This window comes from Sinohyriopsis cumingii, chromosome 7 (assembly GCF_028554795.1).
Source record: "Sinohyriopsis cumingii isolate HCF-2022 chromosome 7, ASM2855479v2, whole genome shotgun sequence".
Classification (NCBI taxonomy): domain Eukaryota; kingdom Metazoa; phylum Mollusca; class Bivalvia; order Unionida; family Unionidae; genus Sinohyriopsis; species Sinohyriopsis cumingii.
The window spans coordinates 100142032-100214120 of record NC_142967.1 but is presented as its reverse complement, the minus strand read 5'-3'; the positions used below and the strand labels follow the sequence as shown (position 1 = coordinate 100214120).

General features: G+C 37.0%; 1 protein-coding gene across 1 annotated transcript; it reads right to left on the bottom strand.

Annotated features, from left to right (window-relative positions):
• Window positions 1–19757: 19757 nt before the first annotated feature.
• Window positions 19758–37711, bottom strand: LOC149795808 (carnosine synthase 1-like). The gene is made up of 10 exons (XM_089965714.1): window positions 37558–37711; window positions 36845–37030; window positions 33413–33651; window positions 30941–31207; window positions 30234–30414; window positions 29367–29455; window positions 26786–27017; window positions 25622–25884; window positions 24344–24560; window positions 19758–23156 (listed from the first exon to the last, which is right to left on the bottom strand). The coding sequence occupies exons 1-10, from the start codon at window positions 37691–37693 to the stop codon at window positions 22138–22140; spliced, it is 2829 nt and encodes a 942-aa protein (XP_089821840.1). The 5' UTR covers window positions 37694–37711; the 3' UTR covers window positions 19758–22137.
• Between the last annotated feature and the right edge of the window lie 34378 nt (window positions 37712–72089).

Genomic DNA, 72089 nt, shown 5'->3' with positions numbered 1-72089 from the left:
TTGATATAGGCATACACTCGAATTAAATATATACAGCATGATAAAACAAAAAATCAAAGCACATTCATCTCATGTAAATCATTGTTCAACCATTATTTTCTCGTATGCAGCTTATGTGTTGGAGTGATATCAGATATTTCTCTTTACTTGAATTCGAGCAGATTTCAAAGGTGATGAATTATCAAGATAAGATGAAGGTTTACAACAACATATGCTGATATATTTTCCTTTCAGAATATGAGCAATGTATGTATGTATGTATGTATGTATGTATGTATGTATGTGTGTGTGTATGTATGTATGTATTTATGTATGTATGTATGTAGCTGGTGCATTGCAAAGCGTCATGGGTAATCTCTCAAACTCGTAGAAACCCAGTGCACCCACTGTAAAGGCTGTCCTCTCCTTATGAGATTCATCTAATTCAGTTTGATGATACCCCGACTTCATATCCAGCACTGTAAAATTTTTAGATCCAGCCAAACAGTCCAAGATAACTTCAATCCTGGGCAAGGCATAGGAATCCTTGATTGTTATCTTAATCAACTGCCGAAAATCAACGCACAGGCGAAGTTTTTCATCCTTCTTCCTCACTAAAACATCATTGCTGGCCTATGGACTATGTGATTTACCGCTAGCAAGTAACTGGTGAAGGTGATCTTTCACCTCACTATACATGGAAGGAGGTATTCGACGGTATCTTTGCTTAAAAGGTGTTTCGTCGATCAGATTGATGTGATGCTTTACAGCTGCCGTATGTCCAAAATCTGTTTCACTTCTGGAAAAGATGTCTTCGAATTTCTTGATAAGATCTATTCCTTTTTGTTGGCAATCTTTGGGACAGTTTATCCGAAGTAATGTCCATCTGACTGCGAAGGACATCTACTCGCTCCATTCCAACCACATCTGCTGGGATATCTGCCACAGGCACTGGTTGCAACTCACACAAAATAGTTCTAATTGTCCTGGCAGTCACGTTGGACACATGAACTTGTATCAGTCCATTCATTGTGTAGGCCTGGATAAATATCTAAGCCTTCATTTACTGAATTCTGAAGCAAAGCACACGTTGAACGATAAGGTACCTCTTTATCAATGAAGGTTCGCAATATCACATTCCTATTGCTTTCTACAATAATATATTGTGACGCTGCGCTCTTCAAAACACCTAGACAAAAGTTTCTCTTTGCTAACTCTTTTTCTCGCAAAGTCAAACATCTGAATGTCAAATACCACGGAGTTGGCAATCGAGCTGTCAGTATAAATCTTGCTCTATGCAAACTTTTGCATTGCTCTAGAGCATGCATTTAGTAGTTTGTCGCTAGTGACACAGGAACGCGCCTTCTATAGGTGCTGTCTGGCACGACTAGCATTAGACGACGCTGTCTTTCCACATTTGGCAGAATGTTACTTTCTATTTCAACTTCTATGTAGCCATTATATGGTAACGTCTCTCCATTTGCGCATTCAACATTCAAAAGATCTGTAGTGGGCTTAATCGGAGTCGTCTTCAAACTCTTGTTATAAAATGTCTGGCTAACTGTTGATACGGTCGATTCGGTACAAATCAGCGAATTTACTCTAATACCATTGATGACAACAGAAGCCTCGTTACCTTGTCCTACTAGCTCTATCGTGTCCGTTCCTTTATGCTTCTTCGGGCAACCCCGTGAAAAGCCTACTGTTTGCCCACAGCCATAGGCCTCATGAAGTTTAAATCCCGTTTTGAATGGTCTAGTCGAACACGACAAACAGAAGCAATGTGTCCGACTTGCCCGCAGCGTCAGCATATTCAGTCTCTCCTCACATCAGTATTATTTGTCCTAAATCGATTCATATAGTATTGCTGGTTGTTGGTTACTTGGGATGCTGAATGCTCCTTAAGCATCTGCACTTAGTTTGACAGGTGCTGGACAAGATCTCTCAATTCACTAAGCTCCTTGTTTTGTGATGTGGTTGAAGTTGATGCCATATTGAAATTCGTAGTTCTCTTGGTACGTTTTATCTCATCTTCCCGTTGCCTGTGTTCAGATTCAGTGCGACGAAGAGCTACTCTCAATTCTTCAGTGAGTCAAACTTATGGCCAGACATCTGTGTCTGTTTAAGTCCTGTCCACAGCTTAGCCCTTAGCATAACATTTGTCTCACTGGTCTTCACCGACCCTTTTTGGACTGCTTTGTTTAACAACTCTTCCAGCCTACAACTCCATGTATAAGTATCTTCGTCCTCTTTCTGGCGATTACTGCAGACGTCCGCTAACAAAGTCTCTTTCACATATACATTGCCATACACACTGTCCAGCTTTGATAATAATTCTTTAATGGATGCTGTTGGACCCAGTCTCATAGCAATCCGTCCAGCTTCTCCTCTTAAGGAACGTCAGATGGCATGATATACCTGGCCCTGTGAATACGTGCCTTGTTGTAAGCATGTAACTTCGTATCTCCATAATTCATACGATGTTTCACTCTTTTCTCCTGAAAATACCGACATCCTTAATTCATCTGCTAGTGTGATCGATATAGGACCACTGGCCACGGACGCCGTTGCATGTGATGCTGTCAGCTCTTCCTTAATATGATATGCATCCATCAAAGACGTGAAGTCTGCCATCCACTTTGCTAAAACTTCAGGTGTGTCTGTCTTGGGCTTGACCTTCAGCGCGTTAAAGGCCCCTACTATATTTTGAACTTCGTCCTCTGAACTCCATATCTACTTAAAAAATAATGCGCGATCAAAACGACGAAATGCACGAACTTCTGTGCAATATCTATATAGGGCCAGTTAAGCAAGAATATCGCAAAAATAAGGAACACTCTGTAAGAACAATGTTTATGTGTTGTCAATGAATAATGTACCGTTGGAAAAATACAGCCGAAGGGAAAATAGGTTCTGGAAGAATCATTTGAACCAGAACAACCTGTATTCTAACTCTGGTATAAAATATATTTTAAGATGAAACAAATTTTAAAAATAACATATTTCCTAAAAATGTACTAAGGCAATTTCATTAATATGAGCTAATGTTACAATGGGTTGCTATATGATGGACTTAATATATAAATGCACTAAAATTATATATATATATATATATATATATATATATATATATATATATATATATATATATATATATATATATATATATATATATAATTAAAACATGAATATATAAAATTATAAAATATATGCTCCTGCTACATACATATATTTTATTTATATCACATATAAATACATATAATTTGCCCTTTGAACGGAGTTAAGATTTAGTAAATTCAGCTATGCCTTATTTTGGCTATTCACAATCACCTTTGCATATTAATAAGTTGATTGTTTTCTTTGTTTAAATCAATGTAATACATATTTATGATATGAACATGAAATATGGTTTTAATGAATAAAGTAGAGCACTAGCTACACCTGGTTAGCTAAGCCAGTCATATGAACGCTAATCCATTCACGTTCTGGCGCATGGAAATTAATGTGGAATAGAAACTAAGCCAATTGACGAACCAAAAAGAGGTAACAAAATTATTTTAATATATTTACAGTTGATCTAAGTCATTATTCTGCTTTAATGACAGTCTACTGATCATAAAACTGTCTTTCCTTCGGTCGGTTTGATTTTAAAACTCTCTCTCTCTCTCTCTCTCTCTCTCTCTCTCTCTCTCTCTCTCTCTCGCTCGCTCCCTCTACGTACCCGAAAAATTAACCTTTTTATGTCGAAAGGGTTTACAACATTGTATCATTGATTACTTTAACACTGGTTACAAAACTCAAAGAAAGTGCACACATACCGTTACGATGAATCATATTCTTGAAGGTTATTTGGTGTAAGTTCAATTTCAAGGTTTTCATTCAAACCCCCAAATATTCTCTCTCACTCCTGATTTCTGCGTAGTTTATTTCGTTATGCACAAGATGAGAAGGGGGAAAAGAGAGCAGAATGGATTGCGATGAAAGTGTTCACCATATTAAATTCATGTATATATATATATATATATATATATATATATATATATATATATATATATATATATATATATATAGATATATAGATATATGTATCGTTCAAGTTATTTTAAACATCATGATGAAGTCGGGTTTTAAAAACTCCTGAAGTGTGAAATGAAAGCGCGAGGACTGAGAATTAAAGAGTAAGCATGTGTGTATGAATGATATAAGGTAAATCACGGTTGCTGTTTTATTCATCATGTATTGATTATATTGCATACACTTATTGCACTAATTGGACTAAAACACCAGTTCGTTGTATTGTGATATCATTTATCTGAGAAGAAGGAAGGCCTTCTATTTTAAGGTATTTGCAGCAACGTTTACCCCGTTTTATTATATACAATATATCATTAGATGCTTTAATAAATGTTTAACAAAGACGTTGATGTCATTTTCGAATGAAAAAGTAACACAGGCCGGAGTGTATATTAAGGGGCACAACTCTGTAATGACTCGCCACTGTATGAGTCTAAACGGCATGAGTTATCTCCAATTCACAATTAATATGTTAGAATGTCTGTTAATTTTTTTCGTTCCCATATTAAAATAGAGTAGTTAATATTCTGGTTTGCACTGGCCTAAACTAATGTTTTATTTGCGTGTTGGGTAAAATTAACCAAAAAGAGACAATCGATTTCCTTTATTGAAGCGTTGTTTGCGTTTAAGCTACTGCCATTGATCAAGGTACATGCCTATGTTTGGCCGATGGTATCATGCAACTAATTGTTTTTAAATAGACTTCAGTCTTAACGTTTGGTGAAAGAAATATACATTATATTCCGTCTAAACACATGTGTCACACAATATCATAGGGAGCGACGTAAGAGTGTCTATTTCACAAGGATAGACTTTGTTGAGAGGTACCCTCTCACAATGTATACATTTTAAATAATGTCTAACATTTGTTGAAAAAAATCACACAACAATACAAAACATGATTTAGATACGAATTAACATCATCTCACATGTTGCAAATATACTCAATTTATTTTAAGTCTGATTGAAACTACAGCCCTTACAGAATGCAACCATCACATCTAGTTGTATTGCTCCATACGCATAATCTCCGTCCCTGGGATTGCTCAGTTGGTGTTATCATGCGTATAACCAACTTTTTTCCAATTAGTTAATGGTATAGCTCATTCCCTTCAAGAACCAATTATACTTAATGTCTCTTTTCAAAAACAGTTGTATGAAATACTAAGCTTTGTCTTAATTTAATGTGTATGTAAATGAAATTTAGCTGTTTCAACTTCTCTTGTCACATTTGTGCTTTACTATCAAACTATTTTAGGGAATAATACGAATTGTTTTAACTATTGTTTTAACTATGATTTGTGTTTTATTCATAACAGTACTTATTAAACATTACATGGGCAATATGGGATAAGTAACATCATGTCATACTATGTAACTCTCCTATATGGAAAAATGAGAATTAATATATAATACAGGACTTTACATTTGTTTAGCAGACACATTACTTATGATCTATTTTTATACCAATATGCTTAGCATGATAAGTGGGTGTGTTATCACCAAATATAGCGAACAGTACTTATTAAGTTATTAACTGTAAATGATAAACATTTGAATATTCAAGTGCAAACATTACTGAGTAAATGGTATTAATATAAACTAAACTAGGAAATGTGATATTGCATTTGTTACGCGCAACATATCAAGGGATAGAGATAGTACAGAGCAATTGCAATGTAATTATCTTGTTTCATGAGGACTAAGCACGATGCAACAAGCATCACATTTTTTCGTATACATTGGGACATGCATACTACGCATATGGCAAACAGGACGATGCCATGTTATGGGGACTACCATATTTTTGTTCTTCCAGTTAGACCGGTCCCGTGACTGACATTCATTTTACAGACATACCCGTAAACCGATGGCTATCAAACGTTCCATATTGAAAGTACAGTTGTGTTCTAAATTGTTAATAGCAAAGATAATTCCTTAAACATTGAGAACCGCATACTTTACAATTACTTATATTTTTGTGCACATTTAATTATTTTCATTACTTTACTGATGTTAGTTCTATAAATATGAATCCGCCTAAGTTTATATATTCTGGTATTGACATTCCTTTGATCTTAATACCTGTCCAAATATATATAATAATTTCAAGTTCGAATCCTGATGGAAAATCCAAGATGGATGACGATGACGTATGCTGTACTCAGTACTGTACTTATCTTCAGTTCGTTGTAGAAATACAAATAAAGGCAATCCGGTGTTGGAAATCCAAATTAAATTTGTAAGCAATGTCGTTCCAAAATTTCTGCGTGAACACTCTTCAGAATATTTCCAAAGAATAAAAAATAAATCCTTTTGAAATCCAAATGATCTGAAGATAATTAGTTCAATATCTGGCAACAACAAAGAAAACTTGATACTAAGTGTAAAAGTAAAATAAATTGAGATCTCTCTCTCTAAAATAAAGGTTATATTTTATTATAAGACACAGTTTCGAAATTTCCCCAAGTTGCGAAATCAAAAGGGAGAGGGGGTCACGTGATCGTGTTTATATCACGCACACAGAATATGGCCTTGATTAGACCAATCATTTTATTCCCAGAATAAAAATAAAGAAACTGTTTACTTCTTAACCCACGTAGTCCTATCATGACTTTGACAACAATCAATCATTTTAAAATAAAATTGAACTTTGGTTACTAATTTTAAACCAAGGTCAGCTTCCAGGCCAACACATGGTGTTTATGAAAAGAATGATTCAGGATAACCAGTTTTCTGACAAAATATCATCTCCAGTGAATTAATTTACATTACAATAGCATGTAAGAAAAAATACTGACAGACAAACAAATTAAATTAAAATAAATATATATTAAATCAGATATACTAACAACTGGAATTAATGGGAATGTTGATAAATGGCAAGCGTTATGTTAGCCATAATTATGTACCACTAATATCACGATTTAACCCCGTAACTGCCTTTGTTGTTTTTGTTTAACATCAGAAGTGTTTTACTGAAAGAGGTGCCAGACCACCAGAACACACAATCGCCGGAGATATAAATATTCTCGAGGTTAATGTATTATGATAATGACAATTATGCCAGTGAAAAAATAGTAATTTTTTAAAAGTGCTTATAGCCAATTTTCATGACGATGAGACCGGATATGGTTTTCTTGCCATATAATCCAAATACGAGATTGCATTAGAAGTACTGTGATTGAACCTCAGTCATACCGAAGTGAAAAAAATAATCTAAGCCGAAAAACAGATGCAAGATGAAAATACCAAAAGAACCGAGATGATCGTGAAATACAAACGCGCTTGTTTGGTCGTATAAGCTATTTTCGGCAACCAATACTGGTCTTGATGTGACTAGAATCACGACCACATCAATCATCGTATGTGCACCAATCGAAATTATTGCCGGAAGTATATCGATAATAACTGGTGTTTGTGGTTGTGCAAGTACATTCGTTTCAACGCGACTGCATTCATGAGTACGCCTTGATTTTAAATTTCTTGAGACGGCATGGGGCAGTCTTAATACGATCAGTAAGCTGCATACAGTTGCAGTCGATGATAAAATGATCACTGCGGCTGAGTTTGAAATTGTGCTGACGGAAATAGAAAATCACAGACAATTACGAGTAGAAATAAAATACAGCCCAAAAAGAAAAGTCGAATAAACACAGAGGCCTGGTTATCGATCTAAACAGGAGGTCCATAAGAAGCACAAGTAGTATCAAGTTGGAGTTTGACCTTTCTTTGGGAAACCCTTTTGGGCAGTGATATCCGTCTTAGACTCCCCCTCCATGTCGGGATAACGTGTGTACATAATTAAAATTGCTAAACATGCATGGGTCGCTTAGGGGCAGGCAAAGTAATTGGAGGGGGGTAGAAACTAGAACAAACTGGAAGAGAAACAAATTGATACAAAAAAGGCAAAATACCCAATTATCTACTACTCCAGGTGGTTTTCTACTATGTGTCGAATAGGTCACGTATAAATATGGGTTGATGGGGATGCAAAATTCGGATTTAATTTGGCTGGTGGTCTGCAAAAAGGGCAAATGTTGACCAAAGATTGCTATTAGCTGCATTTTGTCCTGAACTAATTATAAGAATACCAATACAGAAGTTAGAGATTAACACTCGACACATTGATAAATAAAGTATAGGCAACTAAATTACTAAGTGTGGTGGAATAGGTAAATATATAGATGTACAACATTTACTGAAAGACATATGAGCAGAGAATCTGAAAATATGCCACGCTTTTCAATTTAGAGATCTTTATGAATTATTTTACTGAAAATTGTGTTGTTTTGTTATTACCAAATTACATGTAAAATTGTGTAATTTCATTCATCATACGATGTTGATTATGGCCGATACATGAATCTCTATAGATGTTTTTGGAACTACTGTTAAGATTGTTCAAGGCTTACAAAAGTCCATTGTATATGTATGCATCAGGTGTACAAAACAGCTTTTGTTCAATATCTCCAAGTTTTATAAAAAAAATCCACTTCTCCCTGCCACCAAATGGACTAATTAATTATAGGTGTCATTGGCATTTATTTTCGCTACATTTAGACTCCATATTGTTGTACATTGCATGAAAGTATGTGGAGAAAAATGTATGGAATTTCTTTTAATTTAATTTATTATGTCAATCGGTCACTGTTATCATTGCGGGATACTTAATTGGAAATAGTCAGTATCACAGTAAACTATAGTTTCTGGCTCACATTTGTTCAAGCTCATCGAGATAGGGTTCTGGTAGATGCAGAGAAAAAATGGGGTTTTGTTTCATAGAGATTGGGGTTCTGGCTCACTTATGGTCCACTGAATATTGTGCTTGAATTTCCATATTATATAAATGTGTTTTTATGTCCGTTGACGAGTGCGTGTATGATATAGGTGGAGTATCGTTTATCGTCGAATGGGCATAGTTGTTTTTGTTAACGAGTAGTGTGGAGATGCAATGTCGTTGTGACAGAAATCGTCTCATGGCGCAGGACTGTAGGTGTCCATGCAGTGCATGCCTGCAGTAGTCGATGGCGGTGATGCTTCTGACGGCGGTTTTTGTTTTACTCCTTTGGTTTTTTTCATGGGGGTGCTATCTTCAAGAGAGATGCAGTGCATTTTTGATAGAAGTCCGCTGAACTCTTTGATTGGTATCTCATGAGTTTAGTGTTTGAACTATCCCCGCACTTTTTGTTTTCGTCGCAGAGGATTGAGCTATGTGTGGAATAATTGTTGATATCGGAAAGTTGTTTATTTTCGTACATGTCTTGGTAGACATTATCTGTGTGAATTTCATACACGAGCGAGTCTGTGTCAGTCATGAGCAACGTGGCCTTGTCTCCGTATTTCTTTTTGATGAAGTTGTAGTGAAACTCGAGCAAGAGCATCTTGGCGAGATCGATCACAGCCTGATATTAGTTTTCCTGTATCCGATAGCCACCGTATCTTCATCGAAGATTTTCATGAGGAGAAAAGCATCATCGGCAATAAGTGTATCCCATCGTTTAATCTTATTAACGAGTTCGATTGTCTTGCGGTGTCGAATGTTTTCCATGGTTTTTCTGAACACGTTATTGTTTATGAGTTTGAAGATGTCTTTGTCGAAAACCGTGGTGGCTTTGTTTCGTTGCTTCCTGTTAAAGTCGATGTAGGGTTTCATCAACGGTGATTGTTGAAAATTGTGTGTCCGATGAACTTTGTCAAGCCCGAGTGCATGCTGGAGACTCACTTTGTGCAGTTGATAGTTGATGATGTAGTTTGTACTTGGTTTTGTTCATAAGATTTTGAACACGCTTTGTTCAAAGTGACGTTTCTTAGAACAAACTTACCTTTTTTATCGCGCTTCTTCCCGGTCAGCATTTCCTTGGTCACTAGAATTCGTTCGGCACGAAATGGATAACCGTTGTGTCGATGAGATGTTATGAATAAACTAGATCGACCTCTACAAAATATCCGACACCGTTGCAATAGCCGACATATCGTTCTTGTACAAAACAATTATCCAGCGATCCAGTGAAAACCTCCCGTGGGAAGCTATTATGACATAGCCCATTCAAACAGATAGTTAATGTTGAGAGAAATGATGTACACGGGCGGCTTTGTTGGGTCGTTGTTTTTCATGCATTTGCTGTTCGCGACGGAATTATTTTTTTGCTGGTGAAGGAGATTCCACCTCATACCGTCTTGTCTATGAACATGAACATGTCTGGATGTGTGAATAATTCTAAGACCATTCCGGATTGTTGCTTGAGACGTCCGTCCCATGAGAGACCCGAAGAGGAGAAATACCAGAGTGGAATAAGCTAGTAATGGTCCGTGCACCTCTGTCTGAAATTATCTAGCATCTTTGCTAGCAGAGGCACATCATACTGACATAAATATCATGATAATCTCCGAGCGGATGACATCCAACGTGATCCATATATTGTTTGCTCGCTGGTACTCATCATCGATGACTCATTACAGATGTACATGCGAACATAATGCGTAAATGGGTGTCAGCGATCTTTCATCTCATCGTGACCATTCATCAATGCATTCTTAGGGATAAATTCCATTCTACTTAAGAAAATTGGCCTTGTCGCCGCATTCCTTTTCCAGATGAGTGAATGCAGGGCAGTTTTCATCGAGTTTTTTAGCGGCTTCGGCATGAACTGAGCGGTATGGATGAATCAGAAAAGTCCAATCGAGAATGACACATACTTTTCAAAATCTTTGGGGATACATTTGGTTTTCGTTCTTACGTCAGCGAGCAGTTGTCTGATGCGAAGATGACTGAGTTTTGCCATGATAAAATGTCCATTGTACCTTCGAAATTTATACACGATCCCCGGAACAAAATCTGTATATTTAAAGCGTATATTGCAGTCATCGTGATCAGCTGATCACCGTGCACTTGAATAATGGCTCTCAACGATAGCATGCTGTGGTTCGTTTCACGTGCGGTCACTACTACGGTGCGATATAATCATCCGTTGAAGTTAGACCAGAGTCAACACAAGAAATTATTATCACGCGTACATGATGTTGATGGAAGCCATACAGAAGTACCAGGACGTGGACACGGGCACGCATATATCGATAGACTAATTCAAAAACTTGTATCCTATTTTCCATTTCGATGTCTCCAAACATTCAGAGCGCCTCAAAGATTCAAAAGCCGCTATCGAAATCCGATGGACTATTTGAGATCCAGTCGGCGAATACGTCTGTTACGCACTGGTGACCTCGGACCGATTCATGGAACAATGAATATCATTGCATAGACAATGTCGAAGACAATGTCGAAGCAAAATCGTCCAAACATCGGAGAACCACGCTCTAGGGCGGCATCATCGAGGGCAATGGAATTGTACGATCATTCCATTCGTGAAGACCATGACACCGGAGCTGTTTGAGTCCGTTCTTGCTCTGTCGCGACTTTCGCCAGAAACGGGGACCATTACGGGAGCTACGCACGAAGCGGTGATGATACTTGGTGTTGCCCGTAGAAGAAAGTGCGATCGTGAAATCGACAAGTGGCTATCGAAATAAACCAGTCGAAAGAAAATAAAAAATAATAGCATTCAATATAATAATGTCGTACGTGATAGTAGTTTTAATGCTGTCATCATAGAAAAAGAAAGGTATTGGTGTGTCGGCCACACACAAAAGGCCCATATTGGTTAAATGTAAGTTGACGGAATAAACATGACCTTACAGGCTCATGCTCATTCATCGTCAAGCCACATCAATAGCTCAACATGCCTCTGGACGAAAAGGAGTTGTTCTAAAGTTGTCGGTGTCAAATTTATCCAAACAAGGAGGATTCATAGCACCCCTGTTATCATGCATCACTGGAATGTTACTGCCAGGATTGCTCGGCATTGGAAAAGGACTCCAGCTTCCTGGAGCCATTCGGGGTAAAGGACTTTGCAACAAAGGAACGAGATAAAAGATTTTAACGCGGTTTCCTGATTTTATAACTTATGCGGGAGCCTGCCTGGAGATAACTCAAACGAGTTTATCCACAACACCGTTTCCTCCGCAGTCTAATATCGACATCGAAAAGAATTGACACATAACGTTGGAAATTTCAGAGGTGTATTTTCTAATGATGAGCATCCTCGATAAATCATGCCAGACGAGAGTTGCGCGATTAACCTGCAAAAGTATTACGATGGACATGGCACTTTATCGGTCACCGTGATAAAGGATCAACTTTACAGCGACGTAAAGTATTTTGGTTCGTTTGCTTTTCCTCCTCACGATGAAGTCACGCATTCAACAGCCGCATAAAGGAGCAGTGTACAACTCGTTACAAATACAAGACGTTAACGATAACACGTGTGAATAGTACTGCATCAATTACGTCCGTATTAAGTACGTAGAAAAATCACCCATCGAAGTTATCTTACAACTTTCAAAGCAACAACGTAGATGCCAAAAAAAGTGTAAACTATAACATATAATGACCAACTTGAAATCGTGGTGTCTTAAAGTGCAAAACCAGAGCTGTGGATATCGACCCCACCGTGGTGGTCACGCGGAATCGCCTCATTATCAAATCGAGGTGTGCAGGATCGGGTTCCAAAGAATCATACATAGTCACATTTAAGGTCACGCAGACAACTAAAACGTAGACAAGATAGAATGTATGAAGCTATGCTGCCGGCGACGTTGACAACATGATTATGTGCGGTGGTGACTTAATATCATTGATCTGTATAAAAAAAAATGTATCATTTTAGGCACTGTGACATCGACAATAGCTGGATAAAATATGTGCGTGGGAGACTGTAAATGCTGCGGAGAGAGACAAATTCTTTGTGGCTCCATGGATGCCAGTGGGCAGATCGGAAAACTTTCAAGACCTCGTGGCGTATAGACATTGGAATCCGTTAGAACAACAACTGGATGAGAAAGAACAGGCACTGCCCGGTCAAGAACCCTACAACAGTGTACTTGCCATTGCGATGCAACAAGATATATGTTACAGAGATCATTACGAGAACAAAATGGGATGCGATCAAGTCATGTTGAGGGATTTAATAGAATTCATACCTAGAAATTTCAGAGATCGTGTAGACCGATCAATTTGTACGTAACAGTTCTCGCAGAAGAACTGCATAACCTTCAGGCAAGTATTATCCACGACACAAATTCGTCGCTGTCGCAGCAGGTTATATAAAGTCGGCAGATCTCGTCGACATGAGAGATTAGAGCGCATACAACGATCATTTAAAATATCCCATGACGGCCATTGATGTCTTCAGTAAATGTGCATGAGTAGTTCGTTTGAAAAAGAGAAAAAGAACTTATATCGTTGAAGTGTTTGAAACAATCGTAGCTGCACTAAAGCCCAATAAAATAAAGGCAGATCACGGTAGCGAATTTTATAACAACACCGTCTCAGATTGGCTTCAAACAATAGTGTTGTCTTTTACACCACACACAATCAGATCAAAGCGGCCGTCGTAGAACGATCTAATCAATCACACTTGTAAGATATTTACCACCGATAAGAGCAGTCGATACTTTGAGTTTTTGCTACGAATCGTTGAGCAATACAATCACAAATGGCACCGCAGCATTAAAATGACTCCCACGGAAGCATACTCAATAAATCAACAGGATTTTCAGGACAAAAAACAATAAGTCAGTTCAAAGTAGGTGAACACGTAAGAATAGAAAGAAAAACAACCTTCGAAAAATGATGCACAACATATAGGACTTAATAGATTTTTGTCGTCGATGCCATTCAAAACCGGTTCCAGTCACCTACACGCTTATATATTTATCTGGAGAGCCCTTCCATGGATCCTTTACAAACGGGAATCATAGAAAACAAAGCAAAATGTGTTCAGAGTGAAAAAGGTGATCTCCACCAAAGGAAAAACTCCCTCGTCAAATGGTTTGGACATTCTAACATGATCCCTAAAGCTTCTGAAATAATCTTATCATACACCTCACACACTCTCTTTCCTAGTACTGGCTCACACTTCGCAGCGTGCTCATGTATATATTTTTTCGCGATAAAAATGAGTATACCAGCATCACTACCAACAACAGATATATAGATTTCTACCTCGGACGATGTCACATGCGTCGCTAATAATTTTAACGTCGTTGTTTCAGCGACCAGCGTGGAAACCGCGTATACAACATTGTCGATGATGATGATTCGTCTGCGATACTTTTTTATGTTTTATCATGTGCTAGTCTTTCAGTCTTTATACGATAACGATTTTGTGTGATTCGTTACGTGTTATACGAAGTAATCAATTAAGATTTTTTCGAGACCAATTACAGAAAACACCAGTAATTCGATGAGCTTAGGGATTTGTATACTGGAACCAGTGTGAATGTTCTCTCGATCTTTTTATCAAATACGACTTAGGCGGTTCCAGAAAACCTATCAACGAAAGGACTAATGTAATTTCCTACAGGTATCTCCAATTTAGCGGAACCATACACGGAGCACTAATACACCCCGGTAACCTAAGCGATATATTTGAGTCAGTTTTTGTTTTGTTTCGTCCATGTTTCCGTTCCAGACTCTACTATGTATACTATGTTGACTAGCAGAGTTGTGTGAATTACACCAAAAGTAATCTCTTTGATTTTATCAAGTTCAGCGTTTATAGAATTGATTCATGAACTGGTGTTTGTGAGCTCATTGTTAATAATTTCGATTGTAGATTTAACCTTGACTAGATTAATAAGCTGTGTATTAATTTCAGAGAGCTTTATGTTGATAGCCGCTGAATTTCCGAGTAAATCATTAATTGTTCTATTTAAATTTCTAAAAAACAATGGTAAACGCGGTTACATGAATAACATATTAGAGATATGAACGTAGTCATTACATCATTGATTGTCATTAAGGAGGTCATCATCGGGATGTTACTGCTGTGTACGTTTTCTTCATAGAAGCTTCATCATTTGATGTTCGTTTTCTCAAAGTAGCAATGCTATTTTCGCTCATGTTGAGATCGCCAGTCATTGTGTCACCTGCTTTAGCAAAGCATTTGCTGTTTTCCTTATGATCGTGGAATTATTGTTGTCCACGTATTTGTGTTTGCCAAGTCATCGTCTAATTTTTGTTCTCTTGCTTTGATAATTGTATGTCTGCTACATATATTGCCATACATTGTCTCCAATTCTTCTAATACGTCCAGCAATCCATTCCCCACTAATGTTATAATTGAATCCCTCGATTCTGTCATTTTACCTGTTGTAGTATAGACACCTAAGTTATCTTCGGTTGCCCCTGATACTCGTAGAAAAATGTCTGTCAACGGTATATTGCTCGTCTTTAACCGTCCTTGCTTATCCTGAAAAGCAAAAAAACTCATTTCGGTCAACGTCTACGAGTCGCAAAAGTACATCTCATGTCGCATATTTTGATAAAGCAATGCCACCCCCTTTGGGCATGCCTATAGCAGATCTTCCGTAAACGTCTACTATTATAAAATATTACCCTGTTTTAAACGACGGTAGAGTGCTTTACCGTCTGTTAGTATAATCATTAACAACTTCATTCGGCCGCGCTGATGACCTTGACACAGCATTAAATAAAGCAAGTACTTCTGGACTGAATATTGGTGGATCAGTTATTGTCTGTGTCGGTACTGTTGAATACCAGATTGGAGCGCTTTGCAATCTGTTGATAGATTCCAAAGGTTCTTTTTGTGGAGCCAATCCATGCCAGTTAAAATACACAATTCGACGTGGATCTAATGCCACCCAATGTGTACCTGGAAAAGAACTTCCATCGACATTAATAATACCTGTTTCATCAGCATTTGTTTTTTCCGATAATTGATCACGCACAAAAACACATGTGAAGCTTTTATGTTTAGTCGCCGAACTGCAGCAAGTATCCCAAACTTGGACATGAGGATTTATTTGCAGATGTTTATCCTGTATCCGGTTGCGTTTTTCAGTGCCATACCGGCAGCTGCTCCAACGGCAACAAGTGTAACAGCTTTTGCAACAGCTGGGGCCGCTGATGATATTAGCTCTGGTCACTCCTCTAGAAAGGAAAATATATCGCCGGTTTTAATTGTTTCCCTGATCGCATTCGCAGAAAGATCACGTCTCACATCAGGTTTAGACTTTTTGGCATTATTGTAGTGTTTGAGCTACGTTCAGTCAACAATACTTTTTTGGGCCCTGCAACGACTCTGATTTTAGAGTTCTTTTGCCCCATAAATCCTCTTCCATGCGGATTGCAGATTTTAAATCTGACCAGGTGTTATAGTAACATTGACGTGATGATATGACATTATGACATTATGAATGAGCTAATTAACATTCACATACGTTCAACGGGCACATCAGTCACTCTCATTCTTCCGCCAACACCTTCAAGCAATATTGTTTCATTTGACCGTATAACTTCGATTGCTCTGTAACCCCGAGGACCAGCAGCTACACCATTAACAGTTGATCGCACATGAATTCAGCGACATATTGTCTGAACATAACCAGATGTTCCAGTGATGAATACTATATTGGATGCAGCGTTGAGAAATCTGCAAACTAGAATCAACATTCTGACCACACCACATAAATCTCATCAAACTATGCTGTGCTATGTTGTTTTGTTCAAAATGCAATAGTATGGTTCCTGATGTCCATTTATCCTTAGTTAAATCATGGCCACAGCTAATCTATCAAACAGCATTGGGTTTCTGTTTTGCATATCTAATACTGTGTTAACCTGAAACGCAAAGAATACATTTCGTGGTGCTGAAATTCCCTATTGACATGCATTTGTAAATGAATTTTCTGTGCTTGTAACTGAGTATGTGGTCATTGTCAGCCACGACAACGTTGAATTGCCGCTGTTATACATGAACGATAATAATCGATCGTCTTCTGTGAGAGATAAAAGCATTGCTGGCATCCACAACGCAAGTTTAGTTAGTATTACTTTACCTTCAGCTGAAGCATTATCTCGCCAAATTGCATTGTTGTCAGTGGACTTTCTGACGAACTCATCTGTATGTTTGGCTCCGAAGATAACGTTTCCAACATGTCTGCTTAATCCAAAGATATGCAACAAAGATATCTGAGAATCAATTTGAGATCGTCGTGCCACAACTCCCAAGTTAAGTTTTGGATTGACGCCTTCGTCTACCGGCTAAGTTTCTTTGGTCGTCTTATGTCATAGTGTGAATGGTTAGGGTGGTCAGCAATATCCTTTGTGAACGTCATTGTTAGACCAGCAGAAGCACATCTTGAATAATCATCGGAATGTCTCGCAAGACCGAATATCATAGTAGCAACGTCGAGGTTATTGTGACATACTTCGATTTGTCTACTATCAATCACATACACGGCACTTTTAAATAACGCCATAACACTATATTTAACAAATCCACATTCGTCATCTACAGCGTATGGATTATTGTTATCTGTCACAATTATATCCTGAACTTCAATAAATGCCTCAACGGGCAAGCAATACCTAAAGGTATCATGGACTTGTAGTTAGATTAGTCCACGTTGGTCTGATTTTAGAGCTTCATAAGAATAATGTTAATAATCACGTACAGACTCATCCTTGAGTACTGGTGCGTCCATGTCAACTGCTGATCAGATACACTTTTGAGCACTTGTATTATATTCGCTGCTATGTAAAACGACGTTCCGACATCGATCAATAAGGTTAATCAGCGACGACAGGCCAGAGCTATTCCCGCCATTAGGTTTGTTATGTTTGTTTTATTCTATCTTGCCGGAGGCTTGTTTTGTCAGAAATGTCACTCCAGCTAATTCTTTCAACCGCTCATTTGGAGTTTGATTTATTTTGCTGACACTTGGTGACAACACTTCGGTGCTGGATAGTTTAACTGGAAGGATTAGTTCGGTGCCGGGTAATTTTATTGGCATGGGTGTGATTCTGGACATAGCTTTTTATGTTCCTTCGTTATTTTAGGCATAGTCTTTAGTGGTTCTTCTCTCTTTTTCTAATTGTAAGCCTCATTTCGTCTTGTGTTTGTATCCTCCCTTCATTTTCTCGCTAAATATACATTTCTACTGTCTGGTGAAAGTTTGTAAAATCTGCATTATATCTTATCTGATGAACAACCGCATAAATGCGATATAAATATTTACGCCTATCAGAATGACTTATATTTTAAGATATTTAGGTTCCACATATACTTCTTTATCCTGCCAACCAAACTCAGCAATACGAATTATATGTCTGAACCATCCACAATAAATTTTATTAATCATGATGGTTTTACTTTTTGGTAGTGATGGGGTTGGGGGTTAAGGACTGCAAGGAATATCAGCAGGTTCAACAATTGGTTAAAATAACTGTTATGAACCCTCTGTACATTCCACATGAACTTTCTGACGTTTTTGCTGCTGTTGTTATACAGAATCACGTAATCAAAGACACTTCTTTATTGCATCCAGTAGTTGTCGAGCTAATTTAGCAGTATGGGATTCCATAGATTGGACAAAATCACTCCTTATTATTACAATAACGATTCCATTACAATCACGAAATCAGAAGATACAAAAGGGTTTACTGTATTACAGTAACGTAATATGATTATTTGTCTTCCAAATACAATGAATTGCTGCAATCTCAATTATACTGACAGTTTGGACATTGCCCCGGTTACGTGTTTGCGATAAAAATAACTATGCATGCACTAACTCGCTGAGATTTCCAACTATTAATCCATTATCCTGGTCACGTGATTGAATGATCTACAACTCGCTGAAATTTACAGGTAAAATTAATTATTGTACACTGTGTAGAAATATATATATTTTATATTAAACATAAATACTTGAGTAATAAATTATACGATATAAATACGTGTGTATGTTTAATGTCTGTCTGTTAAGAAAGCGTATGCTAATATAAGTTATTCATCATATATTCTTAAGTGAGACAGTAGCGAAAGTGCTAATAGCATACACACAAACTTTCCAACGGACTTCATTGGTTCGAATCCAAAACGTGGTAGACATATGGTCAGCGCTTGCGACATATACTATTTTAGTGGGGTAACCCGCGACGCATATAAAAAGATGAGATATTCTTAAATGGGTAATTAATTGTAAACCTGCACATAACTAAGCAGGTGCAACTTAGCGGCCCCCTCCCCCCGCCCCGCCTCTAAAGGGTTTTTATTTTAAAGTGTCCGTGGTTAATTTGGAGATGGCCTGCTTGATCATAAGTTAACAAACTAAACTTAGGCCTGCACAGCCCTCTGAATCATTAAAATTTTGTTTCGCACTTGCCGATTCACCAGGGTGGGAAGTGTTCACGCACAATTGAAAAAACAGAAAAAGAAAAATACTCTGAAACTATCCATCGATTGCAATGGATCAAGTATATTATAGCAATTACCCAAGATTTAAGAGATATTCAACGTCATTCACCCTGATGGATGGAACTTACTTTTGCTATTTTTGCTATAAATAAGCTGACAGCCAATTTTTGTGTGGTCTGACCCCCTCCATCACGAATACAAGCCTTGGATTAGCCTTTGAATATTTTAATTATTCAACACTACTTGGCTACAACGGCATTTTTGTGCCTCTATTGTGCAAAACGGGGCCTTGATCAGGGGTTATCATGACCCCCTTTTGTTGCTCAGTCCCTATACATTTTTTCTCTTTTCAGAATAATCTTTTCAAGCCTAAATGACAACCTATGCCTGAACCAATAAACAAAAAGGAAAAAAGACATGCACACAAAACATATTTAATACGTTCCTTTTAGGTATAAATTCCCCAAAATACCATGCAGACAACATTCAACAATTTATTGTAAGTTTTATGTCTGTGAAACTTTTGTCACAAGATAATATAATTCTCTGCTTGACCTCAGGTCACATTATCATTTTCTAAAAACAACCATTACCAGATGGGAAAAAACCCTTCTATAATGATCTAATGAGCATTGTTTACATAAGACAATGACCTATAAAATTCACATGGAAATGTCCAAACTCGCTAACCCAGATCAACATATTTACCACTTCTTCTTTACCTGGATAATAATTAAGTTAATAAGTTCATACACATAGACAATAATAAAGCTATTAATAGCTTTTTACATACATTACATAAAAAATTAGTCAATCAGGTCAAGCGAACTCAGTTTTGGAGAAGATCAAGCCCACCAGCAATGTTATATTCCAATAGCATACAATGAAATTTAATTTTTTTTTAAAACTTACAGACAAACAATTAAATTAAATATACATAAAAATGGAACCTCACTAACACTTGACTGTGACGTTTGCTCCTGGCTAATTATTTCGGGTTAAGGAATATTTCCACTGGACCGAGTTCCAATAATCAGACAAATAATCACAAAAATCTAAGAATTCCTTAAAATGCAAGTACTCCAAAAGTATTACACTATAAAGTAGAGCATACAATGAGTGAATGTTAAGTAAGTATTAATATTTCATTGGACCTAGGTATTAAATATTTCACTGGACCTCAGTATCAACTATTTTATTTGATGTAGGTATTAACTATTTCATTGGACGTAGGTATCAGCTATTTCATTGGACCTATGTACGAACTATTTCATTGGACAGAAGTATTAACTATTTCATTGGACGTAAGTATTACCCGTTTCACTGGACGCAGCTATTATCTTTTCCATAGGACGTAAATAATTACTATTTCATTGGATGTAAGTATTAATTATTTCATTGGACGCAGGTGTTACTTTTTCATTGGACCTAGGTATTAACTATTTCATTGGACGTAAGTATTACCTGTTTCACTGGACGCAGCTATTAACTTTTTCATAGGACGTAAATAATTACTATTTCATTGGGCGTAAGTATTAACTATTTAATTGGACGTAGGTGTTAACTACTTCATTTGACCTAGGTATTAATTATTTCATTGGACGTAAGTATTAACTATTTCATTGGATGTAATTATTAATTAAATCATTGGACGTAGGTGTTAACTATTTCATTGGACGTAAGTATTACCTGTTTCACTGGACGCAGCTATTAACTTTTTCATAGGACGTAAATAATTACTATTTCATTGGACGTAAGTATTAACTATTTAATTGGACGTAGGTGTTAACTACTTCATTGGACCTAGGTATTAATGATTTCATTATACGTAAGTATTAATTATTTCATTGGACGTAAGAATGATCATCACTATGCCTAATATATCTCTCCATTTAGAAGATAACGCCGACAAAGTATGTGACGTAATTATTTGGCATAATATACGTAATGTAATAGACACCTATAATGTATGTTCCGCATTAACACCCCACCTGTAAAATAGATAATGTAATTGCCCACAATACTTACTGTAATTACTCCCAAAAATGTATATAATGCAATAACACCATGTAATTTACATCCCGTGCAGAGCAAATTCATGTCTCTACCAATGAGAATCGAAACCATAAGCTTGTCTGAAGATCTATTTTAAGCAATCTGATTCTAACGTGCATCAAACTGTAAGCATTAACATCGCTTAAATACAAACGTTTTGCCCAGCTGCATAATATAAACAGATGTTTAATGAAAATCATATTTCCTTTTTCCCTTAAAATAGCCACAATAAACACTGGAACAAACAAATGTACAAGACATGCTAAGGTTACAAACCCAAAATTTCAACTAAGGCGCATGGAGATTGAAAAACCCCAAACCACTGCACAGACGAAAAACGACTATCTATAAAGGGTATAAATATAACAATCCCCAAACCATAATATAGCTAATGAAAGAAAATCTTGAACATGAAATCAAGAATATCCTGAGTGTAGTGTGTGAGGTAATTCCAGGTAAACACCAAGATTTAAAATGTGTTTAATATCACTAATGCCAATCTTTAAGTAATGAATTTTGATTTAATCTACATTAAATACTATAATGTAGATTTTATTTGATTTGGTAGATATATCTTTTTCATTTTTAAATACCAAGCCTTGATGTCATAGCATATGCCGAATGCTGTTTTGAAATCTTCAAATCTTTATAAATGCCCGATATTAATCAGGAACCTATCGATATTTTAGGCGCCTAAAATGACCCTGGTCTACGCTGCATACGCCGAAAATAGATCAGGTCTGCTTTATGTACGCTGGAAATCGCTCAGAAATTTATCAACATCGTAGTCAGGATGGATGATATTCAGATCTTTGGCGATTGCCATAAGTTTCTCTCTGGCTGTTGGAAGATCCTTCTCCATCACTGCAATGTTTGCAAATGGGAACTCGAATCCACCTGCACCAACCTCTGCATATTTTTCGAACAGGGTGAAATTACCTGTAGCCTCTAATTCCTTCCATTTGGATGCATATGATGGGTCCTTAAGAATATGGCTATGGAGGGAGGGAATGCACATGATTCCCATCATCTGTCCCATGGGTATCGGATCTGGAACATACGGCTTAATACCACAAGATACCTCGAATGCAGACAGTAGCAAGTCAACTCCATATATCTTCCTGATCCAGTCCCTGAGATATAATCCACCCATTCTTCCGTTAATCTCCACCAGTTTTGGACCGGTGCGCTCCATCATAAACTCCACGTTAAAGACACCATTGTTCAGGCCAATCTCTGTGCAGCACTGGTAAGCAGCTATTATCAGCTGTCGTTGTTTTTCGTAAAGTAGGACGCTTGGCATACAGGCGGTTGTCTCAGTGAAGGTTTTGCCTCTTGTTGGACCATTGTCAGAAATGAAAGCAGCGACAAGTTTACCCTCGTGTATTATGACATCAACGTCGTGCTCTGTACCTACAAGATACTCCATAACCATCATGGTATTGCCATGACCAAGCCCAATGCCAATGAAGTCTTCTGGTGCCTGTAATGTAGCACGAATTTCGTTGTAGGTATCTTCCATTTCTTCAGCGTTTCTCACCAGTGTTACACCAACAGCACAAAAGCCATACTCCAACTTCATGATGAGAGGGAACCTTCCTACCTTCTTCACATTTTCAATATCATCCTGTGATCTCAGTGGAGAGAACCATGACGTGTATAGGCAGGTCTTCGGCCAATTTGGTATGGGGGCCGTCCTTTCCCTCAGGAACGCCAGTGTGGCGCTCTTGTTTTTAGCCCTCAAGGCTCCCTTCTTTGTTGCTCCTAGTAGAATGGAAGAAACAAAGCTTAAATCTTCAATGTATAAATTATAAGTCTATCCGAAAATGTGATCACATCTAATTATAATATAAAGGTACACATTTTGTATTATTATGTTATATTGCAGCGAATATTTACTGTCTGGTTTTAGAGCAATAAAAAAACAATATACAGATGAACTATTTTTTCAATTATATTTTTTTAAAGAAGGACATACTTTTATGGAGTTAACCTACTGCTCTGTTGCATACCTATCGTTTTAAATTGAAGAAAACGAAGTTAAAAAAAAACAAAATAACCAAATTATATTTATATTTCATTCTACAAGATGAACAAGGACACAAAAGTCTCATAAGTTGGCACTTTTGCTAAATCTGCAGTTGAGTTTAGTATACTATGTACAAGTATGTTTCGCCATCACTTCCTTGAGTGCGTGTGATTTTGATTTGTAACGTAGCTTTAACAGTGCTTGAGTCATATCGCTACGATGTATGCAGTGTGAGAGTCTAATAGTAATGTCTAACACTGGGTTATCATGCTGCAGACATGTAGCATGATGTCCCACCTAATCACATTATCCTGACACCAGGACGACCAGTCCTAACACTAACCTCTTAATGCTGAGCGCCAAGCGAGGCAGCTGTTAGTACCATTTGTCTAAGTCTTTGGTATGAGTCAGCCGGGAAGCGAACCCACGAGGCGGACGCTCTAACCACTAGGCCACCACAACGGTCTCACTTCCTTCAGTAAGGATTTCCAGCAATTTCGACCAAGGTCACTGTGACAGCATAACGTTCTCGTTATTTCTGTTCGTATGCTAGCTACATGAGGAATTCCAAACTGCGATGTGCTGTTCGCTTGAAATCATTTGTAGAATAAACATCAACTACCCTTATCAGTAAGTTCATTCAAGGACGGCAGATCAGGGTCTATAATGTTTCAACCTCGGTGGAACTTAAGCAGGGATATTTAGGATTTAAATTCAAAGAATATGTGCGTGTGTGTTTAAGCAATCAATGAAAAAATATAATGATACCTAAAGACCATTAAAAATGACATGGTTCGTAAAGCAAAATAAATTACTAAATTTTGATGATTTCAGGAACAATAACAACCGACGTTCTACTTCACCTAAACCAGAGTTCACCTAATATAACGTGGATCTGAATATTATCATATAAGGCCCTAACCTGGTAGTTGAAGAAGATCGCAACACACGGCTGCTAGGGGCACATAATCCTCGACGAACGTGAGGCAGCCATTCACTTTAATTTGGCTATCCTTAATATGCTTGTAGATCTTCATAGCGTGCTGGTCATCCTGAGTATGATCTGAGAAATCGACGTGGATGAACTCTGCGACCTCGTCTTTGGCGCTATGATTTGGATCCGAATCAACCAACACCACCTGCAAAGCATGCAACAGACATAATATGTTTAATCAAGTTGTTCTTAAAGACATGTTCGGGATAGTAAGCAATACTTAAACGAGAATTAAACGAGAATTAAATCAGAATGAAATGGCATGTTTTTTCCGTGGTCATAGTTACATACCCATGAGTAATCACTTGGTTTGTCAATTATGTCCCTGGTTGTTTTGTTATCCATGCTTGACCTCAAGCACGCTCACGTTAAAGTAAAATGTTGATAGACTATACAAATGCTATAAAACGCATTACAAAAGGTTCCATATGAACGTCATCATCCAGTCTGTATCAAGTCTACACAGGGCACTGAGGACCATGGCTTTATGATAATAATATCTCCTAGAATGTGAGTTTTTCATATATTTTAAATTAAACAATGATACCGATGCCGTCTCTCTGCATACAATATAAATAGCTAATTCTGTTATCGAACACATACTATATTGAGTTAGGTCCACAGGGCCAGCTGCTTTGCAAAATTGCCTCACCTATCATAAGCATCCCTTATATCTATATTTCAAGTTTCTATCTTTGCATTACATCTTAATAGGTCTGAACTATACACATAAATATTTTTACAGAACTCGATTGCTGTTCCAGAGTCACATACAAACCTAGCAGAACGGAGAGAATAGAATAACACTATGTTACTCCTACATTCCTTCGCTCGTAGATTATGATTTTAAATGTTAGCAATTTTGCTATTAAAAGGTGGCTAAATATATCACAACTTTAATACGTTCATTCCCGTTGTCGATACAATCACATTACATTTTAAATCGGTGCCTAAATTTTTCTTCACTGTGGGTAAAAATGCTTATTCATATGTCCTTCATAGACAACATGGACAGCTTTAAAGTAAATAATACATAGTCGGTCAAGCAGTGATTTAACCTGACCTGTACACATTTATTTGCACCAATAGATAGTATAACTACGTACAACAGTGGACAAATCTGGATTTGTGAAAATTCAGTGACATGTGTTGCTTGTTACATATATAACAGATTACATTGTTTAAGATCTACGGTAACATAATTACCTGTATGCCCATTTCTTTTGCTGCTGCCCAAATAAATTGTCTGCTAAAGCCACCAGCTCCTATCACAAGTACCATCTTTCCGACCATTATACATTTCTGAGATCTTGTTATCATGGTCTCAACAAGAGGACCAACTGACATGCCTTTCATCTTTGGATACAAGTTCTCGAACATCTGACATGTGGCAATGCAGTTGTGACTGTGTGCCGCTATACCAACAGGAGTAAGTGTACCGTTTCTTCTGGTGATCACGAAGTCAATACCTGAACATAATATATAAGAAATGAAAAGAGAAAACAAATTTGGAAAAGCTTAGGTATTGACGTAGATACAAAAGGACGCTGACATGAGCACTTTGATGAGCTTTTGACTAGTGTGTTCTGTAACCTTAACCTTCTGGTTCAAGGGTCATCTAGTGTCCCGGTAAATATTTATAATCGTTCGCTATGATTACTTCGTTGTGAGGCTTATTTATTACGATACAGTAATATTGATGATAAAAGTCTCTATAGGAGAATAATGATTTCACATCTTGACACCATTGGTTCTACAGATTTAGATGAATTTACACAAACGTTAGATTAAATATTTGTTCTTTCTAGCCATATCTGAACTATGTTCGTTGATTTGCATAAGATAGTGAATAATGGATTTATAATGCCTGTGCTCTTGATACTAACTGCAAGTTGATTGTATTGGTAAGTTAAAACCATACATTCATTAATCTTTAAAAGCGTATTTGGATTAAATAAAAGAGGCCGGGATATCCAAGTAAACTCGTTTAATTTCAACTGTTGATGTATTAGTCGTATACAATCAATCGTTGAACGTAACGGTGTGATGGACTCCAATGATTGAGTCAGTCTTGTATATTGAAATTGTGTTGTAGTATTAATACGAATGGATGTCAGCCTTACAAAACATTTCGATTGCACATGTCAAACTTAACACAAACAAGACATTGATCGACAAGGAGAATAACATTCAGTCCGCTTCAATGTTTTAAACACGCTTTCGTTTATATTAGTTATCTTACTTATTGCTTTACAGAAAATTGAATTCCAGTGTTTATAGTTGTTCCTTCCACTGTATGCTATTTATCATGTTTATATATGCTGTACGCGTCCGTATCCGTTGCATTTTTCAGACGTTTGTATAACGTACCAATGACATCAGTCTGAGCAAGAAGGCCTCCTCTTTCCGATGTGCTTAGTTGACTCTCATATGACATGATGCTTTGGAAAACGTAGGTGGACTTTTCCCTGACATCTTTTTCAAACCTTTCCATTTCGCTCTCGTCAATGAAACCATGCCCAGTCAGAGTGACATTTAGTGGCTGGCAAATCGTATCGTCTTCCTTTACTGGGCCTTTCACGAGAGACATTCCGCAAGTCACCTAAATTAAATGAAATTATTCGTTTTACAGACACTTTAAAAAAAATAGCTTTTGTAAACGGATTTCCTTTGCAAAGATGCGCATCTAATACGGTAGTTTGAGAAAGAAATTATTAGAAGAGACCAACGATTAACAATACAAGACTGATGCAGTATTTAGAATCTGGAGAAATATAGACCAGTTCAATATGTTGATTTATAGAACTTCAATCTAAGCCAGTACAAATGTAATTTAAAATATAAATATTTTTTACATAAAGGTCAATGACTTATGTACGTCTGACCATAACAAACACGATGCTTTTATGCTGAACTGACTACTTGAAATCATTTCATTACAGGTATGGACCGTAATTAAATTATTATGGATAATTATGATGTTATAATGAATAGGTCTGAATACTTTATCGTTTACACAGAGTATAAATAACTTCTAAGATGACCGCAAGTCATTCGCTAAGTGGTTAGCAATACACGGTATAATTTATGTTTGTCCTTGTTTATAAGATTATTGTAATTTGTTTAAGTATAGCTTCCCATACGTCTGCACTTTAAGACATTCAAGAGTCAGAATGGATATATTTTGCGACAGATCACATCATATGAATAATTAATGGATGTCTGCCACCTATAAATATTGTATTATTGTGAATCATTTGTATTAGTCCGAATATTTGTGTATAGACGTCATGAAATATATACACGAAGAATTGTGCTAGATGTGTTTTCACGTAATGTATCAGTAGACAAGAGTCAACGTATTTTATATTGCATCCACCAGTAGTGATCCGAATATCTTGTACAATCACGCTTATATGGTGTATTTTCTACATTGCACGTCCGAAAACAGGGAGTATGGATCAACGTCAAACACTTTGCCAACTCGTCTGATTTAATCAAACAGTTCAGATCATTATATGTGTCTAACAAATTGACGGTAAATAAATATTGCCTTTGTTTATTTGAACTTAAAACGTTTAGACTCCGATTCTGTTCCGAAATTCCGTGTTAGCAAATACGGTTCAGCACAGTTAATATGAAACAAAACATGACTGATTAAGAATATCTTCGAAATAGCGTTCTAAGAGTACAAAACAACAAAGGCCCTGTGCTGCTGACAATTAACATTGCGTCATATAAGGGATAAATTTTTAGATGAAGTCAAACAACGTCGGCCCAATTCAAACACACAGAAACATGCTCATATATTCAGGTGTCTTTTGCTAGTATTAAATTAAACTGTACGCGCCATTTGTGTCTATCTTTATAAAACGACGCACCTACACTGCATGGTGTATATTGTATATATGAAATAAATCATACAGCGTAGAACCAGATATGCTTTCGAATAATGTACATGTTTCAGTGTGAATTATTGCTGCGCGTCACCTTCATCTCACATGTTACTTCAAAGGTTGAAATGTTACATTCTGTATTGCTACCTCACTTAATAGACCCTGAAGATGATTAAGAACCTAGTCAACTTGTTTAGATTATGTTTTGCCATTGCTACTTGAATTATTTCAATTTATATTAGTTCTTGGGTAATGAGAGTGAATTGTAGTTGTTATTTCACATCACTGTATATCTTGGAGCCTTGCATATACAGTTCTGACAGTCTGTTTAGAATATACGTTAATATTAGGCTAGCTGACGCATGACGCGAGTGACTTTCATATATCGCACCAACTGCGTTACACTGTATTAGAGATATAATGGCTTCTTTTGAAGGGAGTGTTGTCGTAAAATTGTCTGGTAAAGTATGTAAATGATAACAGTTCTGATAAATCTTTGTCCAGTAGTGTACGTGCAGGAGAGCATTTATAGATAAGAATCTACTCATAGAATAATAGTAACGATCACCGAACACCATTCAAAGGGATACTTAATATAACCCACTTGAGACATCCTCCAAAGATGAAAATCGTTACTGTTGAAAAGCAACTAATAGAAGCCCAATCAAAACGTACTGAACTAAAAGGTGAACTGAAGTAATCTGAACTTGCAAACTTTTTTGAGGATGTAATTATATAGCATAGCTTCACTTTACTGCGAACAAGTTTAGTGTAATTCGCATTCACGGAGAGTCTGATGCGTGGGTAAGGTTGTGTTGCAGCAAACAGTTAACATTCAATGTCAAAACATATTTAGTGCGTCTTATCAAGAACCAGTGATCGAATATAAACAATATGGTAAAAAGGCTACTTTGAAGATTAGTCTAAGAAGTATAGGTATAGGGAAATGTGAAACATTTTAATATTTGTATTTATTGCAATGTTTGTTTGCATTGAATCATTATATGATATAGCCTAAAAAATATCAGTCATATAAAAACGTGAAAATAACGAACATTAGTGGTCACAGGTATATCCAGACGATTTCGACATACGATTGATCTCATTCGAATAGCACATTCCTTTGTACAATGCCATCTGGGAACTGAAACAGAGACGTTAAAAGTGGAATGCATAATGAAGTAACGAATACATATAAGCTCTGTAATAAGTGTATAACATTACTGTATAAAAAAATCAACTTTGTAAGCCTTCGTTAATACATTTCAGCGCTCCAACTGCATGTCCCACTTTCATAGAAGCGGTTAATAGATGAGCTTTCGAGAATGCATGCATTAAGGGCTAACATGTTATGTTTGCGAAGTACTAGACAGAACAGATATCAGTGGATTGAAGGAGAAATGCGAATGATACAGATACCAAAATAAAGCGCGATGATATGCAATACTATCAATAATGGAAACTAATTGAATAACACCTTGTATTTTGATTTAGCAATTCACGTTATCTCCCCATGCATTTTCATAGGGATATTATGAAATCCTTAGCCTATCTCCCCTTCCATCTCTATGTGTCAGTTCATCGCTTTGTATATGTTAAGCAAAGATAAAGATCGTGCTGGAATTGGGCTTTCCTTGCGCATTTCAAGGTGAGCAAAAGTCATATTTAACGAACTTTTAAACTATAACAGTTTGGAATATCTTCTAATCGAAACTTTGCACATGGATATGTATGAGAATCACACATATTTGTGAATATGATTTTCGGTTACTACCCATAGTGACTGGTTTTGTGGGATAGATGATTCTTTGGGTCGGTCACATCGGATGTGTATGTGGATCACACAAAATGGGAGTTGACATTTATCATATTAAACCATCAAGTAGTTTTCATCTTAAATTGCTCTAATATGACATTCTTACCGTTGGAGACTTTCTCGGGTTTGATTGTCTCAATGAAGGTTTCCACCAGCACAGCGTCGCCTTGATTAATCAATACAAAGAGCTCCAATACTTTATTGATAATCCCTTCACGGTCATTACATAAATGCGTAGTCAGGCTTTTATTGTCTTGCCACATGACACCAGACGTTTTGACTACAACCTAAGTACAGACATAGATATACAAGATACCTTTTTAGGTTTGGCAATCATGGCAAAAAAGACAAAATAATTTACACAAAAATATGAAGTAATACTGTTTATAGACGAATCATGAGATTGAATGTGACTTGATAGGATGTTATTGAGAGTGCCCGATTAACCAGCCTCTGTGTGTGTGTGTGTGTGTGTGTGTGTGTGTGTGTGTGTTAATGAATGCATGTATTCTTTTCCAGGCCGCTCTGAACATAAGAATCTGGAAGATTGTTGAAATAAAAAAATAATGGCCAAAATTCCATCAAGAAAATTAAGCCAAAAACTCGTTTCCCCTATGGTTACATCACGTTTGGTCGAAACAAAGCATCAGCAATAGAGGGAATAGGCCTTAAATACGTTACGAAATTTCATTGGATATGCAATGGAATGTCGGAAAAAAACATGTTAGTGAAAACTGATAATACATAAAATGATTGGTACTCGAACTATTTTCCATTTACATATTTAATGAATCTACCAAATCGTTTTCTTACCATTTTCACTTCGTTTTGCACACAACTTTCAAGGAATTTACTGACTTCAACACTAACGGTGTTTTGCAAATTCGTTTTCTTGTTATCGACATGAACAACTCGAATACCGGAAGCATCGTTTGAATAAACAATGTATGTGTCGAAAACAAAGCCAACCGTCTCTGGGAAAGCTAATCCAACCCTGGACATTAGGTGGCGAGTCCATAATATGTTGTCCGTCAGCCTTCTTAGGTTGACCGTGCTGCTTGTTGGACAGTCAAGATTATCCTGTATTAGAGGAAGAATAAATTAGCCAATTGATCCAAGACATTATGCATTCGTAGGCTGAGTATCCTTCTGATGTTTTGTATAAAGTCAATTCATGAAGATCATATATATGCTTGCCTCTTACATTTAGCTCTGAAAGACTTCCCTAATGCTAGGAACTTAACAATTAAGAATCGATATTATCTTTTCTTATTCTTTAATAACGATTATGTGCAAGATGATACGTAACTATTTGAATGCTTAAATTTGAACCCTGTTAAAATGAAAACAGCAACGAAAACGAAAGCAACGTTTCTTGAAGTTTATGAAAAGGTGTTCCAAACTTCAATCGTTATCCGATGTCACGTTTGCCTGACCGCGATTACGTAAGTCAGGAACAAAGGAATGGGTTAGCGCCATGAGTATGTCGACCCTGTACTGTTTTGGCGATTCGTGTTTGTACAAGAGTTCTCTACGTTAGGTGTCAAGGTTCGAGTGGTACTTTTACGGGCGTAAATTCATATTGGAAACTGACCACCAGCTTCTCGCCTATCTCGCGCAGGCGAAATTGTCGAATGGACGCTTGATGCGATGGTCGCTGTTCTTACAGCAGTACCAGATGTTCATTAGATACGTGAAGGGAACCGAGAATGTAGGCGCTGATTTCATGAGTAGGAGCGCTGAAATGTCATAGATCGCCCTGTAGATAACCGTATGTTGTGTGTATATTCGTGTCCGTAGTCAGCGTGTAGTGTCGCTATAATTTTGCTATTTTATTGCGTGTAGTAACGCGCATTTGCATTTGAAGTAATTTTTGGGGAATAAAATCCCGATTTTATTCTCAAGCGTGGGGGTGGGTGTCACGTTTGCCTGCCCGCGATTACGTAAGTCAGGAACAGAGGAATGGGTTAGCGCCATGAGTGTGTCGACCTTCCACTGTTGTGGTGATTCGTGTTTGTACAAGAGTTCTCTACGTTAGGTGTCAAAACTAACATGTAGACGTTAGAAGCTTTGTTCTAGAACAAAGGACCATCGATGCTGTTGTAAATCTCCCCGCGTTGACAGATGGCATGAGGCTCGTCTGTTAAGTTCGACCGACTGGGGTATAATTGATATCCACTCGGAACTGAGAAAGGGTGGGGCCATCAATTCGAACCAGAATTTAACAGTCATTTGGGCTGGGAACGAATTAGTGATTGTAAGCCATCGTACTGGTCAAGCAGAAATATACTCACTCCGGGAGCCACTCGTGATTTGGCGGGAGAACACTTAGTACGTTCTACAGGACAGAAAGCTTCGTAAAGGAAGCTTTTGGGGACAGAACTAAGTCCCGAGTCTCAAAGAGGGAGACAGGATAGAGCAAGGCAGTAGGCAGAGAACAAGCATAGTTGCTAGAGAGAGAGAGAGAGAGAGAGAGAGAGAGAGAGAGAGAGAGAGAGAGAGAGAGAGAGAGAAGGAGGAGGAGTAAAAGAACAAGAAGGGGAAGCGTATAGGAAGAACATAGTATGGAGAACACCGGAAGGAGGAAAGGAATTGGCGGAGTAATTGGCGGAGTAAACGCAGACGAGTAGAAACCAAGTACAGGGGAAAGCCATCTCACACTATAATCACGTGATGAAATAGGTTGTTACATGGTCGAGAGGAAGAAGATTGGTTTAGAAATTAATATCGTTTAATTTGTATTAAATTGTTATTCTTTTTAATTTCACCTTTGTGTTCTTAATAATTTACCTGTCGGTATTGCTGACTGGGGGCTCGGAGCTTTACCTCTCTCTATCACTAATTTGACTTCCTACACAAACGAGCCAGGGAAGAATTCCACAGGAATTCAAATAAATATTGGGAGCATCCCACCCCAACGGATAACAGTGGGTCACATAGAACTTCTCATCCGAAAAACAATGGACGCAAATCCATACCATAAGCCTAGGCAAAGGAATACTAGCAGCATATCATTAATTAATATGAATACTAGGTATCATGCAGACGTTATGAATTGTACATGTTTTAACTCTGTTTTGGATATCTTCCTTTAACACGTAATGTCAGGTAAACTGAATTGAAATCTAACAAAGCTTTCATATATAAATGAACTCGATGTATATACAAAAGTAATTTTTAGTGGCACCAGACGCTACTATATCAATAGTATTTCAGCCCGTGCAATTCACGAATTACTACATACGCGGTTTGGTTAAAAACAAGAAATAAATAAACATAGCCCACCTCAATTTCTATGCCACCTTCCATCTGCCCAAATGTGCTGGCGTTGTTGAAGAAATTCATAAAGTATGTCACCCTGCGAGGAGGAGTATACGTCTCCAAAAACGTTTGACCAGCTACCCCAAAAGCAATGGCTTTGTGGACATAGAGCGAATACAGTCCTTTATTGTTTCTGGAATTCTTCTTGGACAACCAGGTTGATGTCAAGACCAAGAGCATATCCCCAGGGCATCGTATTCCGCCTAATGTATGCGATATATATATATATATATATATATATATATATATATATATATATATATATATATATATATATATATATATATATATATATATATATATATATAATATATATAATATTCGCAGTAATTTTGTGTTTCTATCTCCTTAATGTTAATATCAATGTTCAAAGAAAGGAAAGCAAAAATATATTATCCAACAATTTAAATTTAGATATACCTTACATCATATCGATTACAGTTGAGCATACAATATGTTTTGATTATATATATATATATATATATATATATATATATATATATATATATATATATATATATATATATATATATATATATATATATATATATGGACATATACATATATACATATGTAGCAATTATTGGCTTTTTGGTACAATTTTCAAAATTTAATCGAATATTATGAACAGACCATAACATGAGGATATTATTAGTGACCTAAAAGCAGATATAAACTTGGGTAAGCAGACTTCATCCATAGCACTTTTTGCTGTTAAATATAATTGTATATCTTAATACTTTTTCATTACTTAAGAATATTTGCTGGGAGAGGAATGTCCGAAATCTGTATTCACTCTAGAAAAACGACAAATAGTTTAAGGTATTCATATAAATGCATAGAAAGACTCAAATGATTACTATACAAATTTCACGTCGATTGACACTATTTTTAACGTTGATGGAAAGAAAAGAGTAAGGGGCGAACAAAACGTATATCAATAGTTAAAGTTATGCAAACTCTGCGAGAATCATGAGCTGTCTAGCTTGTTCAGATTTAGATCATTACTCTCATGGATTCCGGTCCATATTCAGATGGTGTTTATCCTTCGAATATGTTCCCATTACATGAACGTTATAAATATAAGCTCTATTTACCGAATCCCGCCTTCCTAAAACAGGACAATTGGTCTATGTGTATAATAAACAACACCATCGTTTGTCCGTTAGTTCACAATGGCTCCTGCTGATGGCGCTTGTTTAGGCTTTCGCTGTGTGAACCAACATTGTAGTCCAGTAAATAACAAAGTAATTATTTATAATCACATGTATTAAGGATTATTATACAGTTGGTACGTTATTTCTGGATTTGGCCATAGTTAGGTGAATTTGATTCTTGCCTATGAGAACCTTGTTTCCGTGTTCTCTTACCGCAATTCTTCCTAACCCAGACAGTCTTTTCCATCACATTTAGATCTTATTTAGGGTGCACTGCAACAGAAGCTCTCCAAAATTTAATGACAGAATAACAAGAGCTAGTAATCCGTCGGTTTTAAAGGCTTATTATCAAATATCGTGCCTTTTCGGGGACCTGACCCACAGCCAAAGATCGTCGCTTTGTGTTCTTATGTTCCATACAAGGCTGCTCTATGCCCTATTTTGTAGTCTATTCGTGAAGTAAAGTTTGGAACCGATTACTCTTATAAGTATGTCCTGTTATTAAGATAGGTAGGATCTTGATCCTACCAAATCATCTTTAACTAGAACATCATAAAATCTAAGTAACTCACATTGTTTTAGTAAGTAAGATCTTACCTGGATTATTACTTGGCTGTGTTCAAGGGACTCACTGAATCTCCAGCCTTTGACCAGGATTTCACTGACTCTTTTATAGTACCAAACAGTTGTATTTTTAGCGCTCTCTTCAGCTTGCGGAGCCAGTGGGTTACACTCTCACTTAACGCAACCTACCTTTAGTTTCAAGATGCTGGTTTGGTTGTCCTTATGAGACTACAAGGGATTAGGTTGCTGTCAGTGGGAATGGTTTTTGTTAAAACAAATATCACACGACTTTCCCTTGCACTGACATAACTGAAGGTGCTTTCGAGTAGGAGCTGGTATGGTTGTTCAGATTGTATGTTTCTTTCTCAATAGTTAAATGGAACTCAAAAACTCCTTCTTCCCCCCAGGGAAACCTGGGACAAGTTTATAACCACTCAATCCTATGTACAGTGTATATTGATTGAGGAAGGTAGCATGGCCGGAATAATCTGACATCACTTGAAAGGACTTGCATATGAAGATATCTGCTCATGGGATAACATTAATCTCTGTGAAAATTGCACTGACAGTCTCAAAAGAGGCCATTGGTTGGCATGTACAATTAACCTTCAAATATTAGTCCAATATTCAACGATGACACAGTCTACATTCATTTTCTATCTGCAATCATGTGAATGGGTTAATTGTTGTATTTGGAATAAAATATTCACAATTTGAGATTACCTGGGTTACAGGTTGGTTGCACAATATTCATTAGGCCTTTTGCCTATCTCCCTAGAGTTAATATGATCGGGATAATGATTCGAAAGATAAATCAAGTGTTGTAGTAGATAGTATTTCTCCTATCCGGAAAAGACGAATATACTTCTTTGGGAGACCTGGATCCGGGAGGTAGTAGGTCTTATACGCACAATGGTAATGTGAGCAGTTACGTATCCTAGGAGAAACACGGTTTACTGAAAATGTGATTTTCCCAACGTTTCTTGCAACAGAGAGTTTAAAATGCATGCACAGCGGCAGTGAACACAATGTCAAGTTTCTGCCGAGTTGTAGGTCAAGGTAATAATGTTGCAATGTTAGAGATCGCACAGAAGAAGAGATATGCTCGTTGCTTTCAAAAAGAAGGGAGAACTCTGTTAACAATATAATACACAATGTCGGTATGGCTGGATTAACAATTCTGAATAGCACAATACATTAATCTGCATTACTGAGATGAAAATCGGCATAGATTTGATTGGTTCGTTTTCTTAAGAAATCTAAGTTGTGTGACAATTCATGCGAAAGGAAACCCTAGCTTACATAAAGTGGGCTCAGTGGCAAGATACCCACAAGTCACCGAGGCCTGCATATATTGATAAAATGTGTATAGTTTTCATTCTTCGTTACTTGCTCCTCGTGAACGTAATTCGCAGGCAAAACAATATGAATTCACGGTGAAGATATAGGTCTGTTTGAGCTACTGTTTGATGCAGCTGCCGGAACCTATATGCGACATTAAAATTAGAACTTAATCGGCTCTATATAGACATATCTTGCAGAAAACAAACTAAACTTCCTGGCTAACATGAATATTGATATCACATAAATGTGCGGACATACATCAATTTATAAGCCAGAATCGTGCTGTAATGAAACAAAACGTTTGGTCAAAATACCAAATTTTATAATTAACCTTCCAGGAGGATTGCCATGCATTCCGCAGGAGAAGAGAGGATACATATGGAAATAGATTCCTTTGATGTAGACTTTGGATAACATGTTCTGTCGGAAGTTTCAGGATATCCGGTCTCGTAAAGCATATACTGTAAAGATTCGTAGTATTTTATGGTGCGTTTGTCTTCTGGTGTGATAGGGATACCTATGAAAATAAACATATACATTGGCTTGGAAATTATAGCTATAAGTATAGTATTTTAAAATTCCAAAAGACAAAAATCTAGAAAGGGTATGATTAAGTGGATTCTTCAAATCGATTTTGAACTCGGTTTATGACTTTGACTTCAAGCAAATGACGGGTGAGAAGACAACAACATACTATCCAGCTTCAAAATACGTCGAATAAGTTTACCTAATGCTGTTCATATACGAATAGACAGCATCGTGATAAAGAGAGCCTAAGCTTCCACCAAGCCAGAAAAAAGTATGTATAGTTCTTCACTAAAACCTGTATTCTGGAAGCCATGATTAGATCCATTTTCACATAACCCGACCTACGTTTCGAGAGAGCGAATGTAATGTAATCTGGGTCTTGTCATCAAAGACGTACAATTAAGCTGAATAAAATAAAACTACAAAAAGAGAACTATGTTTATTGAAATAAATGTGATAGATATCCAACACGACAATATAAAGAAAATCATTAACATTAGGACTACAATACAATACCTCTTTCAGTTGTAATAAGTCTTTGGTCTATACCGAAAGGCCTACTCTCAGGCAAATAAGATCCATGTGTGTCTTCCGCATTCATATCTACTTCTGGATCCGGTGAGAAGTTGTAATCAGCCTCACCCGCGTTCATTTCATAAAACTACGTTCCTGAATGAAAACCGAAATGGTGCTTATTACAAAAAGAACATGAAAGCATAATATTTCCAAATGTATAAAACGTGCACAACAAAGAAAATCTATAATACGCCTTTTCATGATTGTATTGCCACTTTTCATTAAATTAATAATATAAAACTAACATGTATACAACATATTTATACATATTTATACAACATATTTCGTAGTACGTCAGTAACATTAGAACATCGGCACAGTTGAGGTTGTTGCTAGAGCAGCATATTAAATATCTTTATGATTTGGAAAATTCTAAGCATATGTTAGCGACATTTAAATGCTTTAAGAATAGTTTCAATTTGCGTTTTTGCACACCATTGACTACACACACACACACACACTTTGCAGGGCAGACAAGCGGATATACCGATGATTACGGCCATTTCGTCGAGGTCGATCTCATTTGTCGCTCTCATATCTACGACGCTCACATCGAGTTTCTATTCTGCGCTGAACCACTTATCATCACACGATCTATACTGTGTCAGCAGTAACTCCGACACAAAATAATTCGGATTTGGTGATGTCAAGGTACCCAATCTCAATCAAAAAACACACTGTAAGATACATCATCGACTTCTGGAATAAACTCTGCAACATAGACTCAAGATGGCAAAGGTTCATCGAGCTCACGAGTTTGAATAATCCGCATGGTTGAAATCCTACCTTGACTTCAACACCCTACATGATAAGCTTGTAGCCAACGTTGTTTTGTCAGCATTAAAATGTTTGACGAAGAACTCGTCGCGATTGAATCCAGAAAAACACACCTCATCCTACATAAACCAATCTACGTCGGTCCAGCCGTTTTCAACCTCTCAAAATTGCTCATGCTTCATTTTCATTATGACATTAACAGACACAAATACGGTGATATTGCTGATATAGCCACGCTACTCATGACCTATGCAGATTCATTTATGAAAATTACACCGACTCAATATTGAATCTATATCAACATCGAGACCGCACAAGTCCATTCCTCTGCAAATATAGCAAAACGAAACTTGGAAAGTTCTAAGATGAAACTTGTGGAATACCCTTCACATAATTTATATAACTAAGGTCCAAAATGTATTGTCTTACGCTCGGTGATGATACCATGAAGAGAAAGACCTAATGATAAAAATTATCATCGGTCGCATTGCCACCATTCATCATTACAGACAGTCATTACTAGGACAACTATGCTGAGAACTCCGTGATAATATTTTTATCATAACTGCGGCATATTATCTCCACCATGCTCAACAATCAAAAAGGACTTTGCTCCTTCGACGATAAACTTTACACCACGGATGGTATTCGCATACTCGCACGTGGATATTATCGCACGTCAAAGTCAGCCAGTAGAAAAGGGGCAACTGTTTTATCACGAAGTGAGCCTATCTATGTCAGAGCACGCATTTGTTCTGCGCTGGAGACAGCCAGTAGAAAGGGAGAACTCTCGATAACGCAGTAACCTCATAACTCAAGAGTAGGTATATCATGGGAGACACTCTTTTATCAACAAGTGATAACTGTGAGCCAGAACCATCTCTAGATCAGAGTGAAACAAAGCACATATTTTTTTATGCGCTAGTCAGAACTCTCAGGAAAGAGGTGATCCAGAGACTTCACAACACACTAGTAAATAGACCATGTGGACACTCTCGCTCCCTCTTTGTATCACATAGTGATAAAAGTGAGCAAGAACCCTCATTTATAGCAAGTACTTGAGTGTGTCAGCTGCGCAAGAACACTGTTATAGATATACTATGAATACATAGATAGTTCTGGTGGTTGGTATCCGTTAGTCTCGAGGGACAATGGAAATGCGCCCATGAGAGATGTCCCGGTTGGTGGTTGTTCAACGTCTGATATGGCCTTGGAGCCCAACATGGGAATTACAGTCCTTGCTGCACCTGCTACATTTAAAGGTTGATACTAGTGTGTTTTGGAGCTGCTAGTTCTTCCTCTGAGATCGCTTTCAATCAGCTAGCAAGCCTAGCGTGTCCTCGCCGGCTTTCAAGCACCTCGCTGTTTGTTACTAGATCGCGCCAGGTGATCCCGAGTATACATTGGAGGCATCGCATGTGAAGGAGGCTCAGTCTTTTATGTTGTACAGATTCCAGGTTTCACTGGCATACAGAAGAGTGGTTAGAACGCTGGCATGTTACACTGAAATCTTAGTGTTCAGGGCCAGCATGCTGTTGTTTCTTACTCTCTGCGACAACCTGGATACAGTTGTTATGCCTTTCCAATCCTCTTTTTAAGTTCAGCATCGAGCGAGAGGTGTTTGGTGGTTGATGGTATAAACGAGTCACGTGAACTGAATGACTCAATTTCATAGTTGTTGATGATGATGCTTGGGAGGCCCGCCTTCATAGTCATCACGTTTTTCTTCTTTTCCTGTTGTCAGCCCAAACACATCGCATGCTTTAGCAAAGCATTTCATCAGGCGTTGTAGCTCAGATTCTGTATAAGTGGCTTGAGCAGTATCGTCTGCAAAGAGCATGTCCCCGATGTTTGCTTCAAGCAAGTTGGTTTTTTGCTTAAATCGTGCCAGGTTAAACAGCATATCGTCTTAATCTGTGTGCAGGTAGATCCCTTCTATGGACGTCCCAAAGGCGTGCTGGTGCAGGTCAGCGCAGAAGATGACGAAGAGCGTGGGGACAAGCACTCAGCCCTGTTTCACTCCGCTGCGGATGTCGAACGGCCTGACATTTAGCTATCGTACTGCACTGTACCCTTCATGTCATCGTGAAAGGACTGGATCATGAGTAGCAGCTTCCGATTGCATCCACCATTTGCCAGGATAGTGAAAATTCCGTCTTTGTTGACCAGATCAAACGCCTTCTTGAGGTCTATAAAGACCAAGAAGTGGGGTCTGTAATGTTCTCAGCATTTCTTTTTTAGTTCTGACATAGTAGATTTCTCATTCAGCTCGACCATGAGATGGAGGCTTTCAATGAGAGCATCGTTGGCCACGAGGTTCTCTCTGGAGTACAGTTCAGAGTAGTACTCCAACCAAGACTTCATCAGCTTGACATTGTCGTGGATGGCACTTTATATGTGGGACCCATTGCTTTCTTAATGCAATCATACATGCCACTGAGGTTTTCGATATATACAGCTGACTTCGGCTGATGCTTTATTTTTCAGTACAACAGCGAGTGCTCGTAGTCACAGTCGGCGCTGTTGAAGGTACGGGTAAGACGTACACCCTTTATGGCAGACGTCTCGTAACGATCAAGTCCAGATATTGCTATTGTTTTGACACTTTATGCTGTGGTTATGGTGATGCTGAGGGTCTTGGACGAGCACATCTCTAGGACACGCTGCCCCTTCTCATTCCTCTTCCCAATGTCAAACTTGCCAAGACAGGAAGACCAAGAGTCATGTTTGGCATCCACCCTAGCTTTGAAGATGCCCAATAATTTTGTTCTCTTCCTTAGGAATTATGTCGTTGAGCGAGTCTAACGCGTCGTAGAACTCATCATTGGTATCTCGGGTGACACTTAGTGTGTTGAGCGTAAACGCTGATCATCTTTACAGGCCCGATTATGGTGTGGAGCGGAATGATAGCAGTCTTCCATGGTCTTGTTTATAAATTTTTATCATCCCCAGCAGACATTTCATGACGGCGAATCCTACACCACATCCTCTGGCTTCGTAGGCGCTCTTTCCGTACCAGAAGAACATGTAGTTCTTTTCTCTGAGGGACCCGGAATCTGTCAACCGTGTCTCCTGTATCTTTTGAACATCACTTATTGCCTGGAAATCATCTGAGAGCCCAATCAGCATGGTCTGGATATTCCTGGTACCTAGCAGAACGACTGCCAAATTAAGGTGGCAAGGTTCAATTTCGTATATTGACCCCTGCCATATTTTCTGAACTTAAGGCTATGCTGTTAGTTTTAAGCTATTATTGTTTACTAATTAAAGATATGGAAATAATTGTGAACTAGGTGTTTCGGGCTTGTGCTGTTCTTGAAATTGATGTCAGGTCTCACTGGAGAGTTAACGGGTGAACTTTCATCCGACCATGTCCTATCGTAGAAAACGGAGAATAATTTTAAAGTGAAGATACAAATAAAAACAAACTAATGATTTCAGTGGAATAAATGCACGTGATATTTTGACTGTGGTAGAATAATTCCTGATACATTTGATGGCTTTTATACAGAACCAACACTACTACAAACCCTTCAATTTGACATTCATTTTTGGCCGCAAAGAACTATTTTTAATATTTCCTGTCACAAGGCAGGTAAAAGACTCAGTATGTGCCTTATGCATGAATAAAGTGCACTAGTACTAAAACAAATTATCATATTTAAAATCACCCTTCAACCATCTCGATGTTTACATATTTACTTCTATAGCAGACATACGTAAACACGTTCATTTGCAAACCCAAGTTACGCATTTGATCTCCAGTGCTAGTCTAGCTTTACAGGCAGTCACCAAGCGAGCCAACCCATTTTCAAGCCTAACTCAAAGTAAATCTAAACCTTATTACATATATATATTCTGTGTAATTTTATTAATGCTAGGCGTATGATAATTAGGTTCATGACTTCTACCTTAAAAAATAGGGAGTTGTCAAAGTTCGAAACTATCCAGTGAGACCTTAGACATGTACACCTTCAAGAGTTACTCTGCAGTATGTTGCTAGTGAAATATCAATAATCGGCTAAGAAGAAGACTCCCACAGTTGTAAACGCAAGGGTTTGGGGCATGTAGTATATCTCAAAATCGGCTTGAATGTCAACTATTTTCAATTGCATCAGCCTGTTTAGTACCCACTGTTTTGCAGAATTTGCATCTATAAAAAAGGTTTGTCTTTGCACTGTGACCCTTACATGGTGTCGAAAATGACCTTCATATATATGACAATTGCGGCTATAAATTTCGGTTGGCCTGAATAAACGTTTTCTGCCATTGACTTCTCTGATCATGTGGATATTTGTTACGCTTTTTTATATCTAGGTATCTAAAAACAAGGACTATTTTGACCTCACTAGTGTATTTTATTTTCTATAATTTATTAACATCCACACTGGGAACCAATTCAAGAGTAATTTCCCTTTATTAACAATTGTACAAAGACCAACAGCAACAACAAAATAGCTAATAAATGTGCTACCCGTGTCTCTTCAAGTAAAGTGAAATGACAACATATTTTTTTGCACGGTGTACTGTAACGTAAACTGATTTGTACTCTTTTTTTTCTCACGGCTAAAGCGAAGGCATATGAAAACATCACTCTCTCTCTCTCCCACTCACTTTCTCTCATATATGACATTACAATACAACATGACAGAACCATTACTTTACGTTCCTACATTTACATAGAAAATGTGTTTGCAAAACATTAAACATCAATTTTGAAGCTATCATTGTTCATGTTAAGTTTTCCGTTAGTAGGTAAAAACTTGTTTTCTGTCAATAAATACGACATCAACAGTGCCCATACTCTCTCTATCTCTATCTCTCTCTCTCAAACACACACACACACACACACACACACACACACACATATGCCACGCAGGCACACACAGAGAAACAGTGAATCTCACAAACATTTTTCCCTCTCTCTCTCTCTCTCTCTCTCTCTCTCTCTCATTTAGACGGATCCTCGATATGAATTAAATAATCGCACGAGCTACCGTACCTGCCAGAGCGTATGGCGCCTGCACAAAAGTCAGGTGAAATTAAGGGAAATTTTGGAATCCTCGATTAATATGGGTAAACTCTGATATCTAATAAACAATTCCTAGTACAATATACGTAATTATATTTCGTATTGCAGACTTCCTTACACCATCCTCACCTCGAACTAACCCCACTGGATTCCGAATGTTTAAACTTTTTTTATAAGTCTAGCATACAGATCTCAGAAGAAATGTCAAAGTCAAAGATGCCTATCGCCATATACAAATTCAAGACTGTTTTTTTATTTATTTATTTTTTAAATCATGTACCCATAATATGTGGCATACAAACATTTACAATAGCGATTATAATATTCTCACCAGGAGCCAAAATAATTAAAGGCATTATCTAGTAATTGTCAAAACCATTCCAAAGTTATTTCAAAACAAGCTTCTATGATCAATCGAGGTATGTGCGGGAAGGATAAGATATTTTACTCAGACATCTAAGAAAAGAAATGTTTAAATTGGTTCTGAGTACGAATAACAAAGGTGATACGGTACTTTACAGCGCGTGTCCAGGGATCATTGATGTAGTTTAAACAAGATGAAAATTGATGATATATACTGCACACTCAATTTCACATCACTTCGTCAAGATATTAACCATGGCATGTTAATTCATTTGTGAAGTTGTGCTGTTAATAGCGGGTATGTAAATGTTCTTATTCCACGTGTTAGAGGAACATGATTGTGAAATTCTCTGTGGCAATGAAAATATTTGTATTTCCTTTGTAATTTGTTCTGATTGCTGTATAGGAGTCTGACCTCTACTATTTGCAATTTTCTTTCAACAAGGAATGTTGGTTCCAGGTACTGATGCTGTAATGAAACTTGCAGCAATGAATAGGCTTTGGTAGATTGTTACACTATATACTTTAATGATAACCTTTTCGTCTAAAATAAGGAATATTACTTACTTTCATTTAATGATTATTAGTGTCAGATGGTTAATGCCAAAATCATACTATGCTTATTTTTATTTTGGCATCAACTTGTGTTATAATAGGCAGTGGTAAGAAGGTTGTGGATATGAGCGAAGATTAATCTCTTGAAAGAAACTAGTATAGGTAGCATACATAGGAACCTGCTCTTGTGAGCAATGATTTAAGTATAAAGGAGATAAATTGTAATTCCTAAGGATTAAGAGATATTAAATAATATACATAGATATAATTTGACGTCTACAAATGTGAATGTAACCATATATATATATATATATATATATATATATATATATATATATATATATATATATATATATATATATATAAAATCTGGTAGCATTTGTATAAAAAAGAAATGTTTTAGTTGGTTCTGAGCACGGATGCTAAAACGTGATACCGTACTGTATAGCAGAGGTCCAGCAATCATTCGTGCAAGTAAAGCACATAATGAAGGAATGGTGTGAAATTTGTTGATTTATACAGCTCACTGGATTTCAAATATCCAAGTGAAGATGGTAAGAATAGTATGATAAAACTTCCGTCAAGATGTTTTGGCTCCCAGCGGGGATGTTATCATTCATGTTGTGAATGTCCGTATTATACATATTGCAGCACAATATTGGGAGTAAGACATGAATTTCAATGTAACAATAAAGATGTTTGTCATTTGTTCTGATAGGAGTATGGGAGTCTGACATGTACTATTTCTAGTTTTCTTTCAACGAGTAATGTTGGTTCCAGATACGGATGTTATAAGGAAACTTAAAGTGATGAATTGACTTTGGTCACATTTTATCCTGTATACACTCTCGTGACAACGTTTTCTTCTAAAATAAGGAATAGTACTAACTTTAATGTACTGGTGGTTGGCGTCAGATGGTTAGTCTCCAAAACATAATATACTTATTTTTAGTTTGACATCAACTCGTGAAACAAAATGCAATGTTTTTTCTACATTTAAAGGTAAGCAATTTGAAGAGCTTTTACTATTGTGTCCTGAAGATCAAGTTTAAAAGCAAAAAGAAGAAATACATTGTTAATATAAAAGTAATGCAAAATGAAAACATTATAAATCAACAATGTTGTCGTCATTATGAATTAAATTATATATTCACTTCCCAATCAGGTAATTAGTAGAAACTTTCTGTCAGTTTTAAATAGATGTTGAACTAACTGCAGTCGATTCTATGTAAGTTTATCAGGACTTTTTCAATTTCTTTAAGGAGAATCAATAAGCAGGTAAAGGGTATTTTCTTAAATGTTGAATATGATATCTTTAAATATGATGAAAGGGCCTACATCAAAAACATGTTCCCAATAGTTTTGCCATATGAATAATTGGGCAATGTTAATTTGTTTAACTTTAATCAGCAGTGTGGCCATGAATAGCAACTACACTACTACTACTACTGCTACTACTACTACTACTACTACTACTAATAATAATAATAATAATAATAATAATAACATAAGCATAATCCGGAATAATATCATACTTACCGGACTCAATATTGTTTCGACGCGGGCTTTAGGTATGACCAGTCGGTTCCCAGCGCAAATGTTAGGTGGTTCTGAGCAAGCAAAGTGTTGCTATCATACACAAAACAGAACCAATCATTGCATGACAACAACCTATGGCACTAAGTGTTGACCTTGTCCTGCAAGTTTTAGGCGTGTTCGGACAATTACTACAATAAATATTCAAATCACTTTAGATAGGTCATGGCTATCTCGTTCATCAGGCGTACTTGAGCATTAAACATGAATGTATATACAGAAAAAATCTGACAAATACAATTAGTTTAAAAAATGACGGCAATGTTACGTGCTGGCATGCCAAACTCCGGTGTGAGGAAAGTTACCTAATATATATATATATATATATATATATATATATATATATATATATATATATATATATATATATATATATATATATATATATATATATATATATAATTGGAAAATACTTTACAACACCGGCTCAAATAATAAACGTACCCTATTATACATTTGAAACCATAATTACCATGTGTAACAATAGAACAAAGTATTAAGGATTATGAAACAACTATGTATATATGAATATTATCATCTAACCTTTTGTTTGGTAAGTGTCGTGATGAAGTATTGGCCTGCATCTTCTGGGTAACCATCTTCCACTTGATCTCTCTTTCTTTCTCTCTCTCTGTATCTTTCTTCATGACCACACCCATTTGTTTTTTTCCGGCTCTTTACTGTGAGTAATGTAAAATAGGTTGTATTGCGGAACCTAAATCTTACATTCATAATATTAAATATAATTATTTTCTAAATATCACAGGAAAACTAATAAACAAACAAATTGGTACAGACAACTCAGCGTAAAATTTACAAAACCGACAGTTAAACAATATATTCATTGACGTGTGTTAATTAATAATTTTGATTTACATGTCATTTGACAGGCATGTACTTTGATAAAAGACAACAAACACATACGTACATGAAACCGCACGATCAGCACACAGAGCTTGAATTTAGAGACAATTTTCTTTACATTACCTGATTTCAATTTTAATCTACTTCATCCCTTGTATTTTATACATAAAGGCGCTCCTATGATTTGAACTGCATGCATCCGGTCAAAATTCTTCTCGACATTTATTGCACGAGAGCATGACGTTGTATCATATGCACGTTCCAAAATTATTCATTCATGTCTTTTTCTATGCCTTCGAACTAAATGTGCATATCATATATACAATGACGCATCTTTTTCACCGCCACTATAAAAGAGTCGCAGTGAATGGGGTGCATACAAAATGAGCGTGATTTAATCATTGCATAATGGCAACCGCTTCCGATGCTGGGATCGTAGTAGCCTAGATTACGCAACTTTTACACAATCAGTAGTGGAGAAAATATTAAATTATCTTGGCGATTCAGGCTAGACAGTATCATCGTTTCGTAAATACTTGTTCTGTTCATCCATATTACTGTGTTGCTATGGATTAAAGCTAAATTTAGAGATGTTACAACGAATCACATCTCTGTATCACGGATTTACTAAATTCATACTGCATCATAGTGAACCAGGTTCTTTTATTTCATTTTTTTTTTATTTAATTTTACACGTGAGTCGTATAACTGCTTTAATATGAGAGACACGTCTTCTTTACCTCCCATATAATAGTATGCCAGTGAACGGGGTGCATACAAATGAGCCTATTTTAATTATTTCATAAAAGCAAACCATTCTGATGCTTCGGATCGTGGTAACATTGATCATACAGCGTTTGTACAATGGGTAGTAAAGCAAATATTAAGTTTGAGATGTTTTACATTGAAGGGTTTAATATGATCAAAGAAAAAGGCTTTAAAGGTTATGAGAATGAAAACACCCAATCAGCGTAGGAGAAAATTTATTTAAAACCACATCACACATAACAATAGCACATCCCAAGCATTTCTTTTCGCAATGATTTTCTCATCACGGGATTCACTGACACGTATAGACTGATTGTGTAAAATTAATTACAGAAACTTTTTGACTAGACCGTCTGAGAACGTTATTAAAATATAAGGTATTTTCACATAAGCTTCATTAGAAACCAACTGTCGTTCAACATTGACGGTCGAACTATTATAAGATGTAATAACTTTAAACTTGGATGCAAGGTATATATATAGCGCACTGTACTAAGTCTCAAATTCGTGACAAAATGTTTTAATATTTGAAAAAAATATTCCCATGGTGTCGTCAAATAAGTACTCTCTCTCTCTCTCTCTCTCTCTCTCTCTCCGTGGCCCAACGACTTTGCATTTTCATATCTCTCTACTAGACTAAAGTGTAACAGATTGTGTCTGCGGAAAGTCATGCATACCAATAAGCCTGTTTAATCATTGGCATAATTGATCGCTTCCGAAAATTCGTATCGTGGTAGTGTAGCTGATATCGCTCATACTCAGCTGGTAAAACGACAGACTGGCAGTGCAAGGTTCCTAGGTTTGATACCCGCCCTGTTAGTCCCGGCTAGTTTGCCTCCGTTTCCTTGGGAAAGACAACCAGCACCCGTTTTGTCTTCAAGGTATAGACAATAATATATTAAAGTGTTGTCAAAACGTAACGAAATCATATTTCACACCAACAGTTATATAGTTAAAATAGCAAGATCTGAAAATATTGCTAATGACATTGATTTATTGACACATGTGTACTTTGGAATTCATGCAGCCACAGAAAGACATCCCAGCGAGATAAAAACACATATTGATTAATTATTCGTCACATCTCGCATTCGCAATAAGCCCATTGTGATGTTGCTAAAGTATTGTTTTAACTAAACCATGGATGACTCAAATTATTGCCAACTCATGTAAAATACCCTTTTACATTTAACATATGCTCTTTATCCTATTACATATTTAATATATCTCTGTCTGGATGTGAATTAATGTTAACATGCATTTGTTTTCTGTGATGATAAGCGTCAACTATCGACTCGAAACTGAACATTACAGCCTCCTCGTGAATCATCTCATGAAAGCAATAGCTATGAACGGCATGGTTTGTAACACTAACGTACCTGTCACCAGCCGAAGATTGAAAAAGCAACAAAGTTTAGAAGAACTCATTGTCACTCTTCTACGTATTCCAATCAAGAACGAGCTTTAAAATCGTTAGTCTTTCTAACTGATATTTAGATTTTTTAATCATTTTCATTGTGTATGTTTCAACATGGACAGTTCAACTATTGTAGGATGTTACATAAATTCAAATATTTTGATATGACTTGTTCATTAAGTAAATATATATCTGTATCATAAGTCTCAAAATTGGCACCATCATGTTATAATAATTGAAGCTAGTATTCAGATGTTATCGTTCAATGAGTTTGATTTTTCCTCTCTTTTTTTCTCTCTGACAGTCTGTGTGTGTCCCTCTCTCTCTCTCTCTCTCTCTCTCAACCTGGCCACAGCCCGAATATATAATTTGAATTGTATAGACAACTCTGTACAAAATTTACAAGAGCAATGAAACTTTTCGTTCTACGTATATTCAATTCATACAAAAAGTTGTATTAATTCCAGGGAGAAGCAAACACTACAATTAACCAATATATTCTGCATCCACGTGCGATACTTAATAAGGTTAAATATCTTGTCATTTGAAAAGCATATATTTAGATCATAGGTAAAAACAAAACTACGTAAATGAAATAGCATTATATTCACACTGCCTTTGAGTTTATTTCGAGGCAGTTTGCTATACATTGCCTGGTTTTAATTTTCCTCTACTTCAATCCTAGTATGCAATACCATCCCATACTGGAGTCACTCTCTTCAATAGGAAATACATCTACTGTGTTAGTCTCTTTATCACGTGACACGGTAAACCGTTCTCCCGCACGAAGAACTATGAATACCTGACCAAGCCATAAGGATTTTTGGTCTATGGCTACTGCATTTCTCGTGCTTTGAACAAAAGCCTGACTGACCATCATCAGCATCCGTTTTAGTTCAAATTTGCATCATGTTTTGCATCACCATTAATTAGGGGGCTACTGTAACATGCTATTATTATAATACATTTACATCATATAAATCTTACAACTGAACAAGTATTAATCCTATGTTTTCATTATAAAAACGAAAGAAATCATTAAATTTTATTGTGCATCTACTTATCATTGGTATCTTGTGATGTTACAAACTTGACGAAAAGAATGGCCGATTGTTAGAATATCCTTTCACTGAAGCGTATTTTGTTGAAGAGGCTGACTGACGCAGCGCGCCTCGATTTGAATGTCAGTTCCAAGAGAGTCTGACACAATTGCTTGCGGGAGAACGGTACACCGTGTCAAGTGATAAAGAGACTAACACATTAGATGTATTTCCTATTGAAGAGAGTGACTTCAGTCGTATGGGTTCGTGTCTCGGGTTTCGCCAAGTCGGATATTTGAGAAAGCTTGTCAGAAGCAACAATTACAACAAAAACAACAACAACAACAAAAGTTAATCCAACAGAATGGATGTCCCACAAAGCAAACATTTTAATATCTGGCTGGTTTGTTATAGCGGTATACAGCTCCGAACATTATTGTAATTCATCATTTGAATAGCATGCATGTTTAAATTGTATTCATTTTTCATCTTCGAACGGTTTCTTTGACGCAAGAAAATATATTGTCTCAAAACTTTCTTGACTACAATTGCAATTACAAATATTGTCATCGATTTTTAATTTTTTTCTCTTTATTTTATGAGACCGAAACGTTTATTTACGACATGTCTTTGATGGCATATAATTCCGCGTTTATTTATCAAAATATATAGTGAATGAGAAAGTGTAATACCCGGCTATTGTGTATAGAGAGGTAGACATCTCCAGGCATTATAATATCTTCTAACTATACAAGTCTAACCATGCAGTGCTTATGCACGCGCCTAGTTTGCTATTAAGGTAGACTCCAGGAACTATAATAATGTCTTTTTAAATGCAGGTTTTCGTTTTATTCGGAAAACAACGGATAATTGTCTAAGTATTTGTTAAGGCAATAGACTCTCTCTCTCTCTCTCTTTCACTCTCTCTATCTCTCTGATGTATAAAAGTGGAAATACAATCTAGACTGGCATCCATTTTGTGTATCATTTAAATCAACCTCGGTTTTTTAATCTGTTTTGGAAGCTATGACTATACTACTTTTCTCTCCCATGCATATATGCACTTCATACTGTGTCCGATAATATTTTGAATGTTTGTCCCATGTTCTATTATAATAATAAGCCCTTTCTTTTTATGTCATATAGGATGTGATTTACAAAATTGCTCTTGATGTAATCACACATGCAAGGACACACACATACACACACACATTCTCTGTGATATATTAAAAATAGAAACAACTAAAATCCGAATGATTTTTAATTTGATTTGTGTTATAATCCCATCCCCAAATTGAATAGGAAACGAAAATGTCCTGACAAATTCATACAGAAGGAAACTTGGACATGCGTAGGTGGCTATAACGGAAGTGAACACGCCTACGTCTATATGAAGAGTAATAACTTTTTTCAACATAATATAAATTCAGAATATTGAGTCGGTCTAGTGATTTTGAAACCAGTCCTGCTGAGAGTTTAATCCACGGACCTGAATGACTCAGCGTGCCAGTTATATGGAAGAATGAGGACCAGTATAGAATAAACTGCGCGAGATATAATATAGGCTATATGTATTTGGCTGGCGGGGATTGCTTGATAATGAAAGTTAAATTTCAGTAATAAAATGATATTTTGAGAGCATGAAGATCCACAAAATGCCGGGGCTGACATGCTTTTTTATGCATATAAACTTTCATCAAGGATGTGTCTATACCGAAAAATATCGATTAGATCATGAGCATTCAGAAATAAAAGTTATTATATTTGTAATACCAGGAAGTTTCAATCGGTTTGCTAATTGAACCGAATTGATACCTTTGATATTAAATGTGAATGGCAAATAATAATAATAATAATAATAATAATAATAATAATAATTATAATAATAATAATAATAATAATAATAATAATAATAATAATGAGAATTGCTTAAGAAGTAAATGTGAAAATAATACCTTTCTTGTTCATCTCAATGTATTTGTCATTTTTCTCTGTTTGCCTATAAAAGGGATTGTAAACAAGCAAATGAAAACGAATCTCTCGCTTTCGGTATCGCTCTGTCTATCTCAATATATATATATATATATATATATATATATATATATATATATATATATATATATACCACAAAGTCGGTGGTATATGCATTTGTGCGTAACAGACACACTCGCATGTCGACCGAGTACTTAGTTCTCATCTAAGAACACAGTCATTCAGGATTCGTACGACACAGATCAAGGTATATAGAATTAATTATAGCGAATTACAAATGTGTCCAAAATGGAACTATTGTGTACAGGCAATGCGATCGATGACATTTATTCACTGATCTAGCTTCGAATCTCCGTATAGTATGAATTAAAACATTCCTTAACCTATTTGATAATAGTGCTTGTATTTATATCACATTAGTACTAGCATTACTATAGAATCATGCAATTGCAATATCAGTTCCACTTGTTGTATATTTGTAATTTTATCTTCCTCCCTCCATCTACTCTCTGTCTCTCTTTCTCTCTGTCTCTATGCCTCTGTCTCTCTCTGTCTCTCTGCCTGTCTCTCCTTGTCTCTCTCTCTCTCTCTCTCTCTCTCTCTCTTTATATATATGTTGATGTACAGGTGTACGGTGATTTTAAAGTTTGATTGAGCAGGTAAAAACACAGAAGATCAAAAGATATTGTCAGTTACAAATGAACACAAACATTAGAAACGGGAAATTAACATACTACCTTGTTGTTATTGTCTTCGCGAGTTTTATATAAGAATATACTGCTTCGTATCAGGATCGAGAGTAAATAAGTATTAAGTAAATGCAAAGAAACCGAAGCTGTAGTTGTAATGCATTTCTATCATTGTTCCGTTCATATTAAGGGAATAATATAAGTGAAAAGAGAGCATGTGAAATATACCATAAACATTTATATCACTTCAGGCGTTGAAACAATAATCCATAAGTCAAATTTATCGTACAATACGTGTTGGCAAGGGTTTAAGTACAATAGCGGTTCAGTGTAAATATGATTCACTGTAAATAGGGCAATAAACTAACACAAAACATAGGAATAAGAATATATATCTTTGTGTTTGTGTGTGTTATAGGTACTTTTTCTGCTGTCAATCCCATTTTTAATTTCTCACGATTAAAGTTAATATTTCTGTATCATCTGTTGTCAGGGGTGAACACATGACAAGTATATAATAGAAAATGAAGTCAACATTTTCGGAAGGAGTCTATCGAAGGTGTGAGAAGGCGAGGGAACAGGGCGCTTTCCTCGTAGTCTGTTATTTTAGTAATGATGATAAGCTGACAACGTAAGGATAAAATACAGAGAGAGAGAGAGAGAGAGAGAGAGAGAGAGAGAGAGATCTGATATTAGATTATATGATCGACAGGTGTCATTTATCAGAACATTTCAGAGATAGCGTCGATGTGGTTTGAAAATCACTGGACCGCTTACGATTGAATGTACGCATCTTTCAATCAAATGTCTAAATCGGTAGGCCCTATAAGCAATTAGAGAACTGAATCCAATCGAATAAAGCATTAAGATGTAATTTATGATAAAGTTCCCAAATCTCGTTTCTCAAAATGATAAGTCAAAAAAGCACAGAAAGTATTACTAATTAGCAGGTAAAATAAGTTCAAACCTTTCTGATCAACTGATATGCTATACCAATGGCGAGAAAATATAAAACTCGCACCTTCTTCGAATTGCTTTTTGTGTGTGTGTGTGTGTGTGCGTGTGTGTGTGTGTGTGTGGTGGGGTTGGTATACTTGCGAGGACCTGAGTTTGAATGCACACAAACATCTTGAGGACTGGACTACATTGTGAGTATTTACACAGCATACTGGAAATATTTCGTCGGCAAACGTTTGAGAATGATCATAACAGATGAATTACACGTTATTGTGAAAGTCCTCACAAAGTCGGTATTGTGTGACAGACACTTACACTCAGTGTGTATTGTTCGAGGAATTCATATACTACCTTGTTGTTTCCGCAACTTTTGTACATTAAGTGAATAAAAAGGAACCGAAGCTGTAGTTGTAATGCAATTATATCATTGTTCCGTTCATCTGAACAATCCCAAGCGGTATGTCTTGTGCACATACGACTAATCAGGTTCATTCATTCTTTCATGCCGGCATTTACTGATTTCTTTCGTTTTTATAGTGAAAGCATAAGATTAATACTTGTTCAGTTGTAAGATTTATATGATGTAAATGTATTATAATAATAGCATGTTACAGTAATCCCCTAATTAATGGTGATGCAAAACATGATGCAAATTTGAACTAAAACGGATGCTGATGATGGTCAGTCAGGCTTTTTTTTGAAAGCACGAGAAATGCAGTAGCCATAGACCAAATATCCTTATGGCTTGGTCAGGTATTCATAGTTCTTCGTGCGGGAGTACTGTATACCGTGTCAAGTGATAAAGAGACTAACACAGTAGATCTATTTCCTATTGAAGAGAGTGACTCCAGTCGTATGGGGTGGTATTGCATACTAGGATTGAAGTAGAGGAAAATTAAAACCAGGCAATGTATAGCAAACTGTCTCGAAATAAACTCAAAGGCAGTGTGAATATAATGCTATTTCATTTACGTATTTTTGTTTTTACCTATGATCTAATTATATGCTTTTCAAATGACAAGATATTTAACCTTATTAAGTATCGCACGTGGATGCAGAATATATTGGTTAATTGTAGTGTTTGCTTCTCCCTGGAATTAATACAACTTTTTGTATGAATTGAATATACGTAGAACGAAAAGTTTCATTGCTCTTGTAAATTTTGTACAGAGTTGTCTATACAATTCAAATTATATATTCGGGCTGTGGCCAGGTTGAGAGAGAGAGAGAGGGATAGACACAGACTGTCAGAGAGAAAAAAAGAGAGGAAAAATCAAACTCATTAAACGATAACATCTGAATACTAGCTTCAATTATTATAACATGATGGTGCCAATTTTGAGACTTATGATACAGATATATATTTACTTAATGAACAAGTCGTATCAAAATATTTGAATTTATGTAACATCCTACAATAGTTGAACTGTCCATGTTGAAACATACACAATGAAAATGATTAAAAAATCTAAATATCAGTTAGAAAGACTAACGATTTTAAAGCTCGTTCTTGATTGGAATACGTAGAAGAGTGACAATGAGTTCTTCTAAACTTTGTTTCTTTTCAATCTTCGGCTGGTGACAGGTACGTTAATGTTACAAACCATGCCGTTCATAGCTATTGCTTTCATGAGATGATTCACGAGGAGGCTGTAATGTTCAGTTTCGAGTCGATAGTTGACGCTTATCATCACAGAAAACAAATGCATGTTAACATTAATTCACATCCAAAACAGACATATATAAAATATGTAATAGGATAAAGAGCATATGTTAAATGTAAAGGGGTATTTTACATGAGTTGGCAATAATTTGAGTCATCCATGGTTTAGTTAAAACAATACTTTAGCAACATCACAATGGGCTTATTGCGAATGCGAGATGTGACGAATAATTAATCAATATGTGTTTTTATCTCGCTGGGATGTCTTTCTGTGGCTGCATGAATTCCAAAGTACACATGTGTCAATAAATCAATGTCATTAGCAATATTTTCAGATCTTGCTATTTTAACTATATAACTGTTGGGTATCAAACCCAGGAACCTTGCACTGCCAGTCTGTGGTTTTACCAGCTGAGTATGAGCGATATCAGCTACGCTACCACGATACGAATTTTCGGAAGAGATCAATTATACCAATAATTAAAGCAGGCTTATTGGTATGCATGACTTTCCGCAGACACAATCTGTTACACTTTAGTCTAGTAGAGAGATATGAAAATACAAAGTCGTTGTGGCCATGGAGAGAGAGAGAGAGAGAGAGAGGGAGAGAGAGCGTACTTATTGGACGACACCATGGGAATATTAGCATCAAATATTAACACATTTTGTCACGAATTTGAGACTTAGTACAGTGCGCTATATATATACCTTGCATCCACGTTTAAAGTTATTACATCTTATAATAGTTCAACCGTCCATGTTGAACGATAATTGGTTTCTAACGAAGCTTATGTGAAAATACCTTATATTTTAATAACGTTCTCAGACGGTCTAGTCAAAAAGTTTCTGTAATTAATTTTACACAATCAGTCTATACGTGTCAGTGAATCCCGTGATGAGAAAATCATTGCGAAAAGAAATGCTTGGGATATGCTATTGGTATGTGTGATGTGGTTTAAAATAAATTTTCGCCTACGCTGATTAGGTGTTTTCATTCTCATGACCTTTTAACCCTTTCTCTTTGATCATATTAAACCCTTCAATGTAAAACATCTCAGACTTAATATTTGCTTTACTACCCATTGTACAAACGCTGTATCATCAAAGATACCACGATCGGAAGCGTCAGAATGGGTTGATTTTATGAAATAATTAAAACAGGCTCATTTGTATGCACCCCTTTCACTGGCACGCTATTATATGGGAGGTAAAGAAGACGTGTCTCTCATATTAAAGCAGTTATACGATTCACGTGTAAAATTAAATAAAAAAGATGAAATAAAAGAACCTGGTTCACTATGATGCAGTATGAATTTAGTAAATCCGTGATACAGAGATGTGATTCGTTGTAACATCTCTAAATTTAGCTTTAATCCATAGCAACACAATAATATGGATGAACAGAACAAGTATTTACGAAACGATGATACTGTCTAGCCTGAATCGCCAAGATAAAGTTGTTTTTCGAACTTAAGTGCGTAACGTGATAATAGCGTCATTCTACTTAAGATATGAAAATTGCAAGACGGCCCGGTATAAATGGTTGTTCTATTTAATTTTACCCTATAAATTTAAAGTTTCAAGGACTCCCTCCGTATAAAAATCAGTGCGAAAGGCTTTTATTTTGCACAATACCTAAACATTTCAATCTAAACCATCTAGTTTAATATTTTCTCCACTACTGATTGTGGAAAAATTGCGTAATCTAGGCTACTACGATCCCAGCATCGGAAGCGGTTGCCATTATGAAATGATTAAATCACGCTCATTTTGTATGCACCCCATTCACTGCGACTCTTTTATATTGGCGGTGAAGAAGATGCGTCATGGTATATATGATCTGCACATTTAGTTCGAAGGCATAGAAAAAGACATGAATGAATAATTTTGGAACGTGCATATGATACAACGACATGCTTTCGTGCAATAAATGTCGAGAAGATTTTTGACCCGATGCATGCAGCTCAAATCATAGGAGCGACTTTATGTATAACATACAAGGGATGAAGTAGATTAAAATTGAAATCAGGTAATGTAAAGAAAATTGTCTCTAAATTCAAGCTCTGTGTGCTCATCATGAGGTTTCATGTACGTATGTGTTTGTTCTCATTTATCAAAGTACATGCCTGTCAAATGACATGTAAAATTTACAAAACCGATAGCTAACCAATATATTCATTGACGTGCGTTAATTGATAATTTTGATTGACATGTCATTTGACAGGCATGTACTTTGATAAAAGACAACAAACACATTTGTTTGGTAAGTGTCGTGATGAAGTATTCGGCTGCATCTTCTGAGTAACCATCTTCCACTTGATCTCTCTTTCTTTCTCTCTCTGTCTCTCTTTCTTCAATCTAAATCTGCTTCATCCCTTGTATGTTATACATAAATAGGTAGGCCCTATTTGACTTTAAAGTTTGATTGAGCAGATAGAAACACAGAAGATCAAAATATATTGTCAGTTACAATTGAACACAAACGTTAGAAACGGGGAATTAACATACTACCTTGTTGTTATTGTCTTCGCGACGTTTATATAACAATATATTAATTCGTATCAGGATCAAGAGTAAATTCATATTAAGTGAATACAAAGAAACCGAAGCTGCAGTTGTAATGCATTTCTATCATTGTTCCGTTCATATTAAGGGAATAATATCAGTGAAAAGAGGGCATGTGAAATATACCATAAACATTTATATCGCTTCAGGCGTTGAGACAATAATCCATAAGTCAAATTTATCGTACGATACATGTTGGCAAGGGTTTAAGAACAATAGCGGTTCAGTGTAAATATGATTCACTGTAAATAGGGCAATAAACTAACACCAAACATAAAAATAAGAATATATATCTGTGTGTGTGTGTGTGTGAGTGAGTGTCTGCGTGTTATAGATACTTTTTCTGTTGTCAATCCACATTTAATTTCTCACGATTAAAGTTAATATTTCCGTATCATCTGTTATCAGGGGTGAACGCTTAACAAGTATATAATAGAAAATGAAGTCAACATTTTCGGAAGGGGTCTATCGAAGGTGTGAGAAGGCGAGGGAACAGGGCACTTTGCTCGTAGTCTGTTATTTTAGTATTGACGATAAGCTGACATCGTTAGGATAAAATACAGAGAGAGAGAGAGAGAGAGAGAGAGAGAGAGAGAGAGAGATAATGAGAGAGAACTGATATTAGATTATATGATCAACCGGTGTCATTTGTCAGAACATTTCAGCGATAGCGTCGATGTGGTTTGAAAATCACTGGACCGCTTACGATTGAATGTACGCATCTTTCAATCAAATGTCTAAATGGGTAGGCCCTATTTGCAAATAGAGAACGGATTCCAGTCGACCAAAGCATTAAGATGTAATTTATGACAAAGTTCCTAAATCTCGTTTCTCAAAATGAAAAGTCACAAAAGCACAGAAAATATTACTAGTTAGCAGGTAAAATAAGTTTAAACCTTTCTGATCAATAAATATGCTATATCAATGACGAGAAAATATAAAACTCGTTCCTTCTTCGAATTGCTTATTGTGTGTGTGTGTGTGTTTCTGTGTGTGTGTGCGTGTGTGTGTGTGTGTGTGTGTGTGGTGGGGTTGGTATACTTGCGAGGACCTGAGTTTGAATGCACACACACATCTTGAGGATTGGACTACATTGTGAGGACTTACAGAGCAGTACTCGGAATATTTCGTCGGCAAACGGTTGAGAATGATCTTAAGAGATGAAATACACGTTATTGTGAAAGTCCTCACAAAGTCGGTATTGTGTGACAGACACTTACACTCAGTGTGTATTGTTCGAGGAATTAATATACTACCTTGTTGTTTCCGCAACTTTTGTACATTAAGTGAATAAAAAGGAACCGAAGCTGTAGTTGTAATGCAATTATATCATTGTTCCGTTCATCTGAACAATCCCAAGCGGTATGTCTTGTGCACATACGACTAATCAGGTTCATTCATTCTTTCATGCCGGCATTTAGTTTTACTTTCATTTTTCGTCTATGTTTGACTAAGGGTTATTGAATGATTAGTGAGCCTTGCTATATCAGGATTTAATTTACAGTTTGCAGTAGCATGCTTCAATTGCAACACACAACTGTATACCCACACATATTTACAAAAAATATCTGTATCGCAGACAAAAGTACCATGTGGTCAGCCTACAATTGTAGATTTAACAGAATAATATAAGTGAAACAAGGGCAAGTGAAAATATAACATAAACATTTATATCGCTTCAGGCGTTGAAACATTAGTCCTTATGTCAAATGTATCGTACAATATACGTTGGCAAGAGGGTTCATTGTCTACCATGGTAGGCCGACCACATGATAATTTTTTCTGCGATACAGATATTTTTCTAAATATCTGTGGGTATACAAAAGTGTGATGCAACTGAAGTATGCTACTCTTGATCCTGATACGAATTAATATATTCTTATATAAACGTCGCGAAGACAATAACAACAAGGTAGTATGTTAATTCCCCGTTTCTAACGTTTGTGTTCAATTGTAACTGACAATATATTTTGATCTTCTGTGTTTTTATCAACTCAATCAAACTTTAAAGTCAAATAGGGCCTACCTATTTATGTACAACATACAAAGGATGAAGCAGATTTAGATTGAAGAAAGAGAGACAGAGAGAGAAAGAAAGAGAGATCAAGTGGAAGATGGTTACCCAGAAGATGCAGCCGAATACTTCATCACGACACTTACCAAACAAATGTGTTTGTTGTCTTTTATCAAAGTACATGCCTGTCAAAAGACATATCAATCAAAATTATCAATTAACGCACGTCAATGAATATATTGGTTAGCTATCGGTTTTGTAAATTTTACATGTCATTTGACAGGCATGTACTTTGATAAATGAGAACAAACACATACGTACATGAAACCTCATGATGAGCACACAGAGCTTGAATTTAGAGACAATTTTCTTTACATTACCTGATTTCAATTTTAATCTACTTCATCCCTTGTATGTTATACATAAAGGCGCTCCTATGATTTGAGCTGCATGCATCCGGTCAAAAACCTTCTCGACATTTATTGCACGAAAGCATGTCGTTGTATCATATGCACGTTCCAAAATTATTCATTCATGTCTTTTTCTATGTCTTCGAACTAAATGTGCAGATCATATATACCATGACGCATCTTCTTCACTTGCCAATATAAAAGAGTCGCAGTGAATGGGGTGCATACAAAATGAGCGTGATTTAATAATTGCATAATGGCAACCGCTTCCGATGCTGGGATCGTAGTAGCCTAGATTACGCAATTTTTCCACAATCAGTAGTGGAGAAAATATTAAACTAGATGGTTTAGATTGAAGTGTTTAGGTATTGTGCAAAATAAAAGCCTTTCGCACTAATTTTTATACGGAGGGAGTCCTTGAAACTTTAAATTTATAGGGTAAAATTAAATAGAACAACCATTTATCCTGGGCCGTCATGCAATTTTCATATCGTAAGTAGAATGACGCTACTACCACGTTACGCACTTAAGTTCGAAAAGCAACTTTATCTTGGCGATTCAGGCTAGACAGTATCATCGTTTCGTAAATACTTGTTCTGTTCATCCATATTACTGTGTTGCTATGGATTAAAGCTAAATTTAGAGATGTTACAACGAATCACATCTCTGTATCACGGATTTACTAAATTCATACTGCATCATAGTGAACCAAGTTCTTTTATTTCATCTTTTTTATTTAATTTTACACGTGAATCGTATACACGCTTTAATATGAGAGACACGTCTTCTTTACCTCCCATATAATAGCATGCCAGTGAACGGGGTGCATACAAATGAGCCTGTTTTAATTATTTCATAAAAGCAAACCATTTTGATGCTTCGGATCGTGGTAACTTTGATCATACAGCGTTTGTACAATGGGTAGTAAAGCAAATATTAAGTTTGAGATGTTTTACATTGAAGGGTTTAATATGATCAAAGAAAAAGGCTTTAAAGGTTATGATAATGAAAACACCCAATCAGCATAGGAGAAAATTTATTTAAAACCACATCACACATAACAATAGCACATCCCAAGCATTTCTTTTCGCAATGATTTTCTCATCACGGGATTCACTGACACGTATAGACTGATTGTGTAAAATTAATTACAGAAACTTTTTGACTAGGCCGTCTGAGAACGTTATTAAAATATAAGGTAATTTCACATAAGCTTCGTTAGAAACCAATTATCGTTCAACATGGACGGTCGAACTATTATATATAGCGCACTATACTAAGTCTCAAATTCGTGACAAAATGTGTCAATATTTGAAGCTAAAATTCCGATCGTGTCGTCCAATAAGTACGCTCTCTCCCCCTCTCTCTCTCTCTCCGTGGCCACAACGACTTTGCATTTTCATATCTCTCTACTAGACTAAAGTGTAACAGATTGTGTCTGCGGAAAGTCATGCATACCAATAAGCCTGCTTTAATTATTGGTATAATTGATCGCTTCCGAAAATTCGTATCGTGGTAGCGTAGCTGATATTGCTCATATTCAGCTGGTAAAACCACAGACTAGCAGTGCAAGGTTCCTGGGTTTGATACTCAACAATTAAATAGTTAAAATAGCAAGATCTGAAAATATTGCTAATGACATTGATTTATTGACACATGTGTACTTTGGAATTCATGCAGCCACAGCAAGACATCCCAGCGAGATAAAAACACATATTGATTAATTATTCGTCACATCTCGCATTCACGATAAGCCCATTGTGATGTTGCTAAAGTATCGTTTTAACTAAACCATGGATGACTCAAATTATTGCCAACTCATGTAAAATACCCCTTTACGTTTAACATATGCTCTTTATCCTATTACATATTTAATATATCTCTGTCTGGATGTGAATTACTGTTAACATGCATTTGTTTTCTGTGATGATAAGCTCAACAATCGACTCGAAACTGAACATTACAGCCTCCTCGTGAATCATCTCATGAAAGCAATAGCTATGAACGGCATGGTTTGTAACATTAACGTACCTGTCACCAGCCGAAGATTGAAAAAGAAACAAAGTTTAGAAGAACTCATTGTCACTCTTCTACGTATTCCAATCAAGAACGAGCTTTAAAATCGTTAGTCTTTCTAACTGATATTTAGATTTTTTAATCATTTTCATTGTGTATGTTTCAACATGGACAGTTCAACTATTGTAGGATGTTACATAAATTCAAATATTTTGATACGACTTGTTCATTAAGTAAATATATATCTGTATCATAAGTCTCAAATTTGGCACCATCATGTTATAATAATTGAAGCTAGTATTCAGATGTTATCGTTTAATGAGTTTGATTTTTCCTCTCTTTTTTTTTCTCTCTGACAGTCTGTGTGTATTCCTCTCTCTCTCTCAGCAGCAGAGGGGGCGAATCGGACATTTTGTCCAATCGTCATTTGGTTTAATTAATACTTTCTGCACTCAGCGGATCCAGCGTCGTCAGCGCCTGGTAAAAAAAAAAAACGACGTCGTCGTCGGTGGGTAAATCGAACGTCATTTAGTTTAATTAATACTTTCTGCGCGCCGATCCCAGCGTTGTCAGCGTCCGGTAAAAAAGCGCGACGACCGCGTTGATGTCATCGCCCCCTCTGCTGCTAAGTGGCTATTTACAATGAAGATCTTTATGATCTTACAATTTAACCGAATATTTGGTCAAGTCCGATACGATATCGTGTCCGAGGGTCATGTAAATTTATCGTTACAAATCCATGTGGGGTCGACTGAGCATGACTAAAAAAGTTTCGAAAAACATTAAAGTCCATGTCACCGGCGCACCATGTCTGCCAAATATTTCGTAGCGTGTGTGTATCAACGCCGTTGAATACAGCAAGAATATTACAGTTGTCTCTGATTACTTTTGGAATCTGAGTGTATCGTTGAGTGACATATATCACGTCGGTGTTTTTATGCCTGCCTCTGGAAAATATCCTAGCTGGTTTTTTTTGATTGTCTAACATAACATCATCGTACACGACTAGATTGTTAACGTCGCCATCAATATCATCGATACCTGGTGCATCATTGATATCTGTAATAAACTCAATAACATTTTTTTCAGTGATCGCTGATGCATTCTCGTTAAAATCTTTCAACACCTCGTAGCATCGTTGATCATCTACGCTAGGGGCGATTAAATACAACTTGTCCCACTTCATCCATCTCATTATTAAATTAAGTAACAATTGCGTCTTGCCGGATCCAGATGGTCCGATGATAATCATCCGGATCGAGTTTGGTAACGCTGCAACATGCTTAACTGGTTCTCTTGTTTTAGTTGCCGAAAAATCAATTATATTCATATCTCTATACATAAATTATGGATCTATATTGTGTGAAGTGTAGAGTGCGTACTGGCACAAATGATATGACAACCGTTACAACAAGAAATAACAGATCGGCACTTACTGGTAAGTGTGTACAATGCGGTACAAAGAAATTTAGATTTATTTCTATTAGACCCGGGGATGTTTTAAAAAAAAGCGAGGAGGTGATATTGCAGCCAAGTTATCAAAACTCCCCGGAACCCCGTGGGCAAAGTATCCAGGAGAAAAGCACCTCCCAGGATATAGCTACTGTGGCCCCGGAACACGATTAGATATCAGACTCGATGATCAAAATCAGCCCAAACCCGGTGAGTATCCAATAAACGCTATCGATAAGGCGTTTCATGCTCATGATGTTGCTTACTACAAAAGTAGCGATCTGCAACAGCGTCATATCGCGGACGTAAAATTAATTCACGCGTTAAATGCTATTCCTGATAAATCATTCAAAGAAAAATTGGCCTCATGGTTGGTAAAATCGGCTATGAAAGGTAAATTAATGATTGGAAGCGGAGCTTCTCGCGCTGGTAATTGAAAACGCTAGCGTTTATAATAACAACATGGAATCCATCTATTATTCTCCGAGAGGATACTGGAAGGGGAAGGCCGCAATTGGTAAGCTTGCAAGCGCTGCAAAAGTAACGAGGGCCACTGCGGCTAATTGGTTATCCAAACAGGCTATATGGCAAATTTATCTACCACCGCCTAAACAAATCAACTTCTAGCGCTTTGATGTCAGCGTACCTAATGAAGTTCATCAGGCTGATATATTATTTTTGCCGCATGACAACGGTTACAAATACGCGCTAACCGTAGTTGATGTTGCGAGTCGATACAAACAAGCGGAGCCGTTAAAAACAAAGTCAGCAACTGAAGTAGCTGATGCGTTTGGGCGAATTTATCGAAGAGGTCCTCTGCGCTGGCCAAATCTATTACAAGTTGATCCTGGCAATGAATTTCGCGGCGCTGTTTTATTAACGCCGAAACATCATAGCGTCGCGGTACGACGAGGTCATACTGCGCTACATCGTGATCAGGCAATTGTTGAACGATTCAATCGGACTGTTGCTGAACGGTTATTTGGATATCAGTACGCAAAAGAATTTATCCAAGAAAAACGATCTCGTGAATGGGTCAAAAGGTTGCCAGGCGTAATTGCAGCGTTAAATAACGAGATTACCCGAGCAATCAACATGAAGCCCAGCGACGCGATTAAAAAAAAGTGTGTACCCGGAAGATCAAAAATAGATAGCGTTTCCAAGCCGATTCTCGGCGATGTCACTGTTAGATATCTATATGAACCAGGAGAGCTTGAAGGCGGTAAAAAAAGAGCTACTGATCCTATTTGGAGTGCTGCCACACATAACATATCGACGATAACACGATCAACTGGTAGACCACCGGTCTATAGACTAGATTCAACTGCCCCACAGCGGGGGTTTACACGCGAGCAACTACAAGTGATACCTGACGATATTCAATTACCCCCGCGTGGTCTTAACTAGCGCCGTTGCGTCTATTACACTCAAGACAGGTCAACCTCACATTGGTTTTGACATGACCGAGACTGTTATCGATCCTGTCCACGTTAAATTGGCGAGCGTCTTTATCCGAAAAACGCCAACGCATTACACAATTACAACTCGCGCAGTGATTATTCTGTTGTTGTCGTAGCGAGATTATTAATTCGGCATCAATATCAAAACGCCGCCGTTTTTTTTATCCTGTTGGCGGTAACCCGAGAGTTTTCTATCAATGACGCTTACATTGATGATGTCGTTGGTGACTTTGTCGGTGACTTTGTCGCCGGCTTCGTCACTGGCTTCGTCAATAACAATTCTTCGAAGCTGATTTATCCTCCGTACTCTGGACACTGCAAGATAGACTAGATTTGACCATTCGATGCGATTATCAATTATCCAAACAATTGTGTCCGTGATGGTTAGTCCCTGCGAGGAATGTATTGTTGTTGCGTATCCTAGCGTCCACGGGGATTTATTAGCACGTAGCGTGTCCTCGACGACGCTGATATCAACGAGCACGATATCATTCAGCACAAGAATTTGTTTTTTTGTCCCTGACGCTGTCGGGCCTGGAATTTCAACTTCAATGTTTTGCCGCCGTGTGTCCGCGGGTCTATAACACAGCGGCACTGGGCGCGTTGGAAACTTTTCCTTATGCAACGTAAACAACTTTTGCTGAAGTGTGTCTCTGACTATCTTTCTACTCGCTACAATCAAATCGTTTGGTCTCCATGTTTCCCAGAATTCATTTAACGGCGTTTCGGGAATCACCTCGCGGATTATTTCACATTGAACTCTTTCCGGCTGTAATCTGATTAATTTCTTAACCTCGCGCAGTTGTTCATCAAGTGCTCGGTAATCAGTATCGGTTTCTTCATAATAGTCCACAAAACCCTTTAACCAATCATGTGGGCGTTCGCCGACAAATGGTGGTGGTTGGCCATGATCCCCGCACATTATCACCGCTGTATTCGCGCGCAGCAACCACTCAAGAAACATTTGTAAAACATCTAACGAAACAGTACATATCTCATCCCAGATGATAACCTCAGGAATAAATTTTTCACCCATTCGATCAGGAGTCCACTCGCCGCCGCTGTATCGAAAAAAGCTGTGATAAATAACGGCGTCAACATTTCGTTGTTTTATCTCTCGCGCTAGTCTATGGGTCGGTGTAAGCACGATCATACTTGCCCGCGTTCGAAATAATTCAATTGCCCGAGTCGTCTTTCCTGACCCGCCACAGCCGCTTAAATAAACTGTTTTGTATCTACAAATTGGATCAGAACACGGTGGTGCATTAGACCATTCTGATAGATTATCACCGCGTAAGTAGTTGTTCTCAACGGTGACATCTGCTGATGGTGAATAATCGCGTCGTATTTCATTTTTAATTCTCCATGTACCCCAACTCTCGTCCGGACTAGTAAACTCGGCTATGTTTCCCTTATACTTTACGTCAGTATAAAATGAATCAATCGCAACTCTAACTGCGGTGTCGGGAAATCTATTTATCAGCGAGAATAAATTTATGCAAGCATAACCCAGCATAGACGCCCTCAAATGCGGGTATGCTGGGCTGTCTCCATCGTTGTAAGTAACAACTGTACCCAACCTTGTTCCATTGGACAAGAAAGCTGTTTTGCAGTTCACGTATCTATTTTTCGCCACTGCGTCCTTGATTACGAAATCGTATTCTGCGTCATCTATAATCAGCCGTGAGCAATATCGTTTGTAGTCGCAGTTTTTTCCACCTTGTGTGAACTTACCAATTATTCTTCTACCGAGATCTTTTGCCTCTCTGTTTCGTTGGTTGAATATCTTTTTGGACCATTCGACGATATATTCCTCGTCGGCATCAATGTGTTTTCTGGACTCGTCAATTATGCTATCTAGACGCTCCGGTTCTGGTAACCAGACTTCAGTCTGCGCCCGGTATGATATAATCGCGTCACTGACAATCAACGAAACTAGCATTTTACAATCAATCATATACCGTAGCAGCGCTATTGGCAGCCACTTCTTTTCAGTCATGTGTCTACCGATCCAAATATAGCAACAGCGATGAAGTCCTGCCGCGAATTCAAATGATATTATGCGAGCGAATCCGGTTAAATCAAAATCGGGCAGTGGTCCATTAATAGCAACACGAGTCATTTCATGTCTGGGGTGTCCAAATCGTTTAAAGTACTCAGCGGCGGATCCATACCTGAGAAAACTCGCTGGATAACAGGCAACCATATCAACCGAGATCATAGCGTCGCGGTTGTATTCAGTGTTCCATAGTCCACCGTGATAGTATTCCAAACAACTGGATTGTACATCCGGTAGTAATTCCTTGCGCGTTGGTCTCCACGCATTTTTCTTTGCTGCAACATGAGCTGCAACCGATGGAATCGTAAAACAATTTGTTAGCAGTTGTTCATAATGCTCTTCAAATTCCATGGCGGTTTTTTTCATCTTGTTGTGAAACGCTTCAGTGCGATATAATTCACCGTTTGGTCTTACAAACTGATCAAAGGTATCCGCATCGTTTTCAGCGCTGCGAAGTAACAACACTGACACAGGGTCGTTTTTACACAAACAAGCAATAGCATCAAATAGTTTCCTCTCCGCGAGAAAACTATCCTGTATAAATTCCCCCGGGATATACTTTACTGTTCTATCCCGTGGAAATATTGTGACCGCGGGCGTCCATGCGTGTTCGTTATGATCAATAATTTTGATTGGGGCTCCCTTTGATTTGTACTTTGATTCGTATAATACTTCACCGGTTATCGTTGTAACGGTCATTGGAAATCTCAACGACGTTTCTGATCTCGCTATGTCGCTAATGGTTGCTCCTCGCTCTTTTACGGTTAGTTCCCATTGGTTTATTTTGCTACGTCGTAAATCGGTCAATTTGTTTCCTCGACATGCATTTGTAAAATGCTCTATTATTCGTTCTGCTACACAATTTATCCCCGTTGACTGTTTCATCGGCGCTAGTTTTCCGATATCAGGTTTCTTATTTAACGGGTATATTCCATAAACAACTGCTGTTTCAGGATACGCTCGTTCATAGTATGGTTTGTCAATTCCGGTTAACAACCCCGGCTTGGAGTCGCGGCTAACAATGACTGTTTTTTTGTCGCTGAGAACTGGTTCAAATTTATCACGTATGATCCAATTACCTGATTCCACCCGGACAATGAATTTTACTCTGAAAAAATACTTTTTACCGTCAAGTTGTGATATTATCGTTGCTGCGCGTTTGTCGTTCATGGTAGCATCAACAACGCCATCAATTCGAAATGTTGACCAACTATGAGATGCACCATCACGCTTGAATTCATTGATACAATCACGTATTTTATTTAACAGGGTTCTATCGTTTATTAACGCTTTTGGTGCGCCCTTGAGGGCTCTATCGAGATTAAACTTAATATTTTTCCAGGGCTTAATTGCTGATAATCTCTCGAACTCCTCCATATAATTAAAACAAGTATTTAAATGAAAGAATTATTATATAATGAATCACTGCAAATGGTTGATGATTGGGTCGGTAACCCCGTGCAATAAATCATGTAGAGGTGAATTCTGTGGGTATCATTTACAAAGCGTTCGCAACGGGTCCCTTGGCCCCCTTCCGTGCTTGGTTTGCCACGTTGGTGTAAGAGGAAAATCGCAGTTGTGTATCAATTGTGGCGGAAAGCGATACAGAGAGTTAAAACGTTATTACGATAAACAAATAAAAAACTCCACCGTTGACTCCAACAACGATAAAATTATCAAAACTCCTCAGGACTACATTGAAAAGTTTATAATTAAACCAAATAATGAATTAGACAAGTAGTATTATTATACAAATGGACCAAGAGTTCAGACCTCACCCTGTGCTTGTTAATTACGAGGCATCTCGCGACGGCGTTGTTAGAAACCGCAGACTGAAGAAGCCGGTTGGTACTGTAAATAATCACGGATACTTGCGATTTAATGCTGGGAAAAAAATATGTCTTATTCACAGGATGGTATATGAAGCGTTTAACGGACTGATCAACGACGGTCTCGTTATTGATCACATTGATGGATGTCCTCAAAATAACAGACTGTGTAATCTAAGAGCTGTTACACCGAGTCAAAATTCCAAATTTGGAAAAACAGGAGGGATGAGAAAGGCAAAACCCGTAAAGTCATTTGATACAATAACGCACGAAGAAAAAATATTTCGCTCTATGAATGCGGCTGGTAAATACTTCGATATTTGTAGTAAATCAGTTCGAGATGTTGCAGAGAATATAACTAAAACAGCGATCTCACAAAAGACCGGACACAGAATTCGATTTTCATATTATCTGAATGGGCATCAAGGGAGATAACTCGTTTTGTGATAGCGTCGCATGACAAGAGTTACGTCCCTTGAACTCCAATTAATGTTACGATTAATTAATCATTTTACGATGAAAACTAATGAAATACACGCTGTTATCTAACAGCTGTATTCTTTTTTTTTAATGTTTTATTCAAATATTTGGTTTCATTTAAATGCTGTGAAACACCATTAATAAGTATTCAAGGATTTAACGATTCAAGGGAATTCAAATTAACACACACCTTGTGACTGACGCCGCTGTATTAGTCACTTTATATATAAACCGACTCGTTATAAGCCTAGGGCTTTCAAAAGCCGATTCGACCAATCAAAACTAACCCACGCACTTGACCCGGGCGTGTGGTTGTCTTTTGTTCACAATCATGCAACCGGGTTAATTTAATTGGGTTGCTTTTGATTGGTCGAATCGGCCGTAGAGTTTCGCCCCGCCGTTTTATGTTTGTGCCGTCCCATCATCCATCAATCATTTCATTGTAAATATATCCATCCTTAATTAAGTACATGTAGTGATGTCCCCCCAAGCATATCTTCTGGGCGGTCTACGATGACGTTTGTCACCCTAGGCCTCCCTCCCGGAGATATATGTTTCGGGGTTTCCTTGGGCTCAGATGGATGCGAAGGCACCCAAGGGGTTCCAAGATGTGTTGTTGATGGATGTCCTTAATTAAGTAACCGATGGGCCTCTCTGACGTCATAGGGCGCCAGCGGGGTTGCCAAACGGGTCTTTTATGTATGTGCCGCCCAATCATAATACTCTCTGTTAACACGAAGATGCGGTGGCAACTTCATGTTATCCGAGTCCATAATCACGCACATATTTCTCTAGGCATTAAGATGTTAACAGCACCTTTATGTGCCTAGAGTTCATTTTGTAAAACATTTTTTTTATATTAGAAATAAAGATGTTTATAAGAATATGAATATCGAAGACATCATTAACATTTTAACTGAAATTTCAAAATTAAAAAATCAAGGAATTGTATTATCTGATAAGCTTGATAACCAAAAAATATTGTCCGATTATGAAATTATTAACGAGCAATCAAAGAAAGGTCGATATACCTTGCCACGTGAGTATTCTTTTATAAAGCGATTACAATATACGATCAATGAAAACCTGTATGGCAATGACGTAAATGCATTTATTGGATTGTTTACTACCGTTGAAAAAATACCACGAAAACTCGGACAGGCTTTTGAACGGCGTCGAGAAATCTCTAATAAAATTAAAAACATCAGGAAGATTCTAGACGAAGACGCTGTGGAGGAGAGAACTCTCTCAATTGAAATCACCGATTATACTCATTGAAGTTACTTTTGTGTACAAGTAAAAAAAAAAATAAAACGTTAAAACAACATTTTTTTTGCCATCAGCGAAGTCATATACGTGTGCAGGTATATTTCTACATAGGATTTTCTCCTCCAAGAATTCTTATCAATCTGGATTTTCCTATACAACTATGTGCGTACTGAATTAACTGTTCGTGGTCGCAGATAATTACTGCGACACCGCCGTTTTCACGTAGTTGCTGATATTGCTGTGGTGTTAGCAAGAATCTATCATTACCGTGTTCAGCAACCACTAGTTTAAAACCCTCCCCCTGATTATTTTTGAAGCATTCCCGGATTGCGTCGTATAGTTTGACTTTGTCGTTGATGGATACTTTGACCTGGTAGTACATTATTAATAACTCAGTATTTAATTGCAATGACGTGTTGGGGGTTTGTATTATAAAATTAGAAGAATTTTATTTATAATAAATGGTAGGTGAATCACTTACAACGAGATTAGCACGTGAAAGACTAGCAGCGCTTAAAAAGTTTATACCGTTACGAGACAGAGTGAGAGAGAAACTTCAAACGCGGCAACAAATGCAAACTGATTTTGCTGTTGGAAGTGAACAGTTATTTGCCCCGGTAACTAAAGCGACTAAGGATGTTACAGCGGCAACAGAACGAGCAATATATGGAGATATTCCTAAGGAGGGCGAGCGACGAGAAGTGCCTCTTCTTCCTGTACTTGAAAAGATAGCAGCAGAGACCGAACAAACAAAAAAGTCTCTGGAAACACTTCCCGTGGATATAGCAACTACTGGACAGCAACAACAACAAAAAGAACGAGTACTAAAAGAACTACGACGACGAGGTGATATTGAAGAAGAGGAAGGAAACGTTACTATAGAAAAAATGTATTCACCACAAAGTATATTTACACACGATGTATACAATAAAATTAAAAGTTTAGATGTCACTGAATTAGCTAAATTCACCGCGCTGAATTTTTCACCTGATCTAAGAGAAAACGCTGTAAACAAGATGTATAAAGAGTATATAAAAAATGACAAGAATTGGATAAAAAAAAGTATACCTGGCAAAACGTGGCAAATTTAGAATCACAGAAAATATCCGCAATGATTTCGAGGATTTTAAAGAGATGGTATTGAGTAGAGTAGATAAAGAAAAGTCAACTGGATTTCTTGGTAAATGGGACACAACTAAAGAAAC

What these genes read in the sequence shown, in the direction of transcription:
- LOC149795808 (XM_089965714.1), bottom strand. Translation starts at nt 37,693, where the DNA reads ATGAACGCGGGTGAGGCTGATTACAACTTCTCACCGGATCCAGAAGTA. An exon ending in CAAAAGAAATGGGCATACAG is followed by an intron (nt 24,561 to 25,621) that starts GTAATTATGTTA and finishes CATGCTTTGCAG; the next exon opens with GTGGTGTTGGTTGATTCGGA. An exon ending in CGATCTTCTTCAACTACCAG is followed by an intron (nt 23,157 to 24,343) that starts GTTAGGGCCTTA and finishes CCATTCTACTAG; the next exon opens with GAGCAACAAAGAAGGGAGCC.